The 72,089-nt window shown below is 47.3% G+C and overlaps 1 protein-coding gene across 4 annotated transcripts; it reads left to right on the top strand.

Annotated features, from left to right (window-relative positions):
• Positions 1–3,901: 3,901 nt before the first annotated feature.
• On the top strand, positions 3,902–56,994 carry CCDC186 (coiled-coil domain containing 186). Of its 4 annotated transcripts, none has more exons than XM_044296323.1 (16): positions 3,902–4,034; positions 10,167–10,760; positions 13,540–13,666; positions 24,579–24,707; positions 27,531–27,743; positions 28,037–28,156; positions 30,537–30,641; positions 32,677–32,775; positions 33,179–33,274; positions 33,699–33,841; positions 37,825–38,080; positions 40,092–40,281; positions 41,178–41,258; positions 41,393–41,600; positions 50,978–51,197; positions 52,583–56,994. In XM_044296323.1, exons 2-16 carry the CDS (start codon positions 10,177–10,179, stop codon positions 52,655–52,657), a joined length of 2,646 nt encoding a protein of 881 aa, XP_044152258.1. In that variant the 5' UTR covers positions 3,902–4,034; positions 10,167–10,176; the 3' UTR covers positions 52,658–56,994. The 4 variants fall into 4 exon arrangements, with proteins under 4 accessions (XP_044152258.1, XP_044152260.1, XP_044152256.1 ...); XM_044296321.1 differs by lacking the exon at positions 3,902–4,034 and adding an exon at positions 4,677–4,883; XM_044296322.1 differs by lacking the exon at positions 3,902–4,034 and adding an exon at positions 4,678–4,883 and having other exon boundaries at positions 33,188–33,274.
• The last annotated feature ends 15,095 nt before the right edge of the window (positions 56,995–72,089 follow it).

The following is a 72,089-nucleotide window of genomic DNA, read 5'->3' on the forward strand; positions in this document are numbered from 1 at the left end:
GGCAAGTGCAGTGAATAAATTAGCTAGGAGGCGGCGCTGCCTGTGCCGTTCACAGCGCGCCCTGCTCTGATAAAGTCCGGTCACTGAGCGGGCCGCATGACACGGCTTCGCGTGCAACATTTGGCCCGCGGGCTGTAGGTTGGGCATCACTGTTCTAAATTATTTATGGAACCCCATGCCGCCTCGAGATGTGAATGGGTACAAGATTCTCACACAGTGGTACAGAACCCCCGATATTACTTGTAGATGCGATCAGTACGCCCGAAACGCGTTGAACTATTAAAATAAACTGTTTGACACTAGTTTCTTATAGTCTACATGCGACATCGGTGCGGAGGAAGTACCTGTAGGTGTCATGAGTTTATCCTTCAGGTCTCCTCCTCAGTAAAGTGAGTAAATAGTCTGAATTTCTCTTAACAATAAAGAGGGGTCCTCTTATAGCCTTTACAGTACGTTTTATTTGCTTCTATATGTGTTTATTGAGAGACCATTCGTTAATTATTCTGATGTAAAACTCCTAGAGAATTGGCGCTGATTTGACTTTTTTAGTGATACTACATTGTTTACACTACATGGATTTACTCCCCATGAGATCAGTCGCTCTCTATAGATCCCTTTTTATTATACTTTTTTTTATTTCTTGATATATACTAACTTACTAACATTTCTATATTAATAAACGCTCACTAGTATCCCAGAGATATACACTCCATTGGCGCCCACGGTTTTACATATCTATCTTGGGTAATTCCTTCCCAGAATAGCGATATTGCCTTCTATTTCTTCTCTTTATATGGTCCTGGTGAAGTCAATAGCATTAGAGGCTTTAGCAGCGATGTGCTACAGAGCTCCTGCCCTACGCTCACTCCGCTCTGCAAATAGCATGTACCTTTTCAGGACTGGTTATTAAAGGGTTAACCAGAGAGCGCTCTCCCCGCTAGTAATGGAAAGGGCTTACTGGTTATTACTGGCCGCCAGTCACACAGATAGAACCTATAACCGGGGGGCATCAGGCGGTAATAACCAGTGAGCGCTCTCCCCACTAGTAATGGAAAGGGCTTACTGGTTATTACTGGCCGCCAGTCACACAGATAGAACCTATAACCGGGGGGCATCAGGCGGTAATAACCAGTGAGCGCTCTCCCCACTAGTAATGGAAAGGGCTTACTGGTTATTACTGGCCGCCAGTCACACAGATAGAACCTATAACCGGGGGGCATCAGGCGGTAATAACCAGTGAGCACTCTCCCCACTAGTAATTGAAAGGGCTTACTGGTTATTACTGGGTGGCAGTTACTAGGGTTGTCACGATACCAAAATAATTGATTCGATTTCGATACCATAAAAAAGTATTGTGATACTCGATACCACGTGATAAAAATAAAACGCCAAAAAAGCTGCGTGCATTCCGCATTTTATGAAACGTCTGGCCCATAATCGAACAGTCCTATCCTAATTTCTGGGGGGACAAGTGACGAATCGCACAGTTTTTATTTTTTCTGTTGTGGCGTTCACCGCATGGGAGATTTTTTAAAATATTTTAATAGTGTGGACTTTTCAGATCTGGCGATATGTAATATGTTTATTTATTTTTTTATTGTTTATATATAAAATTTGGAAAGCGGGTGATTTATACTTAATATTTTGGTGTGTTTTTTTTTTTTACTTTTTATTTAATAACTTTTTGCCCCCTTAGGGGCTAGAACCTGGGATCTTTTAATCCCTTGTTCTATTCACCCTAATAGATCTCTATCAGGGTGTATAGGACGTCACACTCTCCCTGCTGCCCTGGGCTTTGTGTACACCGCAGCAGTGAGATTACCATGGCAGGCAGAGCTTCAGTAGCATCCTGGCTGCCATGGTAACCGATCAGAGCCCCAGGAATACACTGCTGAGGCTCCGATCACAACTGCCACTGTACCACCAATGAAGACGGGGGAGGGGAGCATGTGGCCACTGCCACCAATGATTTTAATACTGAGGGGGGGGGCACTACGCCGCACCTGAGGGGTTAACTGCCACTGATTGCAGCTCCCTGTCATAGAGGCCGGGTGCTGGCTATGTGATTCTGCCGCCTCCTGTATCTGTATTTTTGCCGCCTTCCGGAATGCACACGTACGTCATCCGTATTTTCTGCGGATCCGTTTTTTAAGGACAGCAAAACACTGAATAAGCCATATGGTCGTGTGAGAGGCCCAAGGCCCCTTTCACACGGGCGTTGCGGGAAAAGGTGCGGGTGTGCATTGCAGGAACATGCACAATTTTTCCGCGCGAGTGCAAAACATTGTAATGCGTTTTGCACTCGCGTGAGAAAAATCGGCATGTTTGGTACCCAAACCCGAGCTTCTTCACAGAAGTTCGGGCTTGGAATCGGTGTTCTGTAGATTGTATTATTTTCCCTTATAACATGGTTATAAGGGAAAATAATAGCATTCTAAATACAGAATGCTTAGTACAATAGCGCTGGAGGGGTTAAAAAAATAAATAAAAAATTTAACTCACCTTAATCCACTTGATCGCGCAGCCGGCTTCTCTTCTGTCTTCTTCTTTGCTGTGTGCAGGAACAGGACCTGTGGTGACATCACTCCGGTCATCGCATGGTAAAAGATCAAGTGATGGATCATGTGATGACCGGAGTGATGTCACCACAGGTCCTGTTCCTGCACACAGCAAAGAAGAAGACAGAAGAGAAGCCGGCTGCGCGATCAAGTGGACTAAGGGGAGTTAAAAAAAAATATTTAACCCCTCCAGCGCTGGTGTACTATGTATTCTGTATTCAGAATGTTATTATTTTCCCTTATAACCATGTTATAAGGGAAAATAATAATGATCGGGTCTCCAGCCCGATCGTCACCTAACAACCGTGCGTGACAATCGCACCGCATCCGCACTTGCTTGCGATTTTCACACAACCGCATTAATTTCTATGGGGCCTGCGTTACGTGAAAAACACACAAAGAGGAGCATGCTGCGATTTTCACGCAACGCACAAGTGATGTGTGAAAATCACCGCTTGTGTGCACAGCCCCATAGAAATGAATGGGTCGGGATTCAGTGCGGGTGCAATGCGTTAAACTCAGGCATCACATCCGCGCGGAATACTCGTCCGTGTGAAAGAGGCCTGACGCTGGGTTCACACCTGAGCGTTCTGAAACGAGCGCTCTGTATGCGCGATTGTACGGGCGTTTGCAATCGCGCATACAGAGACAAGCGAACGCCCATTGTCGCGCGTTCCCGAAAGTCTATGTACGGGAACGCGCGACAAGACGCCCCAAAGAAGCTCATGTACTTCTTGGGGCGTCGGGCGTTTTACAGCGTGATCGTACGCGCTGTAAAACGTCCAGGTGAGAACCATTCCCATAGGGAAGCATTGGTTTCTCCTTGTTGAGCGTTTTACAGCGCGTAGGAACGCGCTGTAAAACGCTCAGGTGTGAACCCAGCCTAAAAGATGTTGTTTGTAAGCCTTCCGTTTTTTTATCACGTGGTGAAAAACGCATTGCACCTGTGCGGAAAAAACTGAACGCAATCGCAGACAAAACTGACTGAACTTGCTTGCAAAATGGTGCGAGTTTCACTGAAGGCATCCGGAGCTCCAGTCAGGTGCGGATCATTAGGGCCGCCGGCAGGTGATCACATGGTACACTGACGTCACGCACAGTCTCACCCACTACACCTGGGAAGAGCTTCCACTATCAATGAATCCACCCAGAACACTGCAGGCCCCGCCCATGGGACACGTTCGGCCCCTCCCCTCAACCAGCAGGCCGCTTCTTGTTCCTCCCCTCCTCTTCACAGCCTCTCTACTAGGCCAGTAGCTTCCAGCTCCGCCCCTTCACGCAGTGATAGCGGTTGGCTCCTCCCACTAACAGTCACCTTGCAGTGTTGCCGGAGGTACGCTCTTGACGTCATTTGGAAGCGCCGCGCTGATTGGTGGCAGCGACTGCAGGACTGGACGGCACGGCGGCCATCTTTGTTGATGTGTCAGTGAGGGAGACAGAGGATGGCTGTGTACTGAGGAGACCGGGCACCGGCGGGTGAGAGGCTGTGTGTGGGGTGCAGGGGGCGGAGACACATTGTGTATGGGATACACTGTACATTAATAGTGATAAATGTATGTGCTGTGTGTGACATGTATGTATCCACCTGTACATGTATCCTGTGTGTGATAGGTGAGTGATGTCATACAGCAGCCAGCACTGCCTTACTGTAGACATAGGGCCCATGAGGTCTGTGTGGGGGCCACCGGTGCCATTCAAGGGAGTCAGGGGGCCGGCGGTGCCGTCTCCTGGGGAGACGGCGTGGGGGGGCCGGCGGTGCCGTCTCCTGGGGAGACGGCGTGGGGGGTGGGGTGGCGGGGCCGTCTCCTGGGGAGACAGGCTCGCCTGTAAATATTTGGGGGTGAGGGACATAAAGTATTCTATTAGTATTGAGATAGGGGGGGAGAAGGAGCCGCCTTCAGCTATTTGGGGGTGAGGGGGATGGAGCCGCCTATTGCCCTTTTAGAACAGAGGTGGAGGATGTTGGGGGTTGTTGTGCCTGTTATGTGGGGTCTGTCAGTGTTTCCGTTGTGTGTACAGGTTCCCGTTATCTCTGCATTTTTGCACCTCCCTGTGTCAGGCGCAGAGAAGCCCCCGTCCGCTCGCCCTGCCCCCAGCACTGATATGTCTGTGCTACACCGCCAGTAGTTTTGGGAAGTTCTTTCTGGGTCTCCAGGACGCGTCCGGTCCGCTCCCCCACCTCTATAATTGTCGGGGTCCCAATTGAAGTTTCCTTTATGAGCGCTCAGGGGCGCAGCGATGCAGTGAAGTTAAAGGGGTTGTCCACCGCAGAATGCAAATCATCAGAACAAGTGGGGAATCCTGGGAGACCTCAGCGGCAGAATTGTGAGTGCAGCTCTGGATCAGTACAAGATAAGTGATGTACTGGAGCGCCGGTACGCCATGTCTTCTATTGATGGATGCTCTGTGACTATCGGGTGTCCCGTCCCGCCGCTGTCTGTATTAGGTTGTGATTTGTGAACGGCTTCCCCCGTTTTCCTGATTTTTTATTTTTTTTGTCATTTGGACTCTTTAGTTCCTTTCGGGACTTTGCCGTTTGTCCACCTGTCGCGTTCAGGCGCCGGATACCGCTGCCTTCGCTCACACTGCACCGCAGATCTGTCCTTCATGAGCGTGTTAAAGGGCCGGTGTCCAATCTTGAAGGGCTGTTCAGTTTCCTAGATAAGGGGGAGAATGGTGTTAAAAATAAAAGTGACAATACGCGCCCATCCCCCATCGCTGCCGTTCCGAGGCTTGTCTGGTTACCGCCGGCCTCTGCTCCATGGTTCTGGCTAGACACACAGGGAATGGCAGGAGATGCCCCTCCGCCTGTCACCGGCTGAAGGGGTCACCGCCATTCCGTGTGTGCCAAGTGACTCGCGGAAAGACGGAGGTGGGGGCGCGGTAAATTATGTTTTTCATTTTTTTACACCGTTTTGCTCCTTACCGCAGCCCGCCGTACCATCCCTTTTATTTTTATATAATGAAAAGTTCTAGAATTTTTATTTAGCATTTTAAAGATCTGTGCTTGCTGTCAATGAACTTTAATATATGTTTAGCCATCCCTTCCTGACCGAATACTTCTCAGAGCAGAGCGTTTGTTACCATGTGTCCAGTCCACTGTCTGGCCTCCAGAACAGAGAGATTTGTGCTGCTGCTGTGTACAACTGACACAATTGTAACAAACCTTCAGCTGTGCCGGCAGGATTAGCTTAGGAAAAGCTTTCTGCCTTTCTGGAGCGAAAGAAAAATGTTTACATTCACTGACATCAAGCGGAGATTTTAAACAGTGAAAAATCAAAGTAAACAAAATGTGTTAAAATGTTGCAATTTATTGGAAAAAGATACACGTGGAGGATGAGCATTCTGATACACAGAAGATGGGAGTGCTTGTGGCCTCATGAATGAAATCTAATGAAGCGTGCGTCCCGTCGTCAGTGTGTCGGCTTAGCTGCGGCTCGGACACAAATGATCTGTTGTGCGGAGAGGTTTGGTGGCCGCTGGTCTCCGGCTCCATAATGGCCCAGTGTTCCACGCTGCTGGGCTGGACGGGACTCATCTGAAAATACGTGGAAAGCTTCTGCTGCTTCCCTGCCGTTGTCAAGATCTCTGCTTGCTGTATCGGTACTTTCACCCTCGTTCTGCTCACACAGTATCTGCCCCTCCACTAGGTCACTGTGGCTTGCAGGGGTCCTGACCAGTGATCGGAGGTTTCCAGAGCGGATAGTCCTGTGCAGCTTCCTCGCTAGTGCCCTCCATTGAGAACTTGAGGATTTGCATTGAGAAACCACCAGTCTGTTAAGGCCTCGTGCACACGAACGTTGTTTGAGTCCGCATCCGAGACGCGTTATTTTTGGCTCTGATCCTTTCACTTCAGTGTGGCCGCAAAATATGCAGACAGCACTTCCGTGTGCTGTCCGCATCCGTACCGCCCTTCTACAGCCCAGTAAAAAATAGAACATATCCTATTATTGTCCATATCACAGGCAAAGATGGGACTGGTCTGTTAAGGGTCAGACCTTCCTTTCCGCAAAATGCAGAACCCACATGGCTGGTATCGCTGTGCTTTGCGGATTTGTTGTTTGCAGACCACAAAACACGGTACGGCTGTGTGCGTGAGGCCTAAGGCGGATATGAACCCCGCTGATCGGACACCTGGATACGGGCTAGGTTGTCTTAATGAGACAACCCCTTTAACGTACTGACAGCGGCTTGGTAATAACCATTGTGTATGCCCAGTGACCAGCTTCAGTCACTCCACAGGTGAGGTCTGTGGTTGGAAGGGTTGTGCCCCTTCAGAGTATTGCTCCATCCGTGGACCCCGTGAGAGACCAGTGGTTCCCTGCTTGCTGATGGTCTCCAATGACACAGTTGATTTCCATAACTATTGTACGTCTTGGACTTTGGCAGTTCCTGAGGATTGCACTTTGTTCCTGACTGTAATAAACCGCTCCAGGAGAAGAGTCTTTGACGCGTCGAAGCTTTAATTGTGAATTATGAATTATAAGGGGGGGGGGGGGGTGACCCAGCAGGACGCACAGTGCACCAGGGAGGCCTTTTATGCCGCCTGCGGCAGAGAGTAGTCCTGTCACTGTGGACACTCCTCTCGTCTTCTGGTGACTTTTAGTTCGAAGATTTCTTCTCCAGTCGCATTTAGACCTAAATTTAGCAGTGCATTGTGGGAGCTCCGATTACAGCCGGCAGGGCTAAGGGCATTCAGCAGAAGCTGCTCTGGATGTGAATGGAGACGAGAATTAGTTGCAGTCCCCCATTTTTTTTCTTTTATACCAGTGTAAACTAAGACCCTCCGCAGATCCCACGTATCAGGGGATCAGATCCTCTAAGGCTACTTTCACACTTGCGGCAGAGTGATCCCACAAGCAGTTCCGTCACCGAAACTGGCTGCCGGATCCGGCAATCTGCATGCAAACGGATGGCATTTGTAGACGGATCCAGATGCGGATCCGTCTTACAAATGCATTGCAACTAGAACGGATCCGTCTCTCATTTTGTCATACGGACAAATGGATCAGTTTCTATTTTATTTATATTTTTTTTGCGCAGACCAGAAGGACAGATCCGGCATTGTGGTACTCCGTCCAAAACGCCGTTCATTGACTGAACTGATGCTTCCTGGACGGATTTCTCTCCATTCAGAATGCATGGGGATGAAACTGATCAGTTCTTTTCTGGTATTGAGCCCTGAGGACGGAACTCGGCGCCGGAAAAGAAAACCGCTAGTGTGACAGTACCCTAAATCTTTCTTGCTGCTCTTCATCTGCGGACACCTCAGCCACCTCCTTCACTCCCTGTGCGATTCATAAGCATCCGACACGAGCCGACCCTCTAATCATGGGCACGCAAGTATAAAATGTTTAACTAGGGTGCATTCTGCACCAGGCGATTCATGGCCATAACACGTTGGCATGTCCGGGGTTAAAGGTCAACTATCATTATCCACAATTCACCGGCAGGATTTAGACTGAACTAATGAGTCCAAGGGTATCGTGTCAGAATGTTTCCGTAAATAGATTCAACTATTGGAGTGTATCTATAGGTGAAGTATCATTCTAGCGGAGGAGAGTCGTGGTACAGTATACAGTGTTAGAGCACAAACTGAGTCTCTGATTTAGTTATCCGCCATCGAGCCGTCCGTTATCATCTTAATAACGGAACCTGTGCTCCTGCCGGTATCTGGTGTCATTTATTTTTTGTTCAAGTGACCATCTTTAAGGTGACGGGTAACTTTGGTGTTTGAGTGTCCCCTGAGGAGCCTGAAATCAACTAGGCGAAACGCGTAGGGACTATGGAAGACATTTTTTTAGTATTTATTTTCCAATTTGTGTTCCATCTTTCTTTATATCACTACTCTTCCCTTATTGTACATTATTGGGGGGCTCTTATCACCCCGCATGGGGCACTAAATCAGGTTTTTATTTCTGGCAACTTATAGTAGTCCAGGTCTATATTTACGGGCAGTATTACACACTGCTGGAATACATCCCCGTGTCAGGGCTATCCTAGGGTTATTAGGAGGCACGAGATCGCCCCTATCAGGGTGGCAGAGATAGGCACATTGCCCTACACCCCATGCTAATGGTATGTCTACTATACCTTCCTACAACCATATGTCATCGGAATAGTTTTTTGCTATTTTATTTTTTCTCCTTATTGTATTGTATATCATGGGTGAATAGGTTTTATCATTAAAGAATTAAAGGTTATGTCTTAGGATAGTGGTCTTTCTGTGAGCCCTGCAGATGAATTTCATGCATTTATTTGTCGCGGTTTGCAGGAAAATCTGCTGGTATTTACCTGTAATTTGCCTTGTGTACACTTACAGTACAGGTGCACAAACTACCACAAAGCTGTGCGGTTTGCAAATGCTTGTGGGTCGCCCTGACTGTGCACGTGAGCAGCAGATTTACTTGCAGAAGTGACGCCGTCCTTTGAAAACCGCTTCTTTGCTTTGGCAGAGGGGGTAGTGACCGCCCCATGTGCCATAGACACCCAGAGCACCCGTAAATCATGTGTGTCCGTGTCCTCGTGACCGGCAGAGTTTGGCCACGTTTTGTGCATCATGCGCGACTTTCAAGGGGACGTCTGACTCCCCAGAGCAGTTCTCTTCTGCTCTGAAAGCACTTAAGCCACTTACCTCTTCAGAGCGGCTCCACTCCAGCGCCGGGGGACTCACCGGTCCCCTGTGGAACAGAGTTGTGGCGCCCCACCGTTTTTTCGCGTGCTCTACTGCAGCCATTCGTGGTAAAGTGCTGCTTGAGGTCACCTCTCCGCATGTGACGACGGCCGGGACTCCACATGTCCATGTCACAGGGGTCCGGAAGCTGTGGGGATTGGACGCTCGGTACTGGTCAATAGGTAAGTGGCTTTTTCCGTCATGCTAAGCGCTTTCCGGAGCGTACGCACGATTAATTTGGACAACCCTTTAACTAAGCTTGCTCTCTGCACTGCGAGGGTCATTGGCCCTTTAAGACTCATTGTATTGGAAGGTCATTGTGTGTGTGAACTGGTTTCTTTCTCCTTGTCTTGTTATCTTGTGGCTTTGCGGTTTAAATAGTGTATTTATTAGTAGGGCAGACAAGCCCAGTCACCATGACGACCAGGAAATCTTCCTTAGTAACCGGGCGTGCCCTCGCTGTCGGCTCTCCGAGCTGCCGTGTCTTCACCTTCGGATACGTTTATTTTTGCCCTTTTTTGACGCTCATATAGAGAATGTCCGGACCTCCTCCCCGTCCTTACCTTTGATGAATCCTCAGCCCCAGCAGGCAGACAGCTGACCCCTCATAATATCTTCCTATCGGCCGACCAGTGGGGGGCGCCACACTCGGTGTGCAGGGCAGGCATGGAGAGTATCTAGTGACCTCAATGCTATGTATTCCATCCCTGACCCCAGGAGCTCACAATCTAATCGTACTATATCCCATAATGTATCACTCCCATCATCCCTACGCTCAAGCCAATCTGAGTGATCCGTCTGTATTTGTAATGTGGGGGATAGACTGGCTCCATGCAGATGTGGCCCCTGGTCAGTTCGGGGTCCCCTGTGCGATATATATCATGTCTACACGTTTATATAGTTTATTCATTCCCTTTTCTCACTTTCCTTTTCAGCTTTACAGTCATGGAGGAACCTGGGGGTCATTCTCAGGACCGTCCACCCCCCGCCGCTGAGGGTCAGTCGCCTCCCCAAGACTGTGAAGGAGATGACCACAAATCAGAAGCACAGCTAGCAGCAGAGATTGCACTGGAAAGTAAAGAGTTAACTCGGGAGCAGCCGGGCTTTGTGACCCCTCCATCAGAAGACTCCCAGGAGACCTGTGACCCCCAATCTGACCCCGCTGCCCCCCGTAACTCAGAACCTGCAGATCATGTAGCTGCTATACCTCAAACCACAGACCCTGATGAATCTAAAACTGTGACCCTAGAAATCCCCCCAATCCAGGAGGTCCCACATGTGGAGGACGATCCCGAAGAAAACCTGGAGACCGAGGTCTCCTTAGATACCATCAGCACCAAAGATCTTCTGTCCAAGATCCACATCCCGCCATTCCAGGAGGCTTTACTGGATGAGATAGAGAGGGAGCTCAACTGCTCTGAGGTGGACTACAAGTTACACAATGGCATCAGTAAAGGTGGCTTAACCCTGGATATGCTGGAACAGTGTGTCCATGACAAGTATATGCAGCAGGAACACTCCATTAAAAGGTAAAGCCCCTCCTGCGCCTGTGTGGTATATGATCAGTGGTCAAACATGGGGGATACGTGGAGAAATATCTACCGGTGTTTATAGCATGCTGCTAGGATATACCATCACTTTATGATCCCCTGCGGCCTCCACTGCTCCCAGGAATGAGGTCCACTGGTGACGGGCGCTGGTGTAAGGTGAAGATTACATCGGGAAGCAACGTGGCACCAGCACTTCACCAATTGTTCCTCAGGATTGCCGGGGCCCCAGAGCGATTATAAAGTGACAGTATATGGCTAGTATATACTATCAGTATATCAGATGGACATTAATGGCATATAGCTAGGGTAGGCCATAAATGTATGATCCGTGCAGGTCCCATCTCTAGGACCCAATCCTATCGCAAGAACATCTTTCTGCTTTTGGAAGTATCACAGCGGAACGCATGCACAGCATGCTCTCCGTTCACTGCAGGGCCCTGTCCCAGAGGCAAGACCTGCACCTATTAGTCATTTATAGCATATTCTAGCAATGTGCCGTCACTTTACATGATGAGAATACGCCTTTAACTTTACCTATACTGATCCTGAGTTACATCCTTTATTATACTCCAGAGCTGCACTCACTATTCTGCTGGTGCAGTCACTGTGTACATACATTACTTATCCTGTACTGATCCTGAGTTACATCCTGTGTTATACTCCAGAGCAGCACTCACTATTTTGCTGGTGCAGTCACTGTGTACATACATTACTTATCCTGTGCTGATCCTGAGTTACATCCTGTATTATACTCCAGAGCTGCACTCACTATTCTGCTGGGGCAGTCACTGTGTACATACATTACTTATCCTGTACTGATCCTGAGTTACATCCTGTATTATACTCCAGAGCTGCACTCACTATTCTGCTGGTGCAGTCACTGTGTACATACATTACTTATCCTGTACTGATCCTGAGTTACATCCTGTGTTATACTCCAGAGCAGCACTCACTATTTTGCTGGTGCAGTCACTGTGTACATACATTACTTATCCTGTACTGATCCTGAGTTACATCCTGTATTATACTCCAGAGCTGCACTCACTATTCTGCTGGTGCAGTCACTGTGTACATACATTACTTATCCTGTACTGATCCTGAGTTACATCCTGTATTATACTCCAGAGCTGCACTCACTATTCTGCTGGTGCAGTCACTGTGTACATACATTACTTATCCTGTACTGATCCTGAGTTACATCCTGTATTATACTCCAGAGCTGCACTCACTATTCTGCTGGTGCAGTCACTGTGTACATACATTACTTATCCTGTACTGATCCTGAGTTACATCCTGTGTTATACTCCAGAGCAGCACTCACTATTTTGCTGGTGCAGTCACTGTGTACATACATTACTTATCCTGTACTGATCCTGAGTTACATCCTTTATTATACTCCAGAGCTGCACTCACTATTCTGCTGGTGCAGTCACTGTGTACATACATTACTTATCCTGTACTGATCCTGAGTTACATCCTGTATTATACTCCAGAGCTGCACTCACTATTCTGCTGGTGCAGTCACTGTGTACATTACTTTACTCTTCAAAGACGATAACACTGCTCCTTTGTACAAGAATATAACTGCTATAATACTGTCGCCTATGTACAAGAATATAACTACTATAATACTGCTCCTATGTACAAGAATATAACTACTATAATACTGCTCCTATGTACCAGAATATAACTGCTATAATACCGCTTCTATGTTCCAGAATATTACTACTATAATACTGCCTCCTATGTACAAGAATATAACTACTATAATACTGCCTCCTATGTACAAGAATATAACTACTATATTACTGCTCCTATGTACAAGAATATAACTGCTATAATACTGCTCCTATGTTCCAGAATATAACTACTATAATACCGCTCCTATGTTCCAGAATATAACTACTATAATACCGCTCCTATGTTCCAGAATATAACTACTATAATACTGCTCCTATGTACAAGAATATAACTACTATAATACTGCTCCTATGTACAAGAATATAACTACTATAATACTGCTCCTATGTACAAGAATATAACTACTATAATACTGCTCCTATGTACAAGAATATAACTACTATAATACTGCCTCCTATGTACAAGAATATAACTACTATAATACTGCTCCTATGTACAAGAATATAACTACTATAATACTGCTCCTATGTACAAGAATATAACTACTATAATACTGCCTCCTATGTACAAGAATATAACTACTATAATACTGCTCCTATGTACAAGAATATAACTACTATAATACTGCCTCCTATGTACAAGAATATAACTACTATAATACTGCCTCCTATGTACAAGAATATAACTACTATAATACTGCCTCCTATGTACAAGAATATAACTACTATAATACTGCCTCCTATGTACAAGAATATAACTACTATAATACTGCTCCTATGTACAAGAATATAACTACTATAATACTGCCTCCTATGTACAGAAATATAACTACTATAATACTGCTCCTATGTACAAGAATATAACTACTATAATACTGCTCCTATGTACAGAAATATAACTACTATAATACTGCCTCCTATGTACAGAAATATAACTACTATAATACTGCTCCTATGTACAAGAATATAACTACTATAATACTGCTCCTATGTACAAGAATATGATGTGATTGACTACTAGGATCTTTGTATGATTGCAGTTCTCTATATGTCAGTGTATTCTGCGGTATTATCGCTGATTATCCTGTAAAGTTTTACATGTCTTGTGTTTTTTCCAGGTTAATTGAGGAGAATAAGAAGCATCAGCAGCTGATCTTGGACATTTGCTCTGAGAAGGACCATCTAAGAGAAGAGCTGAAGAAGCGAGGAGACACTGAGGTCCTGCACCTGAACTCCATAAAGCAGGTAGGTGTTTCCCGTCTTGTCGGTTATTTGGTCAGCGATCTTCTGTGTTGGATTTCTTCTCGCCCGACTCTCCTGTTTTACATAAGCTGCTCTAAGGTGTCCGCCTCTCATTCCCCTCTGAAATAAACTACCATGCACGCTGCGCTAATCGCCGTTTAAGCAGCAAGTGTCTCATGTATGACCAGCGTTACTGCAGTCTGATAGCAGTGTATGGCGAGCACAAAGTACTGTGTGTGCTACAGATCCTTGCAGTATAATGACCGGCTGTAATATTGTGTGCAGTAGTGCCTACAGTAATAACAGAAATAGGAGAAACTTCCTCTCCTCTATATGACTTTACATTGTCTTACATAGGAGCAGTATTATAGTAGCTATATTCCTATACATAGGAGCAGTATTATAGTAGTTATATTTCTGTACATAGGAGCAGTATTATAGTAGTTATATTCCTGTGCATAGGAGGCAGTATTATAGTAGTTATATTCTTGTACATAGGAGCAGTATTATAGTAGTTATATTATTGTATATAGGAGCAGTATTATAGTAGTTATATTCCTGTACATAGGAGCAGTATTATAGTAGTTATATTCCTGTACATAGGAGGCAGTATTATAGTAGTTATATTCTTGTACATAGGAGGCAGTATTATAGTAGTTATATTCTTGTACATAGGAGCAGTATTATAGTAGTTATATTCTTGTACATAGGAGCAGTATTATAGTAGTTATATTACTGTACATAGGAGCAGTATTATAGTAGTTATATTCTTGTACACGGGAGGCAGTATTATAGTAGTTATATTCTTGTACACGGGAGGCAGTATTATAGTAGTTATATTCTTGTACATAGGAGCAGTATTATAGTAGTTATATTCTTGTACACGGGAGGCAGTATTATAGTAGATATATTCTTGTACACGGGAGGCAGTATTATAGTAGATATATTCTTGTACACGGGAGGCAGTATTATAGTAGATATATTCTTGTACACGGGAGGCAGTATTATAGTAGTTATATTGTTGTACATAGGAGCAGTATTATAGTAGTTATATTCTTGTACATAGGAGCAGTATTATAGTAGTTATATTCCTGTACATAAGAGGCAGTATTATAGTAGTTATATTCTTGTACATAGGAGGCAGTATTATAGTAGATATATTCTTGTACACGGGAGGCAGTATTATAGTAGATATATTCTTGTACACGGGAGGCAGTATTATAGTAGTTATATTCTTGTACACGGGAGGCAGTATTATAGTAGTTATATTCTTGTACACGGGAGGCAGTATTATAGTAGTTATATTCTTGTACACGGGAGGCAGTATTCTAGTTACATTCTCCTTTGCTTTCCTTGGTTCCTCATACTGATAACAGCAAAAAGAGAAGTTGAGAAAACCTTCTTCATGTTTGTCCATTTCTCATCATGATTATATTTAGTGATTATTTTTTTGAGTTTGGAAGTTTTTGTGTTTCGTCCTCTTTTCTCGTTCGGTCTCTGATCTTTGCGTTGTTTAGGTTTTTCAGGAATTAGCTGAAATGGAGAAAGTTATAAACCTGAATATTTGGGTGGAGAGTAATTCTGGCCATGGACACAAGATATCAGAGTCTCTGTCATTCCAGTACAGATGGAGTTTAGGATTTCTTGTATTTTATCCACAATTAGCAGGGTTTTGAGGTTTTTGTATATGGCCGCCTTCACTGCCTCCCCATTTAGCCCATTGACAGATCCGTCTCTGTATTGCTCAGGTTGCCATTTTAATGAGGAATGTTTTGGGGCTTTTTGGTTTCATTGTTTCCTGTAAATGTCATTGTGTAATGAATCTGTAACTTTGTATTTTCTGCTTTATAAGACACACCCAATGATGAGATTGGGTGGAGGAAAATAAGAAAATATTTTTCCTCAGATCAAACTCCCATAAATATCAGGATTTCAGATCAGCCCTTCATGTCAGAACCCCATCAGACCTTAGATCAGCCCACATAGTGAGACCCCCATCAGACCTCAGATCAGCCCACATAGTGAGACCCCCATCAGACCTTGGATCAGCCCACATAGTGAGACCCCCATCAGACCTCAGATCAGCCCTTCATGTCAGAACCCCATCAGACCTTGTATCAGCCCACATAGTGAGACCCCCATCAGACCTCAGATCAGCCCACATAGTGAGACCCCCATCAGACCTCAGATCAGCCCGCATAGTGAGACCCCCATCAGACCTCAGATCAGCCCGCATAGTGAGACCCCCATCAGACCTCAGATCAGCCCGCATAGTGAGACCTCAGATCAGCCCGCATAGTGAGACCCCCATCAGACCTCAGATCAGCCCGCATAGTGAGACCCCCATCAGACCTCAGATCAGCCCGCATAGTGAGACCCCCATCAGACCTCAGATCAGCCCACATAGTGAGACCCCCATCAGACCTCAGATTAGCCCACATAGTGAGACCCCCATCAGACCTCAGATCAGCCCACATAGTGAGACCCCCATCAGACCTCAGATCAGCCCACATAGTGAGACCCCCATCAGACCTCAGATCAGCCCACATAGTGAGACCCCCATCAGACCTCAGATCAGCCCGCATAGTGAGACCCCCATCAGACCTCAGATCAGCCCACATAGTAAGACCCCCATCAGACCTCAGATCAGCCCACATAGGGAGACCCCCATCAGACCTCAGATCAGCCCACATAGTGAGACCCCCATCAGACCTCAGATCAGCCCACATAGTGAGATCCCCATCAGACCTCAGATCAGCCCACATAGTGAGATCCCCATCAGACCTCAGATCAGCCCACATAGGGAGACCCCCATCAGACCTCAGATCAGCCCACATAGGGAGACCCCCATCAGACCTCAGATCAGCCCACATAGTGAGACCCCCATCAGACCTCAGATCAGCCCACATAGTGAGACCCCCATCAGACCTCAGATCAGCCCACATAGTGAGACCCCCATCAGACCTCAGATCAGCCCGCATAGTGAGACCCCCATCAGACCTCAGATCAGCCCGCATAGTGAGACCCCCATCAGACCTCAGATCAGCCCGCATAGTGAGACCCCCATCAGACCTCAGAAGATTAAAATAAAAAATCTCTTACTTGTCCTGCGCCGTAGCCCCTCTCACTTCCAGCAGAAGTCACGCTCCCCTGTCTTCCCGGCCGTTGCGGCTCTGTCACCTGATTGCGGGCAGCGTCAGGTCATATTGCGCACACTACGTCCTGACGCTGTACGTGGTCAGGACAGTGAAGCGCCGGCCCCATGAATGAAGACCAGGAGGGCGAGTGTAAAAACGCTAGCGCTGCTTCGCTCCCCACTGCCAATGGATACTAGTGAGCACTTATAAAACGAAAAATAGTGCGTGCGTGTGTGTGTGTGTGTGTGTGTATAAATATATAGAAAACATTTGCTGAAAACCTATCCTTGCTGAAGTATTGTCACACCCGAGGGTTTGTAACTTTTGTAACCAGACTTTGAAGGGGTTGTCCGGGATCAGAGCTGAACTTGAACATACTTCCATTTTCACCCCGGCAGCCCCCCTGACTTCAGCATCGAAGCAGTTTCATGCTCTGATGCTCTTCTTTGCCCAGCGCTAAATCGCACAGGGCAAAGGCATTTTTTAGGAGATACGGTGACGAACTGGGATCTCCGTGGGACTGCCAGGAAGCCCAGTGACATCACTGGCACTGATCGGTGGGCTTTAGCACTGCCCTAGTCAGTAAAACAGCTGGGGCAGCGCTAAAGCCCGTCCATCACAGCCGGTGACGTCACCGCACACACTGCCGGGCAGAAGCTTCCGCCCGGCAGTATGTGATTGTAAACAAGAGCCCTTGCTCTGCGCGATCTATCGCAGGGCTGAGGAGAGCATCGGAGCATAGACTGCTCCGATGCTCAAGTCAGGGGGGGCTGCTGGGGTGAAAATATGGGTATGTCCGGCTTCAGCTCTGAATCCGGACAATGCCTTTAACTGCATTGATACATTGTAACAACTGTCAGGATAGCAGAGAGTTGCAGAGGTTTGTGATAAGTATTAGACTACCTGCGCTCTACATGACTGTCAGCTTGTTGTTTTGTAGGGAATGAATACATAGTAAAACTGAACTTGGTTCAGAGGTTAAATTCTGCAGCGCGTTGGTTGTTCGCTGAAGGCGCCTGAACGTGTGAGGCCAAGAATATCTCATTCCCATTCATTGCGGGCAGGGGTCAGCGGATCCGGTCAGGATTTATGTTCTCAGCATGTACGTGGCCGAAGCTTTAGAATCCTCTTCAGCCTTGAGGCGTGCAAAGGATTTGTTTCCATTAATGACAGTAAGCAGAGATCTTGAAAATGGAGAAGCGTCAACTGTTTTGAGATGTTCCAGAAGTTTTCCTTGTGCGGTGAATGGATCTTATTTACCGAAGACTGGACACGTCCGTTGGTCACTATGGCGGTAGATAAGATAAAGAGGGGCCGCTTCAGATCAGAGCTATTTTACCGCAGGTTCCGATATAAATTATAGAAAATTCTTTTTATTTTTTGAGAAGTGACAGCCGCACAAAGTCACAGTAATTTTGCTCAAAATGGTGAGTAAGTAAAAATTTGACTCATTGATGTCAGAATATTGGCTCCGCCAGTGGTAAATCCATCAACCCTTTTTTTTTTTTTTTTTTTTTTTTTCTTTCTTATTCCAAAACAATTTAAAACCTCTAATTGGCGCTTGCGCTGACGTCTTATGCTGCGGACAGATGTCGGCTGGAGACAGGAGCCTGTCTAGGTTTCTTCTGCACCACCCTCTATGGCGAGATCCTGTGATCCCATGAATCTTATCTGGAAAACACTGGAGGGTTTTGCAGCGTTTTTCACCTTCTGCAGGTGAAGGTGTGTGCGGATCGCAAAGGATGAAAATTACTGTAGCACGTGGATAGGATTTTTATTTATTTTTTAATAATCCACTGTGAACGCTGCAGTCCTTATGCGGAATCTGTTCCCGGCTTTGGCTTAAAACCTGAACGCAGCCAAAAAGGTTGAGATTTTTAACTACTGTTAATTATTGTGTTAATTATTTCTATTTATTTCCCTGTCATTATTAGTTATTATCATTGTTGTGTTTTTATGAGGCGGTCATTCATCACTGACGGGGCCGGTATATTTGGATATAGAAGCAGGCGTTTAATGGCTGAGACCCGATCGCCCGCCTGTCACTCGCCTCCTCACAGGTTGATGAACGTGTTTGATCCTGTGTAACCGGCCTCACGTGTAGGGCCGCACCTCTGTGGCGTCATGCCATTCACATCCAGTGACCTACATGAAGTGTTACAGGGGTGAATCAGCACAGCCAGGATGAGCATTGGTTTCGATGTCGGCTCATATTGTGTCCTTGTTGGATTCCAGCTGTGGGTTATTATCAGACCATCGCTCTATTAATATGGTAATCATGTGTATGAAGGATGTAACTCTTTGCAGATGTCGCATTCCTGCCGCTCTCTGTTAACCTTTTCCTGTCTAACATTCAGACTGGTGTAAACCGAGACACACTGGCGCGTTTTCGGCCTGTCCCAGGGGCTCGGCACGGCTCAACACTGTACTCCACCTGCAGACTTTACAACAGATTTTTCTTCTAATATTTGGCACAGTTTTGGTGCATATTGTCTCATTTTAGACTACACCGGTGTCAGCAGTGCAGTGGTTTGTGGGACCCCTATATATTCACAGCCTGGAGGTCTGCTGACCCCATGTTGACCAATCCAGAGAGGAGGGAGTTTAGGAACACTGTTTCTGAAACCCTCTTAAAATACTTTGGAGACGATCGCTTCCATGCTTGCGCTCCTCCTCTCTGTAAGGAGGGAGAGACCCCCATTAAAATGATAGGTGGAAGGCTGAAAATTGGAATCCCCACCTTTGCCTTAAATGCATTAGCTGGTATGTACACCTTTAAGATTTATTGCTAGGATATGCCCCCATTGTCTTGTTCTTGCGGGTCCCACTGCTGGGACCCGCATCTCTAACGAACAGAGCCCCGCTAGTGAAGGAGGGCGCACTACGCATGCGCAGCTGCCCTCAACTCATTTTCTATGGGGCCGGCGAAGTTAGCTGGGCGCTGGCGCATGTGCTTATGTGTGCTACACTCCCATTCATTTCTATGGGGAGCCGTCTTGGTGGTGGCCAGACGGGAGTCCTCCAGCCACCACCTTGCGGGGCTCCGTTCTCGATATAGGTTTGGGACCAGCACCTATAAGACAATGGGGGCATATCCTAGCGATATGCCCACTTTGTCCATGGTGAGACTACCCCTTTAATGCAGCATTTTTCAGGGGTACATTCTAACGGTCTACACGGATACATTGTAAACTTTATAGAATTGTCATATAAAACCTTATTAGCACAAAAGTATACAAAGTAACGTTCCCTGAGGTTCATGTACAAACCCCTTCCCCACCAGAGCCGTGCATATCCCCAGTTACAGGGGACATGCGCTCCTCCGGTGCCCGAGGGGGGGCATGCGCTCCTCCGGTGCCCGAGGGGGGGCATGCGCTCCTCCGGTGCCCGAGGGGGGGGGCATGCGCTCCTCCGGTGCCCGAGGGGGGGGGGCATGCGCTCCTCCGGTGCCCGAGGGGGGGGGGCATGCGCTCCTCCGGTGCCCGAGGGGGGGGCATGCGCTCCTCCGGTGCCCGAGGGGGGGACATGCGCTCCTCCGGTGCCCGAGGGGGGGACATGCGCTCCTCCGGTGCCCGAGGGGGGGACATGCACACCGAGGTTCAGCGCACTTTTCATGTCAGGTATGATTGGCTTGTACACTGATGCATTGTAACAAACCCTCAGCTGTGTGAGCAGGAATAGGTCAGAAAAAGTTGTCATTCTCTGATTTAAACCGTGAATGTGCCTGTTCAGTGACAGCAAGCAGAGATCCTGGACAGAGATATTGAAATGAGAAGCTTACTAGAAAGTTGTAGAACTTCCTTATTGTTAAAGGATTATGTCTATAAACCCGGGAACCCTCTCCCAGGTCGCTAAGACGACCAGAGGCGATAAAGGTGGCGGCATCTGTCTGTCACATGACGCCATCATCAAGGCGCCCTCCTGTGGGGCCGGCCGTGCTCGTGGCTCTGCAGTGTAATGTGGGTGACCTGTATCTTCTAGGATTGTGGCCGCATGCTCCAGTAACGGCCTTGTGTGAGGTGATAATTGGGGTCCGGTCTGATGACATCATCGGGGTCATCTCACCCGGCCAATTCTCATTCCGTAGGGAATATAAACTCGTTTTTCCAGAACACGCGACTAAAAATAGAGGCTGAGACCGGTTCACCCGAGATGAGGGCGCGCCGACCTAAAACTGCTCCCTGGTGTAAGCGCGCTGAGGCCGCAGCAGAGCGAATCACCATAAGAAGTTCTACAACTTTCAACTAGGCTTCTTGTTTTGGTTCCTCTACATTTTCTCCTCTTTACTTGCTGCCAGTGAATGGGGTTTTCTCATGAGTCAGCAGTTACTACAAACTGCCTCGGTTTTAGGTAAAACCACAGTAACTTGCTATTTTGGTTTGTGACTTTGTCATTGTCTCACATCCTAATACTTGGAGTATCTGAGGGTTTGTTACACTGTTATCCAGTGTAGACAATCCTCTGCCAGGCATTAATACATTGTAACAAGCTGCCAGGCGCGGGGCCCCTCCTCGGAGGCCCCTCCAGGCGCGGGGCCCCTCTGCAGCAGATGAAAATTTCTGTTTTTGTTTGCGCTAAAGATGATTCTGTTCCTTATTTGTGTTAACCCTTTGCCCTCATGGACCATAGATGCAGAGCGCGGGTTTAGCGGAGCGGTGTATTATGTATATTGTCCTTCCAGCTGCAGACGTCGGGGTCGTATATTTAGGTCAGGTCTTCAGGTTTCCATTGACGCAGCTTCTTGTGTCCTGAGGAAACTTCAAAGGTGAAGCCGTCGTAGATATTTGCTCAGAGGCTTCGTCCTAGAGCAACCAAAGGGTTAAACTCGCAGCAGAAGGTTGGGGGATCCCCAACATTGCTGAGGGCGAGGGGCCCCAAATCCCTGTGCTAAGCATCAGCAGAATAGTGAGTGCAGCTCCTGGGGTATAATACAGGATGTAACTCAGGATCAGTACAGGATGAGTAATGTATGTACACAGTGACTGCACCAGCAGAACAGTGAGTGCAGCTCTGGAGTATAATACATGATGCAACTCAGGATCAGTACAGGATAAGTAATGTATGTACACAGTGACTGCACCAGCAGAATAGTGAGTGCAGCTCTGGAGTATAATACAGGATGTAACTCAGGATCAGTACAGGATGAGTAATGTATGTACACAGTGACTGCACCAGCAGAACAGTGAGTGCAGCTCTGGAGTATAATACATGATGCAACTCAGGATCAGTACAGGATAAGTAATGTATGTACACAGTGACTGCACCAGCAGAATAGTGAGTGCAGCTCTGGAGTATAATACAGGATGTAACTGAGGATCAGTACAGGATAAGTAATGTATGTACACAGTGACTTCACCAGCAGAATAGTGAGTGCAGCTCTGGAGTATAATACAGGATGTAACTCAGGATCAGTACAGGATAAGTAATGTATCTACACAGTGACTGCACCAGCAGAATAGTGAGTGCAGCTCTGGAGTATAATACAGGATGTAACTCAGGATCGGTACAGGATAAGTAATGTATGTACACAGTGACTGCACCAGCAGAATAGTGAATACAGCTCTGGAGTATAATACAGGATGTAACTCAGGATCAGTACAGGATAAGTAATGTAATGTACACAGTGACTGCACCAGCAGAATAGTGAGTGCAGCTCTGGAGTATAATACAGGATGTAACTCGGGATCAGTACAGGATAAGTAATGTATGTACACAGTGACTGCACCAGCAGAATAGTGAGTGCAGCTCTGGAGTATAATACAGGATGTAACTCAGGATCAGTACAGGATAAGTAATGTATGTACACAGTGACTGCACCAGCAGAATAGTGAGTGCGGCTCTGGAGTATAATACAGGATGTAACTCAGGATCAGTACAGGATAAGTAATGTATATACACAGTGACTGCACCAGCAGAATAGTGAGTGCCGCTCTGGAGTATAATACAGGATGTAACTCAGGATCAGTACAGGATAAGTAATGGATGTACACAGTGACTGTACCAGCAGAATAGTGAGTGCAGCTCTGGAGTATAATACAGGATGTAACTCAGGATCAGTACAGGATAAGTAATGTATGTACACAGTGACTGCACCAGCAGAATAGTGAGTGCAGCTCTGGAGTATAATACAGGATGTAACTCAGGATCAGTACAGGATAAGTAATGTATGTACACAGTGACTGCACCAGCAGAATAGTGAGTGCCGCTCTGGAGTATAATACAGGATGTAACTCAGGATCAGTACAGGATAAGTAATGTATCTACACAGTGACTGCACCAGCAGAATAGTGAGTGCAGCTCTGGAGTATAATACAGGATGTAACTCAGGATCAGTACAGGATAAGTAATGTATGTACACAGTGACTGCACCAGCAGAATAGTGAATACAGCTCTGGAGTATAATACAGGATGTAACTCAGGATCAGTACAGGATAAGTAATGTATGTACACAGTGACTGCACCAGCAGAATAGTGAGTGCAGCTCTGGAGTATAATACAGGCTGTAACTCAGGATCAGTACAGGATAAGTAATGTATGTACACAGTGACTGCACCAGCAGAATAGTGAGTGCAGCTCTGGAGTATAATACATTATGTAACTCAGGATCAGTACAGGATAAGTAATGTATGTACACAGTGACTGCACCAGCAGAATAGTGAGTGCAGCTCTGGAGTATAATACAGGATGTAACTCAGGATCAGTACAGGATAAGTAATGTATGTACACAGTGACTGCACCAGCAGAATAGTGAGTGCAGCTCTGGAGTATAATACAGGCTGTAACTCAGGATCAGTACAGGATAAGTAATGTATGTACACAGTGACTGCACCAGCAGAATAGTGAGTGCAGCTCTGGAGTATAATACATTATGTAACTCAGGATCAGTACAGGATAAGTAATGTATGTACACAGTGACTGCACCAGCAGAATAGTGAGTGCAGCTCTGGAGTATAATCCAGGATGTAACTCAGGATCAGTACAGGATAAGTAATGTATGTACACAGTGACTGCACCAGCAGAATAGTGAGTGCAGCTCTGGAGTATAATACAGGATGTAACTCAGGATCAGTACAGGATAAGTCATGTATGTACACAGTGACTGCACCAGCAGAATAGTGAGTGCAGCTCTGGAGTATAATATAGGATGTAACTCAGGATCAGTACAGGATAAGTAATGTATGTACACAGTGACTGCACCAGCAGAATAGTGAGTGCAGCTCTGGAGTATAATACAGGATGTAACTCAGGATCAGTACAGGATAGCTAATGTATGTACACAGTGACTGCACCAGCAGAATAGTGAGTGCAGCTCTGGAGTATAATACAGGATGTAACTCAGGATCAGTACAGGATAAGTAATGTAATGTACACAGTGACTGCACCAGCAGAATAGTGAGTGCAGCTCTGGAGTATAATACAGGATGTAACTCGGGATCAGTACAGGATAAGTAATGTATGTACACAGTGACTGCACCAGCAGAATAGTGAGTGCAGCTCTGGAGTATAATACAGGATGTAACTCAGGATCAGTACAGGATAAGTAATGTATGTACACAGTGACTGCACCAGCAGAATAGTGAGTGCAGCTCTGGAGTATAATACAGGATGTAACTCAGGATCAGTACAGGATAAGTAATGTATGTGCACAGTGACTGCACCAGCAGAATAGTGAGTGCAGCTCTGGAGTATAATACAGGATGTAACTCAGGATCAGTACAGTGATAGATGATGATTTTATTGTGATTTCTGGATGATATCAGTTCTTATTGTTCTTGTAGCTTGAAGGGAGGATCGAACAACTCATTGGAGACCTCAAAACGGCTAAAGACAGAATGACTGCACAAGATGCGACTTCCAGAAACACCATCCAGCATCTGCATAGGGAAATGGCTCTGAGGACGGAGCAGGTAAGTGATCTTTATGCCTTTTGGCCTCAGTGTCGGGCTCAGCAGTGATGAGCTCCCCCATAAGAGGTTTCATATACTGAAAATTTAGTGGTGATGGGGGTCAGTGTCTGGTCCAGTCTTCAGTATATACAGTGCCTTGAAAAAGTATTCACACCCCTTGAACTTTTCCAAATTTTTTTCACGTTACAGCCACAAACTTTAACGTATTTTATTGGGATTTTATGTGATCGACCAACAGAAAGTCCAAGTCTGTGTGATGAGGAGAAGATGAGACGAGGTTTCCACAATGATTAATATATAACAATCTGGACAGTGTGGGTGCATTAGTATTCAGCCCCCTGTACTGTGATCCCCCTAAATATAATCCAGTGTGACTTATCGCCTTCAGAAGTCGCCTCATTAGTAAATAGACTCCACCTGTGTGTAATGTCTTCTCGGTATAACTCCAGCTGTTCTGTGAAGGCCTCAGAGGTTTGATCAGGATGGGGTTTCAGCCTCCAGGTGTCTCCCAACAGCCCAAACTGCAGTCAGCAAGACTTTTCTCCTGCAGCGACCTCTACTGGGGAAACGTGGTATTACATGGCTGCCATTCAGATGAATGAAGAGCGAGATCAGCACAGAGCAGGAGCCAAACCAGAGACCCCCCTATGACTTCTATATGCCCTAGTAGTACATGTACTGAGGTAGTCACCCCACCCAGATTTAGTACATACTTCCTGGCAATGGAGACGCTGATTGCAATTAATACGGCAGAACTGAGACACTTACTGTTTATGCATCTTAGTGGGAGGTCAAGACTTAGTTTTTAAACTAGTGAAAGGTCCTCTAACTCTATCTGTGGGCAGAGCGGCGCCCAGGGGTCCCCCTGCACTTACTAGTATGTCTGGGCGCCGCTCCGTTCACCCGGTATAGGCTCCGGTGTCTGCAGCTCCCTCTGTTGTACTGGACGGATTTTTTGTATTAGGTGTGTGCGCTGCGATTGGCCAGCGCTGCAGCAAGGGACTCAAAAAATCCGTCCAGTACGACAGAGGGAGCTGCAGACACCGGAGCCTATACCGGGCGAACGGAGCGGCGCCCAGACATACTAGTAAGTGCAGGGGGACCCCTTGGCGCCGCTCTGCCCACTGATATAGTTGTTTTTTAGTTTTTAAACTAGTGAAAGGTCCTCTTTAAAGAGTAACTAAACTTTTATACTAACTTTTAATATGTTGTCCCTAACCCCCTAAAAAAAAATTAAAAAAAAATTCTAATATACTTTTATTTATTAGTTTTTTATTTTTACTATACTTTTTCACTCCTAACGCGCACCATTCACTGGTGCGCTAAAACTCAGTTCTCTCTACACACCGCCGAGCTGTCAGCAGAGTACGAGGCAGGAGCGCATATTGCTGCTCCTGCCGGTGCTCCCTGGACTATTACTAACTGCTGGCATACCGCATGGGTACCCTGTACCCATCTACTATGCCAGGATTAGCTGAGCGGGCTTCTGCTTCTGCCTGCTCGGCGGTGTAGGGAGAACTGAGTTTTAGCGCACCAGTGAATGGTGCGCTTTAGGGTTGAAAAGGTACAGTAAAAATAAATTCTAATATACTTTTATTAGTTTTCTTTTTTTTTTTTTACGTGGTTAGGGACAACATATTAAAAGTTAGTATAAAAGTTTAGTTGCTCTTTAAAGAAATCCAAGTGTCCCATCACGAAGTGTACTTATATAGTAGAGCGCATGCTCCTGGTTCTAGCTTCCTCTAGCATGTTAGCACTTGTAGATCTAGCTGCCGACATCCAGGTCTTATATAGTAGAGCGCATGCTCCTGGTTCTAGCTTCCTCTAGCGTGTTAGCACTTGTAGATCTAGCTGCCGACATCCAGGTCTTATATAGTAGAGCGCATGCTCCTGGTTCTAGCTTCCTCTAGCTTGTAAGCGCTTGTAGATCTAGCTGCCGACAGCCAGGTCTTATATAGTAGAATGCATGCTCCTGGTTCTAGCTTCCTCTAGCGTGTTAGCACTTGTAGATCTAGCTGCCGACATCCAGGTCTTGTATAGTAGAGCACATGCTCCTTGGTTCTAGCTTCCTCTAGCGTGAGAGCGCTTGTAGATCTAGCAGCCGACATCCAGGTCTTGTATAGTAGAGCGCATGCTCCTGTGTTCTAGCTTCCTCTAGCGTGAGAGCGGTTGTAGATCTAGCAGCCGACATCCAGGTCTTGTATAGTAGAGCACATGCTCCTTGGTTCTAGCTTCCTCTAGCGTGAGAGCGCTTGTAGATCTAGCAGCCGACATCCAGGTCTTATATAGTAGAATGCATGCTCCTGGGTTCTAGCTTCCTCTAGCGTGTTAGCACTTGTAGATCTAGCTGCCGACATCCAGGTCTTGTATAGTAGAGCTCGTGCTCCTGGTTCTAGCTTCCTTTAGCGTGAGAGCGCTTGTAGATCTAGCAGCCGACATCCAGGTCTTGTATAGTAGAGCGCATGCTCCTGTGTTCTAGCTTCCTCTAGCGTGAGAGCGCTTGTAGATCTAGCAGCCGACATCCAGGTCTTGTATAGTAGAGCGCATGCTCCTGGGTTCTATCTTCCTCTAGTGTGTGAGCACTTGTAGATCTAGCAGCCGACATCCAGGTCTTGTATAGTAGAGCGCGTGCTCCTGTGTTCTAGCTTCCTCTAGCATGTGAGCGGTTGTTGATCTAGCAGCTGACATCCAGGTCTTGTATAGTAGAATGCATGCTCCTGGGTTCTATCTTCCTCTAGTGTGTGAGCACTTGTAGATCTAGCACTCGACATCCAGGTCCGTTCTATCGCACGCAGTAACATGCCTCCATGTTCTTATTTCTAGGCCAATAAGAAATGTGAAGAGGCCCGACAAGAGAAAGAGGCAATGGTGATGAAGTACGTGAGAGGCGAGAAAGAGTCTCTGGATCTTCGGAAGGAGAAAGAGGTTCTGGAGCGGAGGCTGCGAGAAGCCAACAAGGAGATTGAGAAGAACAGCGCCAGGATCAAGATCCTAACTCAGGAGAAAGGACGGCTCCATCAGCTGCACGAGGCCAAGGTACACAAGTGGTAGCATAAGTAAGGCTCTGCATGTGGTCGTCATCTCAGGTTTACATCCATCCTCCCGGTCACTTCACTGGGGATGGAAACCAGGTCAGAACTGAAATCAAATGGTCGATGGATGGAAGTAAATGACTTCAGTGGTTGATGGGAGTTATACTTGCCTGCATACTGTTCGTTGACCTCTGACATATGTCCTTGCACCATTATGGGCAGCACTGTAAAGGGCGTGAGACATGGTGGGGTCTGCACTCGCTCTGTTATTAAAGGTCATTATTCCCTCTGATCCAGGAGAACGAGACGAGCCGGCAGAACCGAGAAATCGAAAAACTAAAGGAAGAAGTGAATTCATACGCCATCAAAGTGAAGTGGGCTCATAACAAGTTAAAAACGGAGCTGGACTTGCACAAGGTCAGTAAAAAATACCATACAAGGATCCATTCACATGAGCGCTATGTATTTTGAGGTCTGCAAAACGCAGATCAGCAAAGTACAGATGGCGTCCATGTTGCATCTGTTTGTTAGCTTTTTAGTTTTTCTGCGGATCCGTTGACGTTTGCAGCTAAGCAGAAGACATGTTCTTGTGGCAATGACATACGGATGCAGAAAGCACATGGAAGCCATCAGTGTCTTTGTCTGGTCCACAGGAGATAGAACTTGTCCTATTCTTGGCCACAAATGCAGACCACAGACCACAGTTGGTCCACAAAAAAAGAACCGTAACACGGATGTCATCTGTATTTTGCAGTTGTGTGAATGCACCTTAATGCAGTGTTTCCCAACCAGTGTGCCTCCAGCTGTTGCAAAACTACAACTCCCAGCATGCCTGGACAGCCTTTGGCTGTGTGGGCATGCTGGGAGTGGTAGTTTTGCAACAGCTGGAGGCGCACTAGTTGGGAAACACTGCCTTAATAGATGAAGGCCACGGGGCAGTATTATATACACATTATCTGTACTTACATAGTTCTCTGTGATGTTTGTTGCTTTATTGTAGAGCTGTGGATCCTTATTACCATCCACATCAGTATGTACAGGGGCAGGTATGTGTGCTGCCCCTAAACTAATCATGTTTTAACTACTAGTACGGCGCTGGAGCAGGTATTTGAAGATGGCGCCCGCTCCTGAACGGAGAGGGTTAGGGTTAGCCGCAGGTGACCTGCTGTTTCTTATAGCAGACACCTGGCAGTAACGCTGATCGCGGACATTTAACCCCTCAGATGCATCTGAGCTCATGAAACACCGGAAGCGCGTGCTTCCAGTGATGCTCCGGCTCCCCCGTGCGGCGATCGGAAGAGTCGGAGCTTGTGTGCAGCAGTCCCTGTTTTTGTGAATGACAGGAGGCTGCTGCATAGTATTTCCTATGGAGTCCTTGCCTGTAATAGGGCTCCATAGGAAACTAGCAATTTTCCCATAGATGCCAATGCTAGTGCATTGGGGTCTATGAGAATGGAAATCTAATATTTGCTTGTTATATTGCTTCCTATGGGAACTATAAAAAAAAAAAGTGTAAACAAAAATTAAAATACATAAAAATTCAAATTGCCCCCCTTTTGCCAAAATAAAAATAAAAGAACTAAAAAAATACACATCATGGGTGTCGCCATGTGCGAAAACGCCCATAGTTTAAAAATAATATTCCCCATACGGCAAACAGCAAAATGGAAAAAGCGTCAAAATGGCTGATTAGCTGTTTTTGGTTGCTTTATTTTCTACAAAAAAATTCTATAAAAAGTCATCAAAGTCATACACACCCCAGAATGGTATCAATGAAAAGTTCAGATTGCCTCCACACCGCTCTGTACACATAATTACAAGAAAGTTATAGGGCCAAAAATATGGCGACGAAAAAATGTAAACGATTTTATTACTTTTTTTTTCACTTTTTTGCTATTTTATCACTATCAAAGCGCAAGAAAAACTATACATATAAGGTATTTATTTTTTCTTGGAAGGAGCAAGCGGCGCGCAAAGGGAGGGGGGTGGGGTAATATATAGGAAATGCAGTAACTGAATATGAACATTTTTTAACATAGCTGTAAAATGTTATTGATTTAAAATTGTGTAAATGGCTGAAAAAAATGTAATTAAAAGATATTAAAAAAAGGTATTGCTGGATTCGTACTGACCTTTAGAATAAAAGTAACTGATCAGATTCATCACACATGGAACGTTGTAAATAAAAAAAAAAAACTATAAAACTGTGGTGGAATAGCTTTTTTTTTTTTTTTCTTACCCCATTTGTAATTTTTTTTTCCCGCTTTCCACTACATCATATGCAATAATAAATGGTGGCGTTGGAAAGTACAACTTGTCCTGCAAATAACAAGCCCTCATATGGCTATGTGAACAGACAAATAAAAAAGTTATGGCTTTGGGAAGGCAGGGAGCGCAAAATGAAAATGCAAAAAAAGGGTTGTCCTATCAGGGTATATTGATGTGATAGGTGTAGGTCCCCCCTTCTCGGGCTACTCTCTGTATGAATGGACTGAAGTCAGCCAGTATTACATGGATGGCCGTTGTTCGAGCAGCCGCCACGTGATGCTACGTTTTCTGCAGTGTTCACAGGAAGCTCTTGTAACTCGTGTCGATTTTGCTGCATTTTTGTATCTGCTGCGTCTGGATTTACCCTTAAGGCCAGAGTTTTTAATGGCTGCTGCCTCCAATACACACTAATGTCCTGACCTCCGTAAGACGCCAGGTCTCTGGACATCAGCTTCATTTGTCATAGTTCACATCTTACATTTCAGTAAGATTAATTTTTTATTTTTTTGTTTTCATTTTAAATTAACAGGAAACCAAAGACAAACTGCGGGAGTCGACGGCCAAACTAAACCAAGCAAAGGAGGAAGCCGAGCAGATCCGCCGGAACTGCCAGGAGATGATTAAGACTTATCAGGCATGGACTTCACTTCTTGTTCTTATGTACAGTCTTCACCACTACACTCATCATCCTATTAAGCACTGCAGTGCTCAGGCCAAACACATAGAAAGACGTCCTGTACGTTTAATGGCGGCCATGCAGACCTCCCTCCTCCTGCAGGGATCTGACTGGGATCTGTCTAATATACTTAAAGGGGTTCTACAGTTATTTTAAACTGATGATCTATCCAGAGGATGTCACGACTAGTATCACTGGCCCGGGCGGGGCTAAGCTCTGTTTACTTGAATGGCGTTTAGCCACACCCAGTTCAGTGATGCTAGTCGTGACGTCACTGGGCCTGCGGTAAACAGCGAGAAGGCCACGGCGCTACTGCCAGGACAGCTGACCGACGGGGGTCCCGGGTGTCGGACCCCCGCCGATCAGATGCTGATGATCTATCCAGAGGATAGATCATCAGTTTAAAATAACTGCAGAACCCCTTTAACTTCCCTGTCATTGCAGACACTGAATAATTCCATCTCTGACATCAAAGCTCATCCTGGACTAATACTATTAACCTGGTATTTATTTATTAACCCATGAGGACCTTAGGAATGTCACTAGTAGCTACCAGGACACACTCAATATGATTTAGAGTTTTTTCACTGGACTGAGCCTGTTAAAACAATAAAAAACTTCCCTTCCCGTACCCCCTCCAATCTGTCCTCGTCCCCAGCCATGAGGACAGAGCGGCGGTGCTGGATCATAGGGGGTTCAGGAAGGTAATGTAAGATTTTTTTCATTACTTTAACAAGCTCCTCCCACTTTGCTGCAATGAAAACTATATTATAGGGATTATATTATGTGCACGCCACGCAACGGACGCCAGGGATGGTGCTAGGAGTGCACCGGATGCCAGGGATGGTGCTAGGAGCGCACAAGACACCAGGAATTAACAGGATTTTCTCATCATAGACAATGGAGGCATATTGCTAGGATATTCCCCCACTGTCTCCTAGTATCATCCCTGGCGTCCGGTGGGCTCCTAGTATCATCCCTGATGATGTCATATCATCATCTCTGGTATCTAGTGTGCTTTTAAAGAAGTTGTCTCATCATGGACAATGGCACCACTGGGACCCGCACCTATATCGAGAACGGAGCCTCGCGAGGGGGTGGCTGGAGCCCACCGGACGCCAGGGAGGATACTAGGAGCCCACCGGACGCCAGGGAGGATACTAGGAGCCCACCGGACGCCAGGGAGGATACTAGGAGCCCACCGGACGCCAGGGAGGATACTAGGAGCCCACCGGACGCCAGGGAGGATACTAGGAGCCCACCGGACGCCAGGGAGGATACTAGGAGCCCACCGGACGCCAGGGAGGATACTAGGAGCCCACCGGACGCCAGGGAGGATACTAGGAGCCCACCGGACGCCAGGGAGGATACTAGGAGCCCACCGGACGCCAGGGAGGATACTAGGAGCCCACCGGACGCCAGGGAGGATACTAGGAGCCCACCGGACGCCAGGGAGGATACTAGGAGCCCACCGGACGCCAGGGAGGATACTAGGAGCCCACCGGACGCCAGGGAGGATACTAGGAGCCCACCGGACGCCAGGGAGGATACTAGGAGCCCACCGGACGCCAGGGAGGATACAAGCAAACGCTTGTTTATTGGGCAATCCAAATTTTTTGACAGGTTTAAAAAGTATCGTTTGCAGGCGGCAGATAGCGGTGTCTAATCGCGATCTGCTTCTGACATACAATGGTTCAGTATGGGAAGAGCGATGGTATAACGATTGCTCCTCGCTATACGGAGGAGGAGATTGCTGCATGTAATAACAGCAGTCTCCTCCACTAGTGCCAGGTAGGAACGCTTCCTTTCCGGACAATCGGCAGAATCGGGCATCTTAATACAGCCTTAAGAGCTGGTGAAACAAAGATTAGGATCTACTCTGTGTTATGTGCGCTATATCCAGCTATGAGATGAGGAGATAAGAAAGTGATGAGTTATACTTGCCCTGTAGGGGGGGCTGTTCTCAGATGTCACTTACTGTTTCTTTCACTAGGAATCTGAAGAAATTAAATCCAATGAACTGGATGCAAAGCTGCGGGTCACCAAAGGGGAGCTGGAGAAGCAGATGCAGGAGAAATCGGACCATTTGGAGGTAAATGCACTTAGATTAAACCGTTACATAAAAAGTGGGTTTTTTTGTTCGTTTTTTTTTTTTGCTTGTTGTCATTGAATGGAAACATTAATGGTTTACATTCAGAGGCCGATATTCTGCCCTATCCTTATCTAACTGACACAGATGTAGGGCTTGTTACAAGAGCGACCTCCGACACACTGTAACAGACCCTGCAGCTGGACGTGATCAGGACGCGTTTTTCTATAAAATAGAAATCTCGCCATTCACTGGCAGCAAGCAGCAACCCAAAAATGATGAAAAATGTAAAGTAAATTAAAAAGTCATTGATCTTATGCTTCGCTTTCAATCTGTTGTGAAACTGCAACTCCCAGCATGCACTGGCAAGCGGCATCATATTCCATTTCTTTTCTTTAATAAACGGGATTCTAAGGTTCACCAAGCTAAAATGAAGGAGCTGGACGACCTGAGGCGCACGTTTACAGAGGGCATGGACGAGCTCCGCACACTACGAACCAAGGTAGCGTCATATGTGCGCCAACAGACTTTCCGGAGTGCTGGATGCTGGAGTAAAGGAATTTCTTGTAGGAGATTCCACACTTGCTCCATGTAGTTGGGTGCAGAAGGGCTCTGACACCTGGTGGGGCAACAACCCTTGTGCCACATAAGACCCGTAAAAGAAATGGTGCAAGATGGTTGAAGGGGCAGAAACTTCATGGGCTAGCTTTGAACTGTTGTACTTCTTAAAGGGCTGTTCCACATAACTAAGACAGGATTACTGGGGATTTGGCCCTTGGGAACCTTGTATAGCTGCCATCCATTACAGCTGACAGTGGTCTGTTCTTGGGCCCCCAGCTGCCCGGGCCCCTGCTGATGCTATAATAGTGAATGTGGAAGCTGGAAATCACTCGATCTCCTCCATCTTCACCCCGTCTGTCATGCAGGTAAAATGCTTAGAAGCCGAGCGGCTAAGGACGGAGGAAGAGTTGTCCAAATACAAGGAGCTGATAAACCGGCAGAAGGCGGAGATCCAGAACCTGCAGGAGAAAGTGAAGGTGGTGGAGGAGCAGGAGCAGCGGCACCAGAGGTACCAGGAGACCCAGATCCTCTCTGTACTATGTCTTGTATTGAAGTTCAGCTCAGCAGCTGTCGTTACCAGTATTCAGCTCTCCTGCCTCTCCTTATTCAGGAGGGTTGTGTGACCTGCAGATTTTGGGGCTCCCATGCAGTCTCAGAGATATTAAAGCAGCTGCATCCTCCCTCCTTTATGTCTTCCATTAGGCAGATTTTTGGAGGGCGGGAACGGAACTCAGGATCTGGTAGCATCAGAGACAGAGCTGATATGTATACATTCTTCCCAGGATCAGTACAGGATAAGTACTGTATGTACACAGTGACTGCACCAGCAGAATAGTGAGTGCAGCTCTGGAGTATAATCCAGGATGTAACTCAGGATCAGTACAGGATAAGTAATGTATGTACACAGTGACTGCACCAGCAGAATAGTGAGTGCAGCTCTGGAGTATAATACAGGATGTAACTCAGGATCAGTACAGGATAAGTAATGTATGTACACAGTGACTGCACCAGCAGAATAGTGAGTGCAGCTCTGGAGTATAATACAGGATATAACTCAGGATCAGTACAGGATAAGTAATGTATGTACACAGTGACTGCACCAGCAGAATAGTGAGTGCAGCTCTGGAGTATAATACAGGATGTAACTCAGGATCAGTACAGGATAAGTAATGTATGTACACAGTGACTGCACCAGCAGAATAGTGAGTGCAGCTCTGGAGTATAATACAGGATGTAACTCAGGATCAGTACAGGATAAGTAATGTATTTACACAGTGACTGCACCAGCAGAATAGTGAGTGCTGCTCTGGAGTATAATACAGGATGTAACTCAGGATCAGTACAGGATAAGTAATGTATGTACACAGTGACTGCACCAGCAGAATAGTGAGTGCAGCTCTGGAGTATAATGCAGGATGTAACTCAGGATCAGTACAGGATAAGTAATGTCTGTACACAGTGACCGCACCAGCAGAATAGTGAGTGCAGCTCTGGAGTATAATACAGGAGGTAACTCAGGATCAGTACAGGATAAGTAATGTAATGTCTGTACACAGTGACTGCACCAGCAGAATAGTGAGTGCAGCTCTGGAGTATAATACAGGATGTAACTCAGGATCAGTACAGGATAAGTAATGTATGTACACAGTGACTGCACCAGCAGAATAGTGAGTGCAGCTCTGGAGTATAATACAGGATGTAACTCAGGATCAGTACAGGATAAGTAATGTATGTACACAGTGACTGCACCAGCAGAATAGTGAGTGCAGCTCTGGAGTATAATACAGGATGTAACTCAGGATCAGTACAGGATAAGTAATGTATGTACACAGTGACTGCACCAGCAGAATAGTGAGTGCAGCTCTGGAGTATAATACAGGATGTAACTCAGGATCAGTACAGGATAAGTAATGTATGTACACAGTGACTGCACCAGCAGAATAGTGAGTGCAGCTCTGGAGTATAATACAGGATGTAACTCAGGATCAGTACAGGATAAGTAATGTATTTACACAGTGACTGCACCAGCAGAATAGTGAGTGCTGCTCTGGAGTATAATACAGGATGTAACTCAGGATCAGTACAGGATAAGTAATGTATGTACACAGTGACTGCACCAGCAGAATAGTGAGTGCAGCTCTGGAGTATAATGCAGGATGTAACTCAGGATCAGTACAGGATAAGTAATGTCTGTACACAGTGACCGCACCAGCAGAATAGTGAGTGCAGCTCTGGAGTATAATACAGGAGGTAACTCAGGATCAGTACAGGATAAGTAATGTAATGTCTGTACACAGTGACTGCACCAGCAGAATAGTGAGTGCAGCTCTGGAGTATAATACAGGATGTAACTCAGGATCAGTACAGGATAAGTAATGTATGTACACAGTGACTGCACCAGCAGAATAGTGAGTGCAGCTCTGGAGTATAATATAGGATGTAACTCAGGATCAGCACAGGATAAGTAATGTAAGTACACAGTGACTGCACCAGCAGAATAGTGAGTGCAGCTCTGGAGTGTAAGTACAGGATAAGTAATGTATTTAGAGAGGCTTAAAGGGCTTCTGTCACCCACCATTTAGCAATTTTCAGTATCGGACATTAGCTATTTGCTATGAGTCCATATATGTCACTCTTGCCTCTCTCTGTGCTGTAATTTCTTAAAAATCGTACTTTTATAATATGCTAATTACTTCACTATCAGCAAGTTGGGCAGTTACTTGCTGGTAGCCGCCACATCTTCGGACTATAAACACGCCCCCTCCTCCACTTGATAGACAGGGCCAGCGAGCGCTCTCCTCCTCCCGCTGGCCCTGTCTGCCCATGAAATCCCGCGCCTGCGCCGTACTGGTCCTCATTCGGCACAGGCGCTCTGAGAGAAGGAGCGGGCAAGCGAGCGCATATATATGGACTCAATTGACATTAGCAAATAGCTAATGTCCGATACTGAAAATTGCTAAATGAGGGGTGACAGAAGCCCTTTTAACATCTTAAAGGGCTTCTGTCACCCCACTAAAATGTATTTTTTTTTTTGTGTACTTATAATCCCTATCCTGCGATATTGCTATACCTTATGTTATTAATAATTTTTGTTCAGTAGATTTTGCAAAAAACGTACTTTTATGATATGCTAATTACCTTAGGGCGCCTACTTGCTGGTAGCAGCCGCAGAAAACCGCCCCCTCCTCTTGTTGATTGACAGGGCCAGCAGCGATCTCCTCCTCCGGCTGGCCCTGTCAGCATTTCAAAAATCGCGCGCCTGTGTTGATTCGGCGCAGGCGCTCTGAGATAAGGAGGCTCGCCTCCTCAGCACTCCCTCAGTGCGCCTGCGCCGATGACGTCACCGAAAGGGTTAACAAAGTTTTGAATACCTTGAGGGGTGTATTTTGTAAAATGGGGTCATGTTTGGGTGGTTTCTATTATGTAAGCTCCAGAAAGTGACTTCAGACCTGAACTGGTCCTTACAAAGTGAGTTTTGCTTCTAAACTTCTAAGGGTACTTTCACACTAGCGTTGTTTGATTCCGGCAGGCAGTTCCGTTGCCTGAACTGACTGCCTGATCAGACAAACTGTAGGCAAACGGATGTCATTCTTTCTGACTGATCAGGCATTCTTCAGACTGATCAGGATCCTGATCAGTCAGAAAAATGCATTGCAAAACCGGATCCGTTTTTCCAGTGTCATCAGGCAAAACGGATCAGTTTTTATTTTTCTTCTCATTTTTAAAGGTCTGCGTTTTTTTTCCCCGGAGATAAAACCGTAGCATGCTACGGTTTTCTCTTTTGCCTGATCAGTCAAAATGACTGAACTGAAGACATCCTGATGCATCCTGAACGGATTACTCTCCATTCAGAATCCATGGGGATATGCCTGATCAGTTCTATTCCGGTATAGAGCCCCTAGGACGGAACTCTATGCCGGAAAAGAAAAACGCTAATGTGAAAGTAGCCTTACCTTGTAACGTCTCCAAAAAATTCAATGGCATTCCTAAAATGATCCAAACATGAAGTAGACATATGAGGAATGTAAAGTAATAACTATTTTTCGAGGTATTACTATGTATTATAAAAGTAGAGAAATTGAAATTTGGAAACTTGCAAATTTTTTCAAATTTTGGGTAAATTTTGAATTTTTTTATAAATAAAAAAAAAAAAAATTTGACTACATTTTACCACTGTCATGAAGTACAATATGTGATGAGAAAACAGTCTCAGAATGGCCTGGATAAGTAAAATCATTTTAAAGTGATCACCACATAAAGTGACACATGTCAGATTTGCAAAAAATGACCTGGTCCTTATGGTGAAAAATGGCCCGGTCCTTGAGGGGTTAAGCAGGAGATGCTGCATTGTATATTTGTGAGTAGTTGTCACCTGCATGTTTTTGCTGCAGGAATGGGAGGATGGATGATGCAACTACATAGTGATTGTATTTTTTAGGTTTTGCTGATTTGCCTTGTTTACTGTAATTGTTTTAATTTTTCTCTCTTCAGGGACCAACAGGAAATTCAGAGCTTGCGGGATGAAGTGAGCAGCCTGAACTCTGTCATCTCTGACCTGCAGCGAGATATAGAGGGTAGCAGGATGCGGGAGTCTGAGCTGCTGGGATTTACTGAGAAGCTGACCAGTAAGAACGCCCAGATCCAGTCCGAGAACAACTCCTTACAGGCTCATCTGGACAAGCTGCTGTGTAGTGAGAGCGAGCTGCGCACCCAACTGGAGCAGCTCCTGCACAGCAACACTGACCTGGTAGGGAATACTCCAGCATCCATTCCTTGTGTAGGCACGTCAGGACTGGGTGACCGGCACACCTCTGCGCAGTACTGGTGTGTTAGTGTAAGGGGTCATTTTCTAGTGCAGGACACAGATCATGTGGAACCTATGCAGCTGGATGTAGCATCACTGTGTATACATAAAGCTTCATCGCTGTGAACAGTTCTGAAGCTTTATAATAAATTTCATTAAATTCCTCTAAATTGCAGCAAAGTTTTGCACAGTGTGCGGCCGTGCACCACGTATATCATCCAGGGCAGATTATTGGGACTATTACTGGAAACAAACATTCATAAGAACGCTCGACCCCGGTCATTGGCCTGTGCAGATGTACCGCCGCCCACCCGACCAGCCATTTAAAAAGCTTGTCACCACTCACCAGCGTGTCCTGCTGTGTAAACCGGGATGCTGCTGACAAACAATGAAACTGTATGATGGGGCACATTATTGCAGTAGCCATCATCCATCCCCATACAGAGGGGATGAGAACGGTAGTGAGCTGCCCATGATCCGGGACGATCAATTCATCCACATCCTTGTGTCGGCTGCACAGGGTTAGGCTACTTTCACACTAGCGTTCGAGCGGATCCGTTCTGAACGGATCCGCTCATATTAATGCAGACGGTGGCTCCGTTCAGAACGGATCCGTCTGCATTATAACTTAGAAAAATTTTCTAAGTGTGAAAGTAGCCTGAGCGGATCCGTTCAGACTTTACATTGAAAGTCAATGGGGGACAGATCCGCTTGAAGATTGAGCCATATGGTGTCATCTTCAAGCGGATCCGTCCCCATTGACTTCCATTATAAGTCGGAACGGATCCGCTCGCCTCCGCACGGCCAGGCGGACACCCGAACGCTGCTTGCAGCGTTCAGGTGTCCGCTCACTGAGCGGAGCGGAGGCTGAGCGCTGGCAGGCGGATGCATTCTCAGTGAATCCGCCTCCACTGAGAATGCATTAGGGCCAGACGGCTGCGTTCAGGGCCGCTTGTGAGCCCCTTCAAACGGAGCTCACGAGCGGACACCTGAACGCAGGTGTGAAAGTAGCCTTAGTAAATCGGCCTGCACTGTGGATGTTTTGCGAGGGACTGAAAGGTTCACCTGAAGGCGCCATAACGCCAGTCTGTAGACACGGGGATTGTTTGTAGATGGGTTCAACCCAATAATTGTCTCATGGTGGGTAAACCCCTTAACCCCATGATGGTTTTGCTTCACTTTTGCTCAGGAAAGGGGAAAGGGACTAAAGCATTTTTTTATTCTTTAAAATGTAAGTCGTTTTTCAAGAAATTAATAAGAAATAATGAGAATAGGTAAATTACATCAAATACATGTTGAGGAAAGAACTATAGGTTCCTGGTACAGTAATAATATGATGAGTGCAGGAAGGAATGGAAGGGGGGATAGTGGGACGCGCCGACGGGTAAGGTTTTGTTAGTCTTTTATAGAGAGCTGTGTAGGTTAGGATCCACCATTGTTCCATCCTTTCCAACAAAGATTGGGGTGAATAGATTCGGTGTGTGCGGTCTTCGTTGGGGTTAAATGCCAGCGTAAAAGTATTTTTTTAGAACATTTCCAATAATGTGTCCCTTTTGAGATGAGATTAGTCCAGTTGTAAGTAGTTTGCTGTTCCTTCAAAATACATATATATATATTTTATTTATTTATTTTTTATTTTATAGTTTTTTAGGACTGAACTATTTTGCACGACAGTTGGGCCCTAGCTGTGCGTGCAGGGCCAGATGCCCATAGATGCTCTTTCTCCTCATCTGTCCAGTCTTTGGCCTCTTATTCCCACAATCCTCTCTTTTTTTGTACACCCCACTTTCTGAATTGTTTTCCGTCCTGCCCCTTAGCCCTTCAGAATAAATAATGCGGTGCGTCCTCCAGTGTCGGCCCCCGGAGCTTCCTGCACATTGATGTAGACCGGGCGCGCGCTGAGCTCTGCACCTCCTGTCAGCCCCTGCCAGTATTGTGTCCTGTTCTCTTCCAGGAGCGGAGGCTGGCTGCAGAGCAAGCTCTGAGGAAGCAGGAGATCCAGGCGCTGCAGACAGAGGTGGACAGTCAGCGGCAGCGCGCCGCCTCACTGAATACTCGGATTGAGGAGCTGAACAATGATGTCAGCACCCAGAAGAGGAAGCATGCCGTCAACCTGAAGGATCTCGCCAAACAGCTTCAGCAAGGTGAGAAGAATAATTTAAAGAGGATCACTCACCAGGATCAACCCACTTAAGCCAGGCATAATGCCTAGTAGGGTTGTTCCTGCTGAGTAGAACAATACCTCATTTATGTTCCTCCATTGCACCATAATAAAAATAACTTTCTATTATTATCTGAATGAGGTCTTTGGTGCACCGATGAGCAGGTCTGGGGGGGGGGGGGGGCTCTTGGAGCACCAGAGCTCCTTTTGCTCTGCACTTGTCTTCATGATTGACAGGGTCAGGGATCTCGCTGCCGCATTCCAGATGCCTGATCCTGTCAATCAAAGTGCAGAGCGGAGGAACTGTGGTGCTCTGAGGACCTGCTCTGTGGTGCACCAAACACCTAATTTACATATTAATACGTTATTTTTCTCAGGGACAAGGCAACAGAGGAGTATAACGGAGGTATCGTTTTAGTAAGCAGGAACAACCCTACCAGGTATTATGCCTGGTTTAATCTGGTTGATCCTGTTGACAGATGCCCTTTAAAGGGAATCCACAGCGTATGCATGACACATGCAGTCATACTAGAAGGCAATGATACAAGGCAAATGCACAGGTCTTGCTGAGAGGCTGCACACTGTGTCCTGTGCAGCAGCAAGCCACAAGCAGTGCGTTACAGGGAGCGGGACTGTGTGGTGATACAAATGTCCTGGCTTCTGGATCACTTATTCCTGACTTGTTTTGTATGAATATGGGGAATATCTGCTCAGTAGCGCCACTATACTATGTATGATGGGGTAAGTCTGTAGTCTTCTATGGGCAGCAGTACTAATGGCGGTACTTGCTGTACAACACCCAGTGGTGCATAGACCTTTTGGGAGCGTTGCTGCGCTGAAGAACTGAATGTTTATTTTCTTGCATTTTTGCATTTGCAGCACGAAAGAAGATGGAGCAGATGGAGAACGGCAACTATGAGAAAGATGTCAGCAGCATGGGCAGCCGCTCCAGTTCTTCCGGTAAGAACCGCCAGTTTTTTTGTCACACTGTGGTTGTCCGAGTTCTTTCCCGCATGGGAATATATCTGTACAAAAGAACGAAAATAAAACGGTTTCAGGCGCTGTTTATCTTTTCTCATGTGTTGTCCCCGCAGGTTCTCTCAACACTCGAAACAACGAGGACCGATCGCCAGAAAACATGGGAACCACGACGGCCGTGGATAGCTTCCCAGAAGTGGACAAAGCTGTCCTGATCGAGAGAATAATCCGTCTCCAGAAGGCGCACGCCCGGAAAAATGAGAAAATAGAGTTCATGGAGGACCACATAAAGCAACTGGTGGAGGAAATTAGAAAAAAGACAAAGTATGTATGACGCTTCCTGCAGTCACCGCGGCAGATGTCTGTCTGTGTGTCACCGCTAAACACATCCTTCTGTTACTAACCTCACGTCCTGTGCGCAATATTTATCGGGGGCTCCAGTTTTATGTTAATAAAGCTTAACGGATTTGTCCACTTCTGCAACAATTTTGCTTGCTCCAATGCATCTACTACTAAAAATTAGGGCAAATAGTCTTTTATTTAAAAAAAAATATATATATATATATAAACCTTCCCATTTGTGTGCTCAGCTCCAGGCAGATCTATGTGTCTCTATAATTACAAGCGCACCCTGTGTAGTCTCATCCTCCAGTCTTGTGTTGGGCTGATTTCACGTCTGTGTTTTCCTTTCCAGCATTGAGATCCGTATTGAGAACTCTTCCGTTTGGTCCCCATTCATTGTCAATGGGGAAAAAACGGAACAGAACAGAATGCATTCCGTTCCATTGCGTTCCCGTGATGCAGACACAAGTGCTGCAAGCAGCGTTTGTGTGCATCATGGGATACTGATCAAGACGGTTCCGGCATGAAACACAATGTCAGTCAATGCTGCCGAATCTGACACGAAAAACCCCGGATCTGATGCCCATTGACTTACAATGGATTTAGTGCCGGCTTGTTCATTTGGGAGATAATACAACTGGATCCGTTCTGAACGTATGCAGACGGTTGTATTATATACCGGATCCATTTTTGCTGATCCCCTGATCCCAAAAACGCAGATGTGAAAGTAGCCTTACTCATTTCCTAACCTTCGGGGCAGTAACACAGGACTGCAGCATCAGACTGCATAGGGTTTGTGTGTAGTCTGTTACCATGGAGACACATAGTGAAGCTTTAACATTCAGCAAGCTCCTCTTAGGGTGGCTGCACACGGTGCACATTTATTTGCAGAAAATCGGCATGTAATCTGCACCCCAAAAAAATCACATTGATCACGTTTTTGGTGTGGTTTTTTTAATGCAGGTTTTGGTGCAGATTTGATGCTGATTTTCCTCAGATGTCGCCCTTCCATTAAAAAAAGGGGACATCTGCACAAGATAAACAATTGGCATGCTGCAGATTTTAAAATCCGCACAGCAGGTCAATTTCCGCACCTAAGGAAAAAAATCTAAGTGTTCATGAGATTTTTCCGATCTCTTTTCTGGTACTGTATTACACTGTGGAAAACAACGCATGTGATCCATATTGTGCAGGAACCTTTGGGTCGAGAGAAGGGGAAAGCGCCGCCCTCCAGCAATCGGAGAGTGAAGGACATCGGACCCTCTCACTCCTCAGAGCGCCGGTTGCTTGGGATTTTTAGAATGTGGCCAGTCAAGATGGCGGCCCCATTATTGTGCTGGTCCCATTTCCCGAGCAAGTGATGCTACAATAAAGAATGCTGGCTGGTGCTCACTGCGGGGGCGTCCGCTGCAGATTGTGGTCTGCCCGATATGATTGTCAATACACCGACAATACATATGGATGACAACAGCACAGCAGCAACGCCCCCGGGTTCCCTTAGTCATAGTGTCCCTCCGGCGTGAGACAGGGACTGATTCCACTGTTTTCTATAGGCGTCTGGTGTCGCCCCCTGCCTGAGAGTAAAATGCAGTTTGCCAGAAATGTGCACAGATGTGTTATCATTGTCCGGCTCAGGCATAAAACAACTGGCCGAGCGCAACTGATGTCTGTGGCCCCAGCCTTAGTGGATGAATCACAGGGATTGCCCCGATATGTCCCATCATCATCCTACATGATGGAGTGCATCCTCTGTATGCAAGATCAGTCTGTCCCAGTCTCCCCTGCTTTTTGCTGTATAGGAGCTGTGTACATAAAACAAGGATATTGTTCCTTAGGACCATCTTCTCTCAGATGCATTGGAGCAGTAACTGCAAAATTGGGCGTGCCCTCCAACCCTTGTTATAACAAGTTCTGCAACCTTCTCATATAGTTTGTGTTTCTGTCCAGAATCGACACTTCTCACAACAGAGGGTTTGTAACAGTTGTGCCCAGTGTAGCCAGTCCTCTGGTAAATACTTCCAGGACTCCAGGCTGATACCGTGTGCTGATGTGTTTGTCTAGACTGGATACAATTGTAACAAATCCTCAGATGTCTGTAGCACTAGGTTAGGACAGGTGTTCATCCTGTGGGTAAACGGTGTGTTAGATTCATGGACAGCAAGCAGAGATTGTGAAACACAAAGTGTATTAGAAAGTGTCAGAGCACGTGGGCAGCCTGGAGCTTTGTTCACATGAGGCCGTAGTGATGGTGTCACCTCCGCGGGGTCGCGCTGCCGCCTCCACCAGTTGCCTGTGCGTCTGATCCGCCCGTTTTCTGCTCATCTCATTGTCTTCACAATCGGCCACGTTTGGACTTGTGGATTCTGCCGCTCTGTTTCTGGACCAGGGTTTTGTCTGTGCTTGTTGTCATCTGGTGACACAAATAAGTATGTGTACCCCTCACCCTGTGACCCTGTAGACACCTGGGGTCACCCGGCCATAACAGAAAATGGGAATCATTGTGCTGAAGTACTCTGTGCTGCTGAGTGCTTCCTCCTGTCTGAAGTATGTAATTCTCACAAGACTAATAGGTTTACTCCTGAAATCCTCTGTACTGCTGGGAAGACCCTGCTCCTTCCACTATGTAACTCTCATCCTGTGACTTCCACAAGATCAGCACACTCCTCTCCTTAAATCCTCTGTAATGCTGTGAGAATCCTGCTCCTTCCACTATGTAACATTCAGTCTGTGACCTCCACAAGATCAGCACACTCATCTGCTGAAATCCTCTGTGCTGCTGTGACCCTGCTCCTTCCTCTATATAACCCTCATCCAGTGACTTCCACAAGATCAGGACACTCCTCTCCTGAAATCCTCTGTGCTTCTGAGAGGACTCTGCTCCTTCCACTATGTAACATTCAGTCTGTGACCTCCACAAGATCAGTGCACTCCTCTGCTGAAATCATCTGTGCTGCTGTGACCCTGCTCCTTCCTCTATATAACGCTCATCCAGTGACTTCCACAAGATCAGCACACTCCTCTCCTGAAATCCTCTGTGCTTCTGAGAGGACTCTGCTCCTTCCACTATGTAACAATTAGTCTTTGACCTCCACAAGATCGGCGCACTCCTCTCCTGAAATCCTCTGTGCTGCTGTGTACTCTCACCAGTATTGTGCGGTTGAGGTTTATGTTCGGTTTCCTGTGAGTCTTCCACTCTGAGCACAGAACCGATAAATCTGTAACTTGTGTTGTACACGTGGAGGGGCTTAGGCCGCTCTGGATTATGGGGGGCTGCTGGAGGACCACCTCGCTCGTCTCTCTTGCTTCCATCTCAGGGAACCTCACACTTGCCCCCTGCACCTTCCTGCAATCTTATTGTATTTCAGTTTTGCAGCATTAAAGGGAAAGCCTGTTCTCTGTGGCTTCATTGTTCTTCATGGTTTCAAGATCTCTGCTTGTAGTCAGTGAATGGAGCAGCCATTTTTCACGCTTAAATTTCCTGGCTTAGGCCTTTTTCACACATCAGTGTCTGTGATGACTTCTATGACAAGTGGTCTGTTCACCCGTAAACAATCCATGTTTGGTCCATGTGTCCGTTTTTTGCCCTCCGTTTGTCGCCCATATTCCACGGATACCGCTCGGCTGAAAATTAATTTCCAGAGCTTCTCCTACTGATGAACTGTGAAGACCACTGACAACATGGATGGTTTTTCATGGACCCATAGACTTCAGTGAGTGTGTGTGGTCTGCATCACGGAGCAAAATGGTGCCTGTCCCGTGGATACGGGCGTCTGTGATACGCTGAAGTGTGAACGAGGCCTTACTCCTGCTCACACAGCTGCAGCCCCTTTGTCTTACAGCGGGTTCACATCCGGTTTTATGCCTCCGTTTGGCATATACGTTAGTAAAAAGGATACAAAAACACCGCACACCACGTTCTTGTGTCCTGTCTGGTAAATAAAAAAGTATACTTTTTTTGGGTTGTTTTTTACAATGGAACTTCATGGTGATAGGATGCCAGTGTAGGACATCAGTCTGAGGCATCCGTTTGTTTTCCAAAAAACTGACCCAGTTTAACCACAAATTGGTGATTTTTTTTTCCAAATGTTCTCGTCCGTGCAGTCTACAGGCGGAGCTGCAGAATCGTGGGGTTCTCCACAATCGGTTTGGAAACCGGTTGGTAGTGAAATCATGTCAGCGCGGTTTTAGGTGTCGGCGGCTGCCACGTGTGACTCCTCGGAGGTGGTCAACACAGCGAGCTCTTAAAGGGGTCGTCCACAGTGAAGATCTGTGCCCACTGGAGTCACGGCTGCTGGTGACCTGCTCCTCACAAAAACTGGGCTACCCCGGGGAAGGTTGGGGGCACCCTCCATAGAAGTCTGTGGGGACACAACAACCTCTTCACTTCCTTCTGTAATGGTGGGCGTTCACTGTGCCGGATTCTGCGCTCGCGTCTTCTGTCCTGTTCAGCCGCCGTTGCTGCTTCTCCAGGGATTTGTCTTACCTCATGGTAATCCTCTCCTGCATCAGTGCCCACTAATCACTGCATTTACCATTCGGGCATCTGGGAAAGCTGGGTGACTAATTTTGTTTTTTATAGACATTCACCCCAGTCAAGACAAGGCCGCAGGGCAGGTATAACTGAGGCACCCAGCTTTCCCAGGTTCCTGGGTGACCAGTCACACAGTGTGAGGAGGATGAGCAGATTCCAAGAGCCTGGAAAGCTGGGTGATTACCGTTCAATGTCAGGAGCACCAACTGACCAACTACTGTGTGAGGGTCTCCCCAGTCCCCCCCTAACTGCGCATGTCAAGAGATGAGGATCAGGCATTTTGCTCTTCTGGAGCGGAGTTACCACTGGAGGGGTCTGAGGAATCTGGGGAGGGAGGGCACAGGGATCTCAAAGAAGAGGTCACGTGCTGGAGGGGGGGCAGAGGGGTCTGAAGGGGGACAGAGGGGTCTATAGGGGGAGATCACAATGGTCTGGAGGGGGACAGAGGGGTCTATAGGGGGAGATCACAATGGTCTGGAGGGGGACAGAGGGGTCTATAGGAGGAGATCACAATGTCTGGAGGGGGACAGAGGGGTCTATAGGAGGAGATCACAGTGGTCTGGAGGGGAACAGAGGGGTCTATAGGAGTAGATCACAGTGGTCTGGAGGGGGACAGAGGGGTCTATAGGAGGAGATCACAGTGGTCTGGAGGGGGACAGAGGGGTCTATAGGAGGAGATCACAGTGGTCTGGAGGGAGGGCAGAGGGGTCTGGAGGAGGAGATCACAGTGGTCTGGAGGGGGACAGAGGGGTCTATAGGAGGAGATCAGTGGTCTGGAGGGGGACAGAGGGGTCTATAGGAGGAGATCACAGTGGTCTGGAGGGGAACAGAGGGGTCTATAGGAGGAGATCACAGTGGTCTGGAGGGGGACAGAGGGGTCTATAGGAGGAGATCACAGTGGTCTGGAGGGGGACAGAGGGGTCTATAGGAGGAGATCACAATGTCTGGAGGGGAACAGAGGGGTCTATAGGAGGAGATTACAGTGGTCTGGAGGGGGACAGAGGGGTCTATAGGAGGAGATCACAATGGTCTGGAGGGGGACAGAGGGGTCTATAGGAGGAGATTACAGTGGTCTGGAGGGGGATATAGGGGTCTATAGGAGGAGATCACAGTGGTCTGGAGGGGGACAGAGGGGTCTATAGGAGTAGATCACAGTGGTCTGGAGGGGAACAGAGGGGTCTATAGGAGGAGATCAGTGGTCTGGAGGGGAACAGAGGGGTCTATAGGAGGAGATCACAGTGGTCTGGAGGGGGACAGAGGGGTCTATAGGAGGAGATCACAGTGGTCTGGAGGGGGACAGAGGGGTCTATAGGAGGAGATCACAGTGGTCTGGAGGGGGACAGAGGGGTCTATAGGAGGAGATCACAATGTCTGGAGGGGAACAGAGGGGTCTATAGGAGGAGATCAGTGGTCTGGAGGGGGACAGAGGGGTCTATAGGAGGAGATCACAGTGGTCTGGAGGGGAACAGAGGGGTCTATAGGAGGAGATCACAGTGGTCTGGAGGGGGACAGAGGGGTCTATAGGAGGAGATCACAGTGGTCTGGAGGGGGACAGAGGGGTCTATAGGAGGAGATCACAATGTCTGGAGGGGAACAGAGGGGTCTATAGGAGGAGATCAGTGGTCTGGAGGGGAACAGAGGGGTCTATAGGAGGAGATCACAGTGGTCTGGAGGGGGACAGAGGGGTCTGGCGGAGGAGATCACAGTGGTCTGGAGGGGGACAGAGGGGTCTATAGGAGGAGATCACAGTGGTCTGGAGGGGGACAGAGGGGTCTGGCGGAGGAGATCACAGTGGTCTGGAGGGGGACAGAGGGGTCTATAGGAGGAGATCACAGTGGTCTGGAGGGGGACAGAGGGGTCTATAGGAGGAGATCACAGTGGTCTGGAGGGGGACAGAGGGGTCTATAGGAGGAGATCACAGTGGTCTGGAGGGGGACAGAGGGGTCTAGGAGGAGATCACTGGTCTGGAGGGGGACAGAGGGGTCTATAGGAGGAGATCAGTGGTCTGGAGGGGAACAGAGGGGTCTATAGGAGGAGATTACAGTGGTCTGGAGGGGGACAGAGGGGTCTGGAGGAGGAGATCAGTGGTCTGGAGGGGGATATAGGGGTCTATAGGAGGAGATCACAGTGGTCTGGAGGGGGATATAGGGGTCTATAGGAGGAGATCACAGTGGTCTGGAGGGGGATATAGGAGGAGATCACAGTGGTCTGGAGGGGGATATAGGGGTCTATAGGAGGAGATCACAGTGGTCTGGAGGGGGACAGAGGGGTCTATAGGAGGAGATCACAGTGGTCTGGAGGGGGACAGAGGGGTCTATAGGAGGAGATCACAGTGGTCTGGAGGGGGACAGAGGGGTCTATAGGAGGAGATCACAATGACTGGAGGGGGACAGAGGGGTCTATAGGAGGAGATCACAGTGGTCTGGAGGGGGACAGAGGGGTCTATAGAAGGAGATCACAATGTCTGGAGGGGAACAGAGGGGTCTATAGGAGGAGATCAGTGGTCTGGAGGGGGACAGAGGGGTCTATAGGAGGAGATCACAATGGTCTGGAGGGGAACAGAGGGGTCTATAGGAGGAGATCACAGTGGTCTGGAGGGGAACAGAGGGGTCTATAGGAGGAGATCACAGTGGTCTGGAGGGGAACAGAGGGGTCTATAGGAGGAGATCATAGTAGTCTGGATGCAGTGGTGTATCTTGGTTTTGTGCTGCCCTAGGCGAGACTAAACTAGGGCACCCCCCTAATATAAATTTGACCCACCCCTTCCTGTCAAGGCCAAACCCCTTTCTCTCTAAACCCCACCCCTTCCTATGTGCCATCCACAGATCCCCCTCCCCTACACGGGGCCATCCACAGATCCCCCTCCCCTAAACGGGGCCATCCACAGATCCCCCCTCCCCTAAACGGGGCCATCCACAGATCCCCCTCCCCTAAACGGGGCCATCCACCGATCCCCCTCCCCTAAACGGGGCCATCCACAGATCCCCCTCCCCTAAACGGGGCCATCCACAGATCCCCCTCCCCTAAACGGGGCCATCCACAGATCCCCCTCCCCTAAACGGGGCCATCCACAGATCCCCCTCCCCTAAACGGGGCCATCCACAGATCCCCCTCCCCTAAACGGGGCCATCCACAGATCCCCCTCCCCTAAACGGGGCCATCCACAGATCCCCCTCCCCTAAACGGGGCCATCCACAGATCCCCCTCCCCTAAACGGGGCCATCCACAGATCCCCCTCCCCTAAACGGGGCCATCCACAGATCCCCCTCCCCTAAACGGGGCCATCCACAGATCCCCCTCCCCTAAACGGGGCCATCCACAGATCCCCCTCCCCTAAACGGGGCCATCCACAGATCCCCTTCCCCGACGCTCACAGGAGTACATTTATAATCTAATCAGTAACTTTAACTTTAATCATTGCTGATCTTTTTACTGGATTCCTCCGGTAACAGCAGGCAGTGCGGGCGGGCGGCGCTCACTCACTGACGTCACGCGCCTGCGCCACCTAGTGGGAGGAGCAGGCGCGGGACATCAGTGAGTGAGCGCCTCTCGCACTGCCTGCTGTTACCGGAGCTAAGACAGAGTAAGGTATCCAGCAAAGAGATCAGCAATGATTAAGGTTAAAGTTACTGATTAGTTTATAAATGTTCTCCTGTGAGCGGCGTGGCCCTGTATATTTTAACCCCCACTGAGATAGTGAAAACTCAGATCCGATGGTATATTCTAACGCCCAGGCAAGCGTCCTCGTCACCATGGGAACGCCTGGGGGTTAGAATATACCAGTCCATCGGATCTTCTGAGTATACCGACATATAAGACGGATGGGACAGTGGGCAAATGCCTTGTTTGCCTTGTGATAGATACGCCACTGTCTGGAGGGGGACAGAGGGGTCTATAGGAGGAGATCACAGTGGTCTGGAGGGGGACAGAGGGGTCTGGAGGAGGAGATCACAGTGGTCTGGAGAGGGACAGAGGGGTCTGGAGGGGGACAGAGGGGTCCCGCAGGGGTCGGAGGAGTCTGACGGTCTTTTCCCCTGGAGACCTAGTTTCCTACAGAAGTAGAAAAATGTAAAAATAAAATAAACTACGGAGTCGTATCAGAAGACAGAGTGGGCGCAGGTCAGTGAGGTGCAGCTGTCCGCCCCCCAGAGCGCCATATACATGACTGGTGGGAGGTAGGGGGTTCCCTGTGCCTCGCTGCAGAGACTCAGCACCCATGCTCTGGTGAAGGCTATTATCACGGCCCCTCATGGCAGAGGATTCATATCCATCACCATAGTCGTGGGGTCTGCATAATTCCCAGCGCCATGCTGACAGTAATGTACGTCCTGCAGGGATACAGTATCCTCTGTTCCTGGGAAAGCTGGGTGACCCCTAATACTACATCCATTACGGCCCTAACTGCCATTGTTGTCCAGCTTTCCAGCAGCCCTGAGCGGCACATACTTTAGCTCTGTACATGAAGAGCGGCTCTATAACTAGAAGGTTAGGAGTGTGGGAAAGCTGGGTGACGTCACTGGTAATGTTGGATAATTATATGGATTTGATTAGCTGTCATATTGTTACCTGGGAAAGCTGGGTGCCAGGAAGAGGGGTGCTGGATATATCCTATGTCATGCGTGTCCTGAAAATCTGGGTGACCTCCATAATGGAGCGGTAATGGTGGTAATATTGGTTGTCATCCAGCTTTCCCGGGATCACAGATGTTGATCAGACATCTCAACAGGCAGGATGTGACTGCAGAATTTAATGGCCTGTAGGTTTTGCGGAGAGGCTTTGTTCCTCTGGTTTTTGGGTTGCCTCTTATACCTGCCGATTGTTTTTGCAGAATTATCCAGAGCTACGTGTTACGGGAGGAGTCCGGGACTCTGTCATCTGAGGCATCAGACTTCAACAAGGCTCATCTGAGCCGGCGAGGGGGCATCATGGCTTCCCTGTACACCTCCCACCAGGCGGACAGCGGCCTCACCCTGGAACTGTCCCTGGAGATTAACAAGAAGCTGCAGGCTGTGCTGGAAGACACCTTACTGAAGAACATCACCCTGAAGGTGAGCCACCCCCTGACCCCCACCCCACATGGTCACACCTGTTGGCGTATTGCACCCCTTTTACATGATATCAAGGTAATAGAGGCATTTCCTGTGTTGGTAAAAAGTGACCTCATTAAAGAGGTACTGCAGCCTTAAACATCTATGGTTGCTAGAACAGGGTCCCCACCTCCACAGCCTCACTAGCAGCTGAAGCCCAAAGCAAAGTCCGTAGGACGGACGAAAACAGTGCTGTAGCTTTTTTTCTTCCCCACAGTCACCACTAGAGGGAGCTCACTACATACAGATTATACAGCCACCACTAGGGGGAGCTCACTACATACAGATTATACAGTCACCACTAGAGGGAGCTCACTACATACAGATTATACAGCCACCACTAGGGGGAGCTCATTATATACAGATTATACAGCCACCACTAGAGGGAGCTCACTACATACAGATTATACAGCCACCACTAAAAGGAGCTCACTACATACAGATTATAGAGCCACCACTAGGGGGAGCTCACTACATACAGATTATAGAGCCACCACTAGAGGGAGCTCACTACATACAGATTATACAGTCACCACTAGAAGGAGCTCACTACATGCAGATTATACAGCCACCACTAGAGGGAGCTCACTACATACAGATTATACAGCCACCACTAGAGGGAGCTCACTACATACAGATTATACAGCCACCACTAGAGGGAGCTCACTACATACAGATTATACAGCCACCACTAGAGGGAGCTCACTAAATACAGATTATACAGCCACCACTAGAGGGAGCTCACTACATAGAGATTATACAGCCACCACTAGAGGGAGCTCACCACATACAGATTATACAGCCACCACTAGAGGGAGATCACCACATACAGATTATACAGCCACCACTAGAGGGAGCTCACCACATACAGATTATACAGCCACCACTAGAGGGAGCTCACCACATACAGATTATACAGCCACCACTAGGGGGAGCTCACTACATACAGATTATACAGCCACCACTAGAGGGAGCTCACTACATACAGATTATACAGCCACCACTAGAGGGAGCTCACTACATACAGATTATACAGCCACCACTAGAGGGAGCTCACCACATACAGATTATACAGCCACCACTAGAGGGAGCTCACCACATACAGATTATACAGCCACCACTAGAGGGAGCTCACCACATACAGATTATTCAGCCACCACTAGAGGGAGCTCACTGCATACAGATCATTCAGCCACCACTAGAGGGAGCTCACCACATACAGATTATACAGCCACCACTAGGGGGAGCTCACTACATACAGACATCACACGCTCTCTCCCTCTCTCTCTCCCCCTTTCTGTTTTTCCCCCTGTCTCTTTTGTGACCTTTCTGTCTTTGCTCCCCAGGAGAACCTCCAGACTCTGGGGATGGAGATCGAGCGTCTGATTAAGCAGCAGAGTGGCGGTGAGCGCAGGATGTGACCGCGGCTCATGGCTCTCCTGGGGGCACAGAGATGTCAGAAATCCCGGAAACCTTATGTTATTGGAAGAAGCTTTTGCACTAATTACGAGGGGGAATAATGAGATGAACACTCCTGTGACTCCACCCTCAACAGCGCTTCCATTCAGGTTAAGCAAACAGTTTTCTTACTTATTCCCTGGCCACTTACCTGATCTTATAGAACTACAGCTGCCAGAAAGCCCTGGGCAGTCACATATTCTGTGCTCCAGGTTCTTCCATCAGATCACTCCATCTGGACGTCAAATGCCAAACTCCTGATCGGTAAATAGAAGCCATTTTATCTGTTTGTCTCTGGGAAAGCTGGGTGACGAGCCATACGGCCACCAATGCAGAGTCCACGGGCGTGTCACCCAGCTTTCTGCAATTCCCAGGTCTGCCTAGATAAATGACACTGGGCAGGGGGAGTGTGTAAGCATCACAAGGCAGTCTGCCCTGCAGGAGTCTGGAAAAGCTGGGTGACTAATTGGCTGCCATTACCGCGACCTCCGGGGCTGGTACCCCTGACTTCTTCAATTTACATTTCCTTGTCTCCACTCACATCCAAAGCTGCAGCGTAACAGTAGTTTAGCCCCGCCCTTCGATCAGACGTGCCTATGAACTCCCACAATGCACTGCAGTAAGAGGACTGCGGTTCCTCAGAATTCTATGTTTAGCTTTAGACCTAACTGGAGCAGAACACGTCGTAGTCTAGGGATCGGCAGGAGGGAAGGAGAAGAAATGTACGTTTAGGTGAAGATTTCCTTAAAAGTCACAACTTTAAAAATAATTTATACTTCTACTGAGTACTGCGCAGCCTGCTGACGGGTGACAGGAGCGCAGCGCGCCAAAGAGGGTGACGTCTGCTGACAACTTCACCTATGTAGTAGATGTCAACTGCAGTCCTATGTAACGCCACAGATAACAGTGATAGCTCTCTGAGTGCAGGTAATGTAGTAGTCACCTGCAGTCCTATGTAACACCACAGATAACAGTGATAACTCTCTTAGTACAGATAATGTAGTAGATGTCACTTGCAGTCCTATGTAACACCACAGATAACACAGTGAGAACTCTGAGTACAGATAATGTAGTAGTCACCTGCAGTCCTATGTAAAACCAGAGGAAATCATCCCGATCTCCCTATGAGCTCTGCTACATCTGTATAGTCTGTGGGTGACGTCTGGACTGGAGGTCTGTGTGTCTCTGACGTCACCCACTGTCGGATCCCTCCAGACAGCAGGTCTCTATAATTGATGTAGTTGTGGTGAAGCCGTAATGAGTTGGTGTTTGGCTGCGGTGTAATTGATGGGACAGACGTGCGGTGCTACATGATGGGCGGCCTGCAGCGCGCTCTGTAACCACATTACCGTCTGGCTGCGCAGTCCCCGCCGTCCATTCAGGAAGATTTAACACTTTCTGTGAAGATTTAATTATTATTCTGCGCCGTCCATCATCTCGTTTAATCCCCTCCCCCGCCTAATTTTACCGTCTTATCGCACTAGTCTGCTGTGTGTTACCGCCACGGCCATGGACGTGTGTGCAAAGGAGCACGTGGAGGTGTATTACTACAACTCCCAGCATTTCCGGCTGTGAACCCCTGGCGGTTTATGAATGACTGACTGGGTGATCGTGTGACGTGGCGGCCATCGCCGGCTCGGCGTTTATGCTGCATCATGTGCCGTTATCTGTGGGAGCAATGAGTGCACGAGGTGACAAATGCCTCAAACATGTCCCTGATCTGCCCGTGGACTGCGGAGCTCACCCTGCTTTTCACAGGCCCTGAATAACGTTATGCTGTATGCGCCGTGCAGGGTCTGCAGAAAGCTGGGTGAGCACCACGCGAGAGCCGCCACGGCCCCTTCACATCGGTAGCGGTCATGGCGCAGACTGCAGCAGGCGACCGGTTATTGTTATCTCGCCAGCCGCCATTTCTTTTTTTTTTGTTGAGATCATTGGCATTTTCAGTACTTTAAGACGAGGTACTATTCGCCGGCTCTAAACGGCTCTGGATAATCTGAGCGATTTCTTACCATCCCTATCCATAGAAAATCAGGCGGTGCGAAGATGCCTCCAGAGCATCGTGCGGTCTGTGGCCGCTGACGCGTTTCCATCCACAGGACATTAAAGGAAATGAACATTACTCACTGTGCCATGAGAAGGTGTAGTATACAGTCTGTATTAATAGCTTACGGTTTTCAAGATCTCTGCTTCCTGTCGTGTGATGGATGCACAAGTGCACAAAACTCTCCTGTCCAGGCGTCATAGTCATGTAAGCTGTGTGTCCATCGCATGACCAGGACTGATCTGTATACGCTGCGTACACAGGGTTCTATAGTGCTAAAGCAAGCAGAGATCTAGCCATGGATAAGAGTGTGAGCATAGAGCAGTCACTTGCCTCTAAGAGTGATGAAAGATTGCCCAGGAGGGCAGGTGTCAGGAGGAGAATGGCAGCCAGACCGCCGCACCCCCGTTATCAGGGGAAACCTTAGTAATGGAGGCCAGAAAAATGTTCTGATGTCCCCCGTAGACAAGGTTGTGGCCCCGACCTGTCAGAATCCACCAATATGGCTGCTATTACAGCTGCTCATGGGTTGTCACCCAGCTTTCCCAGCATCCAGAACACCTCCGGCTGCACAGCTCGGGAGATTTACCACTCAGGGCTGTAAGAAAGCTGAGCCTTGTGGGAGCAGCGATGGCGACGGCCCCGTCTGTGCTTTCCCAGACCCCCGTGTCCTCAGCCAGGTTAGGTCAGGACTCTGGGAAAGCTGGGTGACCTCTCCTGCAGAGACGTAAGTGCGGCCATATTGACTGTCACCCAGCTTTCCCAGAGACTGATAAGACTAAGAATTTGAATCTTTTAACCTGGGTTTCTGCACCCATCCAGCTATTGTAAAATGTCAACTCCCAACATGCCCTGCCAGCTGGGAGTAGTAGTTTCCCAACAGTTGTAGAGTTTGGATGTGCGGAGATAAAATCGCGCGATCTAAAATGTATTCCACACGCTGCTCCCCTCCTCCCTGACAAATCCGAGCGCTCAATGCCAGACGTCTCCTGCAGTCTCCCATAAATCAGCGCAGCACACAGAAAATATGCGCAGGCGAGATTCCCCCAGATTTATTGTCGTTTTTTTATTTTCTGAAATCAAATTCTTATGGAGGGTGTTTTTTTTTTTTTTTTTTTTTTTTTTCCTTTTTTGTATCTTTTATCATAATGATGTAAAAAACTGTAAATTAAATCTGTATTTTTCCAGAACGCTGCGTGTTCTTTGTATATATTGTTTGTCCTGTGCAGGTATGGCGCCATGGGCGTGTCCAATGGGCATCTCCTATTATTGTCCAAGAAACAGCGCCGCTCGTGTCCACAGGTTGTGTCTGGTATTACAGCTGTGAATATTGCTGAGTTGCAGTACCACACATGACCTGTAGACAGGTGTGGTGCTGTTTTTGGAAGTAAGCAGTCGTGTGTTTCGAATTCTGTACAACCCCCTTTAAGAAATGATCCCTTCAGACTCGGGATCCGCCCTCTTGTTGCGTTTGTTCCGCCGCAGTCGCTCTCCGGGGGTCATCAGTGCTATTGTTCAGGTGCTGATTTGATCCTATTAGATTTGATGAGCATGTGACCTTGAATATCTTAATGAATGTAACTTTGTATTTGTTTTATGAAGAATTTGCTTTTAATGTATCCAGGGCCACCGATGAGAAACAACCGGACTGTGCTGGTTCTGCTTTATTTAAAGGGGAGCTCCATAAATGAGACATCATCCCAGTTTCCTTGTAGGCAGCCATTCCATTAACTTCTGCCCTGACCATTGACCGTTGTGTTCCCTGAGACAAATATCTGACCGATATCAGAGCAATCAGATTGGATTGATTTAAAATTGACCGCATGCACGTCTTAGGTGAACTCCTTTGAGTCGGGCATGTCCGGTGGGCGACCTCTGCACTAGTGCTGCACGTGGTCGTAAATGATCAGATGCAGGAACCTACATAAGGGATTGGGCCCCCCATCCTGTACAGCGCGTATTTCAGGGAGAGCTGATCGTTTACTTCTGCCTGGTGCAGCACAGATTACACTCCCCCCATGATGAGATATTTGCTGCTCTGTCACTTGATTGGACTTCTTCACTCCCTGCTTCTGTATGTACGTAACACTCCAGTGATCTACATGAATATAATGTATATGATATAAATGTATCTTGTTACAATGTACATGATTATAATATATAATGTATCTTGATTTGTAAATATAATGTATAAATTATTCCTGGATGACTCTAGATTCTGTATATCTTGTAATTTTAAATAAATTGTACAGAGAACCGGATGTCTCCATTATAACGAGTTGTTCTGGAAAAGGTATCTTACTGTAATAAATGTAACGTATGCAGCCGCTGTGCGCAGTGTCGTCATCCTGTGCAGCCGCTGTCTGCAGGCTTGTCCTTCTACAGTGACTGCACCAGCAGAATAGTGAGTGCAGCTCTGGAGTATAATACAGGATGTAACTCAGGATCAGTACAGGATAAGTAATGTATGTACACAGTGACTGCACCAGCAGAATAGTGAATGCAGCTCTGGAGTATAATACAGGCTTTGCTGGACATTTGTTTTTATAATTAGTTGGGTCTTTTAAGAGACTTGGGTGTGTGTTCTAAGGTATTTACCCTTTTTATCTGCAGAATATTTGTTGCTGATTATTACAGGAAGGATAATTACAGGTTTGCTCATCATTTTGGAGACGTCACAGTGATCTGACCAGCTGCTAATTAATGGAAATGACCAATATAAGGCTGAGGTCATAGTAGGTACAGATTATACATCAGTTACCTGTCATCCTGTCACATGGTGGCCAAATCAAGAAAAGCATACTGCCTGAAAGAAATAATCTAATTTTTAAAACATATAACTAACATGAAGAAAGAAAATTTCAAAAAAAGAAAATTTCAGTTGGGTTTTCTGGAATGTTTTTTCTAATGCAGGGCTCCAAATCATCTATATAGCCATAAAGATACATGATACATTCTGTCTACCTGCAACCACCAATAGGAGCTCAACGGCTTGCTGCAAATGGATATATACAGCCACCACTAGAGGGAGCTCAGGAGATTACTGCATACAGATATATACAGCCACCACTAGAGGGAGCTCAGGAGATTACTACATATAGATATATACAGCCACCACTAGAGGGAGCTCAGGAGATTACTACATACAGATATATACAGCCACCACTAGAGGGAGCTCAGGAGATTACTGCATACAGATATATACAGCCACCACTAGAGGGAGCTCAGGAGATTACTACATACAGATATATACAGCCACCACTAGAGGGAGCTCAGGAGATTACTACATACAGATATATACAGCCACCAGTAGAGGGAGCTCAGGATCATACTGCATACAGATATATACAGCCACCACTAGAGGGAGCTCAGGAGATTACTGCATACAGATATATACAGCCACCATTAGAGGGAGCTCAGGAGATTACTACATACAGATATATACAGCCACCACTAGAGAGAGCTCAGGAGATTACTGCATACAGATATATACAGCCACCACTAGAGGGAGCTCAGGAGATTACTACATACAGATATATACTGCCACCACTAGAGGGGCCGGAGGAGATTACTGCATACAGATACATACAGCCACCACTAGAGGGAGCTCAGGAGATTACTGCATACAGATACATACAGCCACCACTAGAGGGAGCTCAGGAGATTACTACATACAGATGTATACAGCCACCACTAGAGGGAGCTCAGGAGATTACGGCATACAGATATATACAGCCACCACTAGAGGGAGCTCAGGAGATTACTGCATACAGATATATACAGCCACCACTAGAGGGAGCTCAGGAGATTACTACGTACAGATATATACATCCACCACTAGAGGGCGCTCAGGAGATTACTACATACAGATATATACAGTCACCACTAGAGGGAGCTCAGGAGATTACTACATACAGATATATACAGTCACCACTAGAGGGAGCTCAGGAGATTACTACATACAGATATATACAGCCACCACTAGAGGGAGCTCAGGAGATTACTGCATACAGATATATATACAGCCACCACTAGAGGGCGCTCAGGAGATTACTGCATACAGATATATACAGCCACCACTAGAGGGAGCTCAGGAGATTACTGCATACAGATATATACAGCCACCACTAGAGGGAGCTCAGGAGATTACTACATACAGATATTTATACAGCCACCACTAGAGGGAGCTCAGGAGATTACTACATACAGGTATATACAGCCACCACTAGAGGGAGCTCAGGAGATAACCACATACAGATACAGTTGTGATCAACATAATAGCAGTCAGACATAACTAACCTGATCAATCAATGTTACTGGTAGAAATGATATTTCTACATGGCAAATAATTTACTAGCAGGTGTAGTGAAGTAATAGAAACCCAACAGTCATGACATGCATGCTGCTGATTCCCTGTAATTCAATCACTTATTGAAAGGGGCATGTTCAAAATAATAGCAGTGTGCAGTTCAATTGGTGAGGTCATTCATTCTTTGAAAAACAGGTGGCAAGTATTGTCCTTATTTAAGGAGGGAAGGCAGCAAATGTTGTACATGTCGGTTACAGAGCATTTCTCTCTGAAATTCAGAGGAAAATGTGTCCTTCCAGACATTGTTCAGAAGAACGCCGTACCTTGATTAAAAAGTTGATTGGAGAGGGGAAAACGTAAAGAAGTGCAGAAAATGATTGGCTGCTCAGCTAAAATGATCGCAAATGCTTTAAAATGGCAACCAAAACCTGAAAGACGTGGAAGAAAGCGAAAAACTACCATTCGACTGCATAGAAAAATAGACCAAATGGCGAGGACTCAGCCAACCATCAGCTCCAGGAAGATGAAAGAAGGTGTGAAGTTCCCTGTGAGGACTGTTACAATGAGAAGACGCCTATGTGAGGCCGAGCGAGCTGCGAGAAGCCCCCGCAAAGTCCCACTGCTGGAAACAAGACATGGACTGAAGAGCTTACAATCTGCCAAAGAGCCCATTGACGGCCTGAAGAGACATTCTGTGGACTGATGGAAGTACGATGGTTCTTTTTGGGTCTAGTGGCCGGAGACAGTTTGTCAGACGACCCCCAAACACTGAATTCAGCCCCAGTGCACTGTGAAGACGGTGAGGCATGGTGGACAAGCATCATGATATGGGGATGTTTCTCATACTAAGGCCTCGTGCGCATGACTGTTCCGTTTTTTGCGGGTCCGCATATTGTGGATCCGCAAAACAAGTAAGCTGCCCATGTGCCTTCCGCAATTTGCGTTCTGTAGAAATGCCTATTCTTGTCCGCCAAACGGACAAGAATAGGACATGTTATATTTTTGTTGAAGGGCTACGTAACGGAGCAACGGGTGCGGACAGCATACGGAGGTCTGTCTGCATCTTTTGCGGCCCCATTTAAGTGGATGGGTCCGCACCCAGGCCGCAAAAACTGCGGCTCGGATGCGGACCAGAAAAACAGTCGTGTGCATGAGGCCCTAAGGTGTTGGGCCTATTCATCGCAGACCAGAGATCATGGATCAGTGTGAATCCATCAGAATACTGGAAGAGGTCATGCTGCCTTATGCTGAAGAGGAAATACCCTTGAAATGGGTGTTCCAACAAGACGACGACCCCGAACACAGCAGTAAACGGGCAACTTGTGGGTGACATCAAAAATGCAGTTTCTGAGGCAAAACCAAGAAATAGAGAAGAACTGTGGAATGTGGTCTGATCATCCTGGGCTGGAGAACCTGGTCACAGGGGCAGAAGGTGGTGACTCCGAGCGGCACAGACGTCCAGCAGGTCTCAGAGACAGCGGGTATACAACTGAGTATCAGTGACGGGATTCAGAGGAAAGGAAATCCTCAGACATTTCTCAGTTTATATAGTGAAGGTTTGAGTTTGCAAAGAAGAATACAAACACTATTTTCTGTTTAACAGTCTAAGGCCTCATGCACACAACAGTATTTTTTCACGGTCCGCAAAACGGGGTCCGTGGGTCCGTGATCCGTGACCGTTTTTTCGTCCGTGGGTCTTCCTTGATTTTTGGAGGATCCACGGACATGAAAAAAAAATTCGTTTTGGTGTCCGCCTGGCCGTGCGAAGCCAAACGGATCCGTCCTGAATTACAATGCAAGTCAATGGGGACGGATCCGTTTGACGTTGGCACAATATGGTGCAATTGCAAACAGATCCGTCCCCCATTGACTTTCAATGTAAAGTCAGGAGTCCCTTTTATACCATCGGATTGGAGTTTTCTCCAATCCGATGGTATATTTTAACTTGAAGCGTCCCCATCACCATGGGAACGCCTCTATGTTAGAATATACCATCGGATTTGAGTTACATCGTGAAAACTCATATCCGACAGTATATTCTAACACAGAAGCGTTCCCAGGTGATGGGGACGCTTCTAGTTAGAATATACTACGAACTGTGTACATGACTGCCCCCTGTGATCAGCACAATTAACCCCTCAGGTGCCTCACCTGAAGGGGTTAATTGTGCGTATCATTTTCCCCTGTAAGAGATCAGGGGCTGCCAGGCAGCAGGGGGCAGACCCCCCCCTCCCCAGTTTGAATATCATTGGTGGCCAGTGCGGCCCCCCTCCCTCTCCAGTTTGAATATCATTGATGGCACAGTGTGCGGGCCCCCCGGCCCCCCTCCCTCTATTGTATTAATAACATTGGTGGCACAGTGTGCGGCCTCCCCCGGCCCCCCCTCTATTGTATTAATAACATTGGTGGCACAGTGTGCGGCGCCCCCCCTCCCTCCCTCTATTGTATTAATAACATTGGTGGCAGTGGGCGGCCCCCCCGGCCCCCCCTCCCTCTCTTTATTGTATTTATAACATTGGTGGCCAGTGTGCGGCCCCCCCCCCCCCCCCGATCATTGGTGGCAGCGGAGAGATCCGATCGGAGTCCCAGTTTTATCGCTGGGGCTACGATCAGTAACCATGGCAAACAGGACGCTACTGCAGTCCTGGTTGCCATGGTTACTTAGCAATATTAGAAGCATCATACTTACCTGCTGGCTGGTGCGATGTCTGTGTCCGGCCGGGCGCTCCTCCTACTGGTAAGTGACAGGTCTGTGCGGCGCATTGCTTAATGATCTGTCACTTACCAGTAGGAGGAGCTCCCGGCCGGACACAGACATCGCAGCAGCCAGCAGGTAAGTATGATGCTTCTAATATTGCTAAGTAACCATGGCAAGCAGGACTGCAGTAGTATCCTGGTTGCCATGGTTACCGATCGGAGCACCAGCGATTAAACTGGGACTCCGATCGGAACTCTCCGCTGCCACCAATGATCGGGGGGGGGAGAGGGGAGGCCACACACTGTGCCACCAATGTTATAAATACAATAGAGGGAGGGGCGCACACTGGCCACCAATGTTATAAATACAATGGCGGGAGGGGGGGCCGGGGGGGGCGCACACTGGCCACCAATGTTATTAATACAATAGAGGGAGGGGCCGCACTGGCCACCAATGAAATTGAAACTGGGGAGGGAGGGAGGGGGGGGGGGGTCTGCCCCTTGCTGCCTGGCAGCCCCTGATCTCTTATAGGGGGCTATGATACGTACAATTATTCCCTTCAGGTGCGGCACATGAGGGGTTAATCATACGGATCACAGCCCCCTGTAAGAGATCGGGTGCTGCCAGGCAGCAGGGGGCAGTCATGTACACAGTTCGTAATATATTCTAACTAGAAGCGTCCCCATCACCATGGGAACGCCTCTGTGTTAGAATATACTGTCGGATCTGAGTTTTCACGAAGTGAAAACTCAGCTCTGGAATAAGCTTTTATGCAGATGGATCTGCGGATCCATCTGTATGAAAGTAACCTACGGCCACGGACACGGATGCCAATCTTGTGTGCATCCGTGTTTTTTCACTGACCCATTAACTTGAATGGGTCCGTGAACTGTTGTCCATCAAAAAAATAGGACAGGTCCTATTTTTTTGACGGACAGGATACACGGATCACGGAGGCGGATGACAAACGGTGCATTTTCCGAGTTTTCAACGGACCGATTGAAAGTCAATGGATCCGCAGAAAATCACGGAAAATGGAACAACGGCCACGGGTGCACACAACGGTCGTGTGCATGAGGCCTAATATTCACTTTTCTTCAATTTTTTTGGTAGAGGAACAACACAAATTTGATATAATTTTCTTCATTTTTTTTATTTGTAATAGAACGTGTAGTGTTCCCAATGCATTTGTGTGTATTGAAATAGAAGCTATTTGAGGGAATTTGAGCTTTATTCACTTTTTAAACACACTGCTATTATTTTGAACACAACTGTATATACATCCACCACTAGAGGGAGCTCAGGAAATTACTGCATACAGGTATATACAGCCACCACTAGAGGAAGCTCAGGAGATTACTACATACAGATATATACAGCCACCACTAGAGGGAGCTCAGGAGATTACTACATACAGATATATACAGCCACCACTAGAGGGAGCTCAGGAGATTACTACAAACAGATATATACAGCCACCACTAGAGGGAGCTCAGGAGATTACTACATACAGATATATACAGCCATCACTGGAGGGAGTTTAGGAGATAACTGCATACAGAAATATACAGCCACCACTAGAGGGAGCTTAGGAGATTACTGCATACAGGTATATACAGCCACCACTAGAGGGAGCTCAGGAGATTACTGCATACAGATATATACAGCCACCACTAGAGGGAGCTCAGGAGATTACTACATACAGATATATACAGCCACCACTAGAGGGTGCTCAGGAGATTACTGAATACAGATATATACAGCTACCACTAGAGGGAGCTCAGGAGATTACTACATACAGATATATACTGCCACCACTAGAGAGAGCTCAGGAGATTACTACATACAGATATATACAGCCACCACTAGAGGGAGCTCAGGAGATTGCTACATACAGATATATACAGCCACCACTAGAGGGAGCTCAGGAGATTACTACATACAGTTATATACAGCCACCACTAGAGGGAGCTCAGGAGATTACTACATACAGATATATACAGCCACCACTAGAGGGAGCTCAGGAGATTACTACATACAGATATAAAAAGATACCACTAGAGGGAACTCAGGAGATTACTGCATACAGATATATACAGCCACCACTAGAGGGAGCTCAGGAGATTACTGCATACAGATATATACAGTCACCACTAGAGGGAGCTCAGGAGATTACTACATACAGATATATACAGCCACCACTAGAGGGAGCTCAGGAGATTACGGCATAAAGATATATACAGCCACCACTAGAGGGAGCTCAGGAGATTACTACATACAGATATATACAGCCACCACTAGAGGGAGCTCAGGAGATTACTACATACAGATATATACAGCCACCACTAGAGGGAGCTCAGGAGATTACTACATCCAGATATATATACAGTTACCACTAGAGGGAGCACAGGAGATTACTACATACAGATATATACAGCCACCACTAGAGGGAGCTCAGGGGATTACTACATACAGATATATACAGCCACCACTAGAAGGAGCTCAGAAGATTACTACATACAGATATATACAGCCACCACTAGAGGGAGCTCAGGAGATTACTGCATACAGATATATACAGCCACCACTAGAGGGAGCTCAGGGGATTACTACATACAGATATATACAGCCTCCACTAGAGGGAGCACAGGAGATTACTACATACAGATATATACAGCCACCAGTAGAGGGAGCTCAGGAGATTGCTACATAGAGATATATACAGCCACCACTAGAGGGAGCTCAGGGGATTACTACATACAGATATATACAGCCTCCACTAGAGGGAGCACAGGAGATTACTACATACAGATATATACAGCCACCACTAGAGGGCGCTCAGGGGATTACTACATACAGATATATACAGCCTCCACTAGAGGGAGCACAGGAGATTACTACATACAGATATATACAGCCACCAGTAGAGGGAGCTCAGGAGATTACTACATAGAGATATATACAGCCACCACTAGAGGGAGCTCAGGGGATTACTACATACAGATATATACAGCCACCACTAGAGGGAGCTCAGGAGATTACTGCATACAGATATATACAGCCACCACTAGAGGGAGCTCAGGAGATTACTATATACAGCCACCACTAGAGGGAGCTCAGGGGATTACTACATACAGATATATACAGCCACCACTAGAGGGAGCTCAGGAGATTACTGCATACAGATATATACAGCCACCACTAGAGGGAGCTCAGGAGATTACTGCATACAGATATATACAGCCACCACTAGAGGGAGCTCAGGGGATTACTACATACAGATATATACAGCCACCACTAGTAGGAGCTCAGGAGAATACTACATACAGATATATACAGCCACCACTAGAGGGAGCTCAGGAGATTACTGCATACAGATATATACAGCCACCACTAGAGGGAGCTCAGGAGATTACTGCATACAGATATATACAGCCACCACTAGAAGGAGCTCAGGTGATTACTGCATACAGATATATACAGCCACCACTAGAGGGAGCTCAGGAGATTACTGCATACAGATATATACAGCCACCACTAGAGGGAGCTCAGGAGATTACTACATACAGAAATATTCAGCCACCACCAGATAGAGCAGAAGAGATACTACATACAGATAGATACAGCAACCACTAACAGGAGCTCTGTAGAGTATATGACATAGATATATTTATCCACCTGAGGGTTTGTTACACTGTATCCAGTTTAACCAACGCTTGTGAGCTAAACATCCTGGACTCCAGACTGATGCATCTTACCTGCAATGATACATTGTAACAATCCAGGGGCAGACAGGTCGCTTTCACCAGTGTCTTTCGATTTGTTGTCAGGGAATGGTCTCATGGATCGTTACAGGAAAAAAGGACTGCTTTGTGCTGAACTGTCCGGGAGCCCGGGGCCCACATTATTTTCCTGCCTTGGGCCCTTTGGTGTTTCGGCAGCTTATGAGACTATGGGGACTGGAGAGATTTGTGCCGCTGATGTTTTTTGCTCCCCGCGGAGTTTCCTTTATCCACGTTTGAAGACGAAGCGCGTTCTGTTTCCAAGGACGACCATTGGACTTGTGAATGCAGCTTTGGATGTGACTGGAGTGTTGATAGCTAGGAGTGAAGCCAAGCCAGTGTTCGTGCTGTTACTTGGCTAAATCTGGAGATCTGAGGACATGTCACACGCTAGCCGCACACGTGTGATGTCTGTGACTGTGGCTCATGTCTGTACCCTCATCCGCAGCCTCGATGTAAGGTGTGCCCGGCAGTGGTCCGAGAGGCCGGGGGCAACATCAGGAAAACTGAAGCGCACCAGGTATTACATGCGGTCGAGTTGCAGTACCATACTCCTCCAGACACAAGGGGGGCGCTGTTACTAAGTGAAAGCAGCCGTGCTGGTCTGATGGATGTGAATAGTTATGCATTTCTGTTTATTAACTGATGGACGCTGCTGCTCTACAGAACAGATGCCATTACAAGTAACAGCTTCTCAAACTATCTTGGGAGAATGAGGATGATCTCAGCCGACACATTCCTGACATTGCTGCAGCACATGGGCACCAGCGACTGCCAAAACTCATGAACAAAGCACGCAACGTGCTGCCCCTGCACTGGCCACTAGGTGGCAGCCTGACTGTTACATAATCGATCCCGCAGAATGGATGAGAAAACGGCCTAAATAGCAACTCCCCGAAAATAATGTGAGCAGAATTACCTCTGTGAGCTACAGGCTCCATCTGACGCTGGTCATTTGTGTTGGCACCGCTCCTGCTGGCAGCAGATACCATGTCGATTACGGTGCACATTCAGTTTATGGTAAATTTGTTTTTGTGTTAATAATGAACACGCGCCTCTGCCTCCAGTAACCTTGACCTTATGCCCCATTATAACTGTCTCCTTTTAAAAAAAAAAACTGCTTTAAAAAACAAACAGAAAAACAACAACTTTACTATCAGTAAACCGATGCTATTATCTTATATTGGAGCACTGACCCAGGATCCAGCGAGTGCAGGTTTTGGGTGGAGGTATGCCTTTAAATCTTCCGCTGGGTTATGGCTACATGGAAGATGATGGTTTCCACAGTCAGAATGGGGACATTATAGCCTTAAACAGGCGACATCACCAGTATATGTAAATCAGGAGCCACTTCATTCCAGGCAGCTACAAAGAATCAAATGATGGTCACCCAGGCAGGAAGTCACGTGGTTGCTAGGCAACAAAGAACAACAAACATCTTGTAGTTCTCCATTCACATTAGATCATTGCTGTCTGAACCTGCAGATACTGGTGGGAATAGCGAACTATCTAATGGGCGGAGACAGAGGGGTCTGGAGAGGACAGTGGGGTCTGGAAGGGGACAGGAGAGTCCGGAGAGGACAGTGGGGTCTGGAAGGGGACAGGAGAGTCTGGAGAGGACAGTGGGGTCTGGAAGTGGACAGGAGCGTCTGGAGAGGACAGTGGGGTCTGGAGGTGGACAGGAGAGGACAGTGGGGTCTGGAAGGGGACAGGAGAGTCTGGACAGGGCAGTGGGGTCTGGAGGTGGACAGGAGAATCTGGAGAGGACAGTGGGGTCTGGAAGGGGACAGGAGAGTCCGGAGAGGACAGTGGGGTCTGGAAGGGGACAGGAGAGTCTGGAGAGGACAGTGGGGTCTGGAAGTGGACAGGAGAGTCTGGAGAGGACAGTGGGGTCTGGAGGTGGACAGGAGAGGACAGTGGGGTCTGGAAGGGGACAGGAGAGTCTGGACAGGGCAGTGGGGTCTGGAGGTGGACAGGAGAATCTGGAGAGGACAGTGGGGTCTGGAAGGGGACAGGAGAGTCTGGAGAAGACAGTGGGGTCTGGATAGGGGACAGGAGAGTCTGTAGAGGACAGTAGGGTCTGGAGGTGCACAGGAGAGTCTGGAGAGGATAGTGGGGTCTGGAAGGAGACAGGAGAGTCTGGAGAGGACAGTGGGGTCCGGAAGGGGACAGGAGAGTCTGGAGAAGACAGTGGGGTCTGGAGATGGACAGGAGAGTCTGTAGAGGACAGTGGGGTCTGGAGGTGGACAGGAGAGTCTGGAGAGGACAGTGGGGTCTGGAGATGGACAGGAGAACCTGGAGAGGACAGTGTGGTCTGGAGATGGACAGGAGAGTCTGGAGAGGACAGTGGGGTCCGGAAAGGGACAGGAAAGTCTGGAGAAGACAGTGGGGTCTGGAGATGGACAGGAGAGTCTGTAGAGGACAGTGGGGTCTGGAGGTGGACAGGAGAGTCTGGAGAGGACAGTGGGGTCTGGAAGGGGACAGGAGAGTCTGTAGAGGATAGTGGAGTCTGGAAGGAGACAGGAGAGTCTGGAGAGGACAGTGGGGTCTGGAAGGGGACAGGAGAGTCTGGAGAGGACAGTGGGGTCTGGAAGGGGACAGGAGAGTCTGGAGTGGACAGTGGGGTCTGGAAGGGGACAGGAGAATCTGTAGAGGATAGTGGAGTCTGGAAGGGGACAGGAGAGTCTGGAGAGCACAGTGGGGTCCTGAAGGGGACAGGAGAGTCTGGAGAAGACAGTGGGGTCTGGAGGTGGACAGGAGAGTCTGGAGAGGACAGTGGGGTCTGGAAGGGGACAGGAGAACCTGGAGAGGACAGTGGGGTCTGGAGATGGACAGGAGAACCTGGAGAGGACAGTGGGGTCTGGAGATGGACAGGAGAGTCTGGAGAGGACAGTGGGGTCTGGAGGTGGACAGGAGAGTCTGGAGAGGACAGTGGGGTCTGGAGGTGGACAGGAGAGTCTGGAGGAGACAGGCGGTTTGGAAGGGTCTGGAGTTAAAATAGGCATCTGGAGGCGGACAGAGAAGTCTGGAGGATGGTTCAGAGGGGTCTGTAGAGGATAGAGGGCCCAGGATGGGAGAAAAGGCTCTGAAGGGGGCAGAGGAGTATGGAGGGGACAAGGGGTCTGGAGGAGGGTTCAGATGGGTCTAGAAGAGGAAAGGAAACTCTAGAGGGATCTCGAGGGGGCAGAAGAGTCTGTATGGGGACAAAGGGGTCTGGAGGAGGGATACAGGAGTCTGGCAGTATATAAAGGGGTCTGGAGGAGGGATACAGGAGTCTGGCAGTATATAAAGGGTTCTGGAGAGGAACCGAGGACAAAATAATAGTTGTTGGTGATGTTGGAACCATCCTTCTACCTGTAAGACGCTGATTCCCTCATTCTCATTGTGCATTAGACCAGGGGATGTATCCGTGACATATTCGTCCTAACCCTCCGCTATAGTGCAAGTCTCCATCTTGGATTCTTAGGTTCTTGGTGTTTACCGCTCTGTATTATCTACAGTCCCGGCCGCGTTCTCGCGGTTACATAATGTTTTGGCTGAATTGTTCCATGTTCTTATTATAGCAGCTGAACGTGCTGCACACAGCACCGGAGCCGCGGCCACAACGTGACGCTTCCTCATCTAGAACAGACAATTCCTTGCAGATTGTGACGTTTTAGCTGTGACCTCGTTGAGGGGTGAAATATGGATCCTATTTATATAAGTAGGATGTGCAGTTGTCAGGAAACCTTCATATTCATCCGTCACGCAGCGCCCAGTGGTAGCCCCAATCATATGATGAAACAGACTGCGCCATGGCGACGCATCACAACAGTAGGGTCTGCGATTCGGTCCCACGGGTGCTCCTAGAGACAATGGCGCTAAGGCCACTGGGAGTTTTGGCATTTGGAACGTGTGAAGGTTGTTTTATCATAAAACACCGCCAGCTCCAACAATCCGGCCGAGCAGTCGTTACATTGTATCATGCGTGCTGTAATGATGTTTCATATGCGGACATTAAGAGCAGCGGGAGCAGGTAAGTGCAGGTCTCTTCACAGATCCCGCAGGATGGGGGTGGGAGTCCACTCATCTCCAGGATACAAAGGAAGCAACTTTGTGTACACTGCTCTTATTCGGAACCTAGGTGTCTCCATGGTAACAGACTACAAACAAGCCCTGTGTAGTCTGATCCTGCAGTCATGTGATCTCTCTTCTATCTGTAGGTGACAGGAGGAGGAGGTTACACCTGCAGAGTGACAGGTATGTGTTACCAAGTGACGGGGTTTATTCGCCACCCTCACCACCTTTCTCAAAAGGGCGGGAGGGGCGTCCGAGGGTGTGTGGAGTTAGCCAAGTGTACAGCAAACACCTACGTGCTACTAATAAGACACCATCTATTAGACGAGGCCCCTTCAGTCCCTCCGGGCAGCCATGGAGTAAGACCACTAGAGGGTCGCATGGTAATTCTATCTGCCAGGTTGTTTTAATCCAAGATAAGATCTTTTCCCAATAGGCCTGAATCAGCGGGCAGCTCCAAATACAGTGATCTAAACCTGCCTCAGGCAGATTACACTAAGGCAAGCCATTATCGTCTTTGGCTTTATAGCTGAAGCTGGAATATTAACCCCTTCAGGACCATGGGATTTTCCATTTTTGCGTTTTCGATTTTTTTCACTCCCGCCTTCCCATTGTCCTTACTTTTTTATTTTTCTATTCACATAGCCTTATGAGGGCTTATTTTTTTTGTTTCTACCTTCTAATGGCACCATTTACAGTTGCATACCATGTAGTAGGGAGCGGGAAAAAATTCCAAATGGGGTAGAATTGGTAAAAAAAAACGCAATTCTGATAAAGTTTTTTTTTTTTTTACACTGTACACTATGCGGTTTATTCTCCAGGTCAGTACGGTTCCAACGATACCACACTTGAATAATTTTTCTTGCATTTTAATACTGAATTTTTTTTTTAAACCTTTGAGGACATTTTTATTTTTCATAACCATATTCTGACCCCTATAACTTTTTTGTAGTTATGTGTATGGGGCCTGTGAGGGCTCATTGTTTGCGGGACGATCTGTTCTTTTCAGTAATACCAATTTGAAGTGTGTGCGACTTTTTGATCACTTTTTCTAAAAAAATTATTGGGTAGTTGAAGTAACAAAAATTTGCAAATTGGCAAAAAAAAAATTTCCACTGCGCCATTAATATTGTTATATTTTAATAGTATGTGCATTTTCGCACTCGGCGATGCCCATGATTTTCTATTGGTTGAGTATTTTTAGTTTTATTTTAAGGAAAGGGGGTGATTTGAACTTTTAGGTGTTTTTATATTTTTTATTATATTTGTAAAAACTTTTTTTAACTTTTTTTTTTTTAACTTTTTTTTTAAGTGACCTTGGGTGACAATAACTGGCAATCATTCGATTGCCCATAGTATTCAGTGATGGCTAAATAGCCATCTCTGAAGACTTTAATTGCACTATATGAATACAAGGCTGCCACCTAGTGGCCTGTATTGATATATATATATATATATATATCTAATTAGATCGAGGTAACAGGTCCCCCAATTTTAGCCGGGGAACGCTGTTACCGGACCAGAAGCGCGCGACTTCCAGTTCCGGTCTGCGCAGATGCCGTGGTCACATTTGACCACGGCACCTGAAAGGTAAGATGTATGCGATCAGCCTTATGGCTGATCGCATACATGTGCCGCGGGTCTCTGCTTCTTAAAATAGCAGAGACCCCGCGGCTAAGGCGCCCGCTGTACGTGCAAGCAGGCGCCATGTTTAGGGATTGGACCCATGATGTACAGCTACGCCATGGGTCCTTAAGGGGTTAAAAGCATAAATTGCCCTATGTATTAGCCTAAAGTATGTCTCTCTCCATCTTTCACATGATACTGCTCTTCTCACTGTCATCAGTTTGTCCCTCCAGTCTACAGGTCCTAACAATGGTTTCCAACCCTGAAATAATTGCGGAATAAACGCAGAGTTTTATATGTATCAGAAAGTGGAAGTTTATGTTCTTTTTGTCCGAGGAGAAGATCGAGGCGATTAGAAACATATTCCTGCTGTACATTTTTCAATCTTGATTTACAAAAAGCCATCATGTGATAATATTGCATAGCCTGGCCTTTAGGCAAACCGTTCCTGTAAGAACATATAGCGAGGTTCTTTATCATGTCATGTATGTTTCAAGGAATATAAACCCCGTGATCTCCGTGTTCGGGACAGCTTGTTGGTCTTCCCCGTGTCATATTCTGGGTGATTCCACAGAGGCCTATGTTTGGATGCTAAAACTGATAATCCGAACATCTTCCTCGCCTCGGTCCCTGCTGCTGCAGTGTCTCTGGTCACCACCGTTTGGAATGTAGAAGGGCTCCCAGATCCCACCCTTTGGCTAATTATTTTTCCAAAGAAATATTTGAATAGTGTGATGTGTGGCCTAGCCAATACCTACAATGTCGAAAAAGGCTTGCCAAATTATATCTCCGTAAGTCCGGGAATCGGACTCCTCCTTTATCTAATGAGACCGATAATGTCTTCAGAGCGATTCTCGGTCTTTTCTCTGACCATATAAAT

Source organism: Bufo gargarizans, chromosome 6 (assembly GCF_014858855.1).
Source record: "Bufo gargarizans isolate SCDJY-AF-19 chromosome 6, ASM1485885v1, whole genome shotgun sequence".
Taxonomy (NCBI): domain Eukaryota; kingdom Metazoa; phylum Chordata; class Amphibia; order Anura; family Bufonidae; genus Bufo; species Bufo gargarizans.

Excerpts from the sequence above, each read along its gene's own strand:
- CCDC186 (XM_044296321.1), top strand. The coding sequence starts at position 4,831 with ATGCAAATCATCAGAACAAGTGGGGAATCCTGGGAGACCTCAGCGGCA. Across the intron at positions 10,761-13,539 it reads CAGGAACACTCCATTAAAAG|GTTAATTGAGGAGAATAAGA; the intron begins GTAAAGCCCCTC and ends TGTTTTTTCCAG. Across the intron at positions 32,776-33,178 it reads AGAAATCGGACCATTTGGAG|GATTCTAAGGTTCACCAAGC; the intron begins GTAAATGCACTT and ends TTTAATAAACGG.